The sequence below is a fragment of the Battus philenor genome, unplaced genomic scaffold (genome assembly GCF_028537555.1).
Source record: "Battus philenor isolate CCGP_79_NKW_IND1 unplaced genomic scaffold, ilBatPhil1.0.hap1 SCAF_7, whole genome shotgun sequence".
NCBI lineage: Eukaryota > Metazoa > Arthropoda > Insecta > Lepidoptera > Papilionidae > Battus > Battus philenor.
The window spans coordinates 9,790,109-9,854,294 of record NW_027181737.1 but is presented as its reverse complement, the minus strand read 5'-3'; the positions used below and the strand labels follow the sequence as shown (position 1 = coordinate 9,854,294).

General features: G+C 30.8%; 2 protein-coding genes across 3 annotated transcripts; one reads left to right on the top strand and one right to left on the bottom strand.

Moving 5' to 3' along the window:
• Positions 1-13,795: 13,795 nt before the first annotated feature.
• Elovl7 (ELOVL fatty acid elongase 7) lies at positions 13,796-37,842 on the top strand. 2 transcript variants are annotated; one of them, XM_068774712.1, is made up of 9 exons: positions 13,796-13,957; positions 29,350-29,495; positions 29,732-29,839; positions 30,524-30,604; positions 31,631-31,687; positions 33,028-33,133; positions 35,866-36,002; positions 36,225-36,380; positions 36,638-37,842. In XM_068774712.1, the coding sequence occupies exons 2-9, from the start codon at positions 29,355-29,357 to the stop codon at positions 36,782-36,784; spliced, it is 933 nt and encodes a 310-aa protein (XP_068630813.1). In that variant the 5' UTR covers positions 13,796-13,957; positions 29,350-29,354; the 3' UTR covers positions 36,785-37,842. The 2 variants fall into 2 exon arrangements, with proteins under 2 accessions (XP_068630813.1, XP_068630814.1); XM_068774713.1 differs by lacking the exon at positions 13,796-13,957 and adding an exon at positions 29,201-29,280.
• Positions 37,843-43,630: 5,788 nt separating this feature from the next.
• Positions 43,631-55,033, bottom strand: LOC137931016 (mucin-2-like). The gene is made up of 3 exons (XM_068774406.1): positions 54,991-55,033; positions 46,385-46,609; positions 43,631-45,897 (listed from the first exon to the last, which is right to left on the bottom strand). The coding sequence occupies exons 1-3, from the start codon at positions 55,031-55,033 to the stop codon at positions 44,141-44,143; spliced, it is 2,025 nt and encodes a 674-aa protein (XP_068630507.1). The 3' UTR covers positions 43,631-44,140.
• Positions 55,034-64,186: the final 9,153 nt, after the last annotated feature.

The following is a 64,186-nucleotide window of genomic DNA, read 5'->3' as shown; positions in this document are numbered from 1 at the left end:
TCTATGTCGATATATGACATGCCTACTAAATTTAACTTGGCTTGAGTTATAGTTGTCGCCTCAAAAAGAAAATAAACATTACTATATGTAGCTAGCTATACTAAAAAACTAAAGCATCGTATTTCAGAGTCCATATGTGACACTCCGACGGATCATCACATGGTCTTCGAGTAGAAAAACGATAGATTTTCTTAGGTGGAAGACTTTGTAGGTGGCAGTACAAAAAAAATAACAGATGCAAATTTTGGGCGTGACGAGTTCTGATGTTCTTTATGTAGGTTTCTAAATGCGGCACTTCACTTGTAAATTTGATATTAATCTATCGATCCAACTAGGCTTTTGAAGTTAGTACCTTTTGAACGTTTTCTGCTTGAATAGGATAGCTATATATGATATATATGATTTCTGACTAGATTTCATATACTCGGGTCCATAAAAATGTGACGATCGAAGTTATTGTTCCAGAAATAAAACGACGTATCTCAGTAACAATGTGCGTGCATTGTGAGGATATCGTGACAAAATAATTACTATTAAAAAACGACTAATGTTTTTTTTAAATTTCCACGCATTGAGCTAAAATATTGAACTTGAATTGAATCGAAACCAGAGGAAGAAGAAGCCCTTGAAAGATAAGAAAGGATGGTTTACCGTGACATTGGAGATCTTCCGAGTTTAGAACGACCCCATAAGATAACATTGATGTGTCTCCCCCTTCGAGAGAGAAAGTAGTGAAGGCAATCCGTTCTCTAAAGAAAAGGAAAGCTCCGGGAGTGGAGCTCATTACAGCGAAAATGCTAAAAGCGGACTTACCCACCGCTGCAAGCGTGTTGACGTCACTTTTCAGGAATATCTGATTAGCTGAAGTGATACCCGACTAGAATAAGGGCCTTCTCATCACCGTACCCAATAAGGGAAACCTCAGTGAATGTGGCAATTGGAGAGGTATCACATTGCTTTTGATTCCTTCTAAGGTGCACTGTAGGATAGGCTATCGGGGGCTGTAAAGCCTCTTCTTCGCTAAGAACAGGCTGGCTTCCGACCCAAGCGATCGTGTACGAACCAGATAAACACCTTACGCATAATCCTCGAACAGGCATCAGAATGGCAAAGGGGTATTTGACCTTTGTGGACTTTGAAAAAGCCTTCGACACGTTGAGATGGAGTTGTATCTGGAACCGGCTGCGTAAAATCGGTGTACTCGAGAAAATCACCAACATAATCAAGGCCATCTTGGGAAGGGGAACGGGGAATATTCTTGTAGAGTGACTCATGACGGCCTTGTCTCGGAAGATATAAGTGTCTATGCAGGTGTGCGATTGGGGTGCCACCTTTCACCTCTTGTTTTCCTTGTCGTTCTGGATGGCATCATGAACACAACCAACAACGGCAAGTGCCGTGGCATAGAGTAAGGACTGTCCAATATCTTGGAAGATTTGGACCATGCCGATGACCTATGCCTATTGAGCCACACACATGCCAACATGCAAGCTAAACTAGATGATCGACGACGCGAGGCTTTGGAGAGGGGTCTTAAAATTAACACCCGGAAGACCCAAGAAATGAGGTGCGGAGCAACAGGTTCTTTGCCGTTGCTTATTGGCACAGAGGGAGTGGAGAGAGTCCACACATTCTCTTACCTCAGTAGCATTCGAGATTTCGAGAATCTCCAACGGAAAGGCGGCCTCCGCATGTGTCCGTTCTGTAGGGCAATCACGCAAGCTGACTAGGAGGGTTAAGCTCAAAATATTCCGGTTCAATGTGAAAACTGTTTTGCTTTATGGATGCGAGACATGGAAGGTTACCTAAGATATCACGCGTCGGCTTCAAGTCTTCGTTAACAACTGCCTTCGACGGATTCTCGTCCTATTCTAGCCTGAGAATGTCTCCAACGTAGATCTCTGGAAATGCTGCAGCTGAGATAGCGATCGACCAGCAGATCAAACACCGCAAGTGGAATTGCATAGGCCACATACACCGAAGGGACCCTCATCACATGCTGAGGCAAGCACTAAAATGGAATCCTCAAGGAAAGCGAAGACGTGGCCGCCCAAAGCAAACCTAGTGGCAGATGATCACTACAGAAATGAAGGCAGTTGGAATGACGTGGAGTGAAGTAAAGCGCGAGGATCTAGACTGCTTGGGATGGCGACGTACTGTGGACGCCCTCTGCCTTATCTTGGGGATATAGGAATAAATAAATGAATAAGTTTGCGGTGTTCCGTCGTTTATCCTTAAGCAGCAGGTCTTGACACTTACACGTTATTCAATAAGGCCTTTACCCAGGTTAGGTGAACAGAGCTTTTTTTGGAAGGAAGAAGCAGATTTGTCTCTCCCAGAACTGGATAGACCGTCCTTCTCTGTCTACGCCTTCGTTCTCGTGGCCTTGCCATATGGGTCATGTACCAAAATTGTTGGGGTTTTGCTACATACAAGTTACATATACATGTACATCAAAGTATTTCGTACGCAATTTAATTAATTGATAAATTTATTAATAGTTTAATTTAATATCAAATAACCTACAGTTTTTTTTTAAATAAAATATTTCCTCTTGTTTCACATGCACGGGAAAACTGCAATATAAAACGTTGGTGGGCCTGAAGTAAAGTTTGAATATTCTTCATTGAAATTTAAAATTATTTAATGTTATATATGTCTCTTTTGTTTCTATTATGTATTAAGCGCCACGAAAACAAGGCTCTTACTAAAGATTAATAATTTTTATGTGTTATTAAAGCTATATATTATATTTATACTCCTTCTTCCTTATTAACTCATCATAATTATCGAAAAACAAAACAGAGTGCTTTTATTAGTAACAAAAAAATTAATTAAACTTATTATCTCAGAATAACATTCACAAGTATAACTTGAATATAAACTGTACGAGTAACTTGCATTTTTATACGATGGCACAATAAATTGATTTAATCGTGGTCATTAATATTTAATTTTACAACACTTATAGTTAGCTATTATTATTAGGAAATGTCTTAAAGATTTCCAATATTCTAGCACATTTGGATACTTATAATATTCTGCTAACGATAAGAGATTTCAAACCACGAGCGGTAAAATAGCCAGAAATCAATATATGTAATGTAATTGATGAGATCTTGTTTAAATAACATAGTACTTTATTTTCCGTAGATATTGTTTTCGAGCATTGTTAGTTCTGCAGTAAAGGACAGAGGCTTGAGATTGTAGGGCGCGGGTTCGATTCACATATATAAAGGATACAATCTTATAAAACTTACACTTTGTGCATTAATTATAAAAAATGGCTACTACTAACAAACAAGTTTCCACAGAATAGGCAGCAACAGCATTCTCTGCGTGTCATAATACAACAAAGCGATTGCTAACCCGCCTGCTAAGCGTGGCACTAATGGTATATCTCCTCATAAATATTTTTGTGGGTAGCTTACGCCTTGCTGTAGGTATCTATATGCTGAAATGTCGATGAGATATTTTTTTAAATATCTGTGGTAAGAATGTAAACGAATTTTTATTCATACCATCGCGGTTATTGTTTCTCCGGTACGTAAATCCGTGTAAGATAATTACACCTGTAAAAAGGTATTTTATTATAGCAATAATTACCCGTATAGTCACGATATTTTATAGAAGCTGTTCTGTTTTCTTAAGGTTTTAAATGTTATAAAACGTTGGCGAAAAAAAAACGTAAATATATTTAAAGGAAAAAATATTTACCCTGTTCAATTTTATAATTTATACGTAGATGGCTTTTGCGTCAAAAGGTGACTAGTAGGAAAAGGATTAAGCATATCAACGGCTTGAGACCTTGTAAAGGAAGCTCACGAACGCTATAATTATCAAAAACGAATAGATGCCTTGTATAAGGAGCAATACGTGTATCGGTGTCAAAAGCTAGTTTCCGGAAATTATTTTCAGTAAATAAATACATATCGATAAGTATTATGTACGTATGTTTGTATATGCTAACGTGTGTGTATATATATATATATATATACACACGTTAGCATACATTATGTATTTCAAGACCAAATATTAAGTATGTTCATTATTCATTGATATTATGTGGAAATTTAGTCCCATGAAATTTTAAAACAAAAACATTGATATAAAAAATAATAACATTGTTCAAACATTGATACCATTGCCACATTCATATGAAAGGAAATATGGTATTATAAATACGAACTAATTAACTAAATTTAAAAAGTAATCTGTTAAAAAAGTAATCTTGTACGTGGTGATAAAATTAAAATTCATAATCTATATATGATTGTACAATCTACACTTCACGTCCAACTCGACGTGCCATATCGACTTTCGAATACGGATCATATCACTCATATGCCTTCCCCTAAAGAGACAAAAAGACAAAATAAATAAACAGTAATATCAAAATTATTTAGGTTCATATCGATGAGTTTAAATCAGTAATTGTTAACAATAGTTCGGAATACTTTTTCCAACATGTAATATGTGTAAAATAGTAGTAAGCTAAACCCTTCCAGTTTTCCAGTATGTGTATTACCTCTTATATGGAGTACCTCCACATAGCATAGCCTAACTTCTATAAAATATTCAATACTTCTGTTTTAATTATGCGCAACCTTCACACAACAACATTTACATTGCAAATATACGTATTGAAAAAGTTTATCAAATGTACATGTTTTTATGGAAATATAACTTAAATCTTCTGATAATCAATACCTTCATAAAGTGTTGTAATTAAATATATTATTTAGGTTTCGAAATGTTTGTTCCTGTTTAGCATATAACTACAACGATAGGATATGTAAATGTTATCTCAAAAATTCAGTATATTTAAAATTAATATTGATTAAACACTTACACATATTTATATATACGCAGTGACGCTTCATATTTATACATATTTATATTAATAAAAAGTGTTTTTGTGCTCAAACTGCAAATTTCTTCCGCATTACCGCTACAATTTAGGACATACAACCTATTTCATGAATTTTAAGTTTTGCGACGTAGCCTGTAACATTATAATACACTTTTTAACCTTATTACTATTTAAATTTTTCTGTTTGATTTTTGTTCCACTGTTTTCCGCATGTTTTTATAATAATCGTTTATTACAATTAACAAAACTGTACTTTGTCAAATTACATTTACAATTCAATAATAAGAAAGTGCTCTAGTCTCATTAATATCTGATTTTTAATTGATATATTAATTTAATAAATGTGCTTTAATAATGTGACTACTATTTCTATGCAAGCTTAAATTTGCATGTAGCTTACAAACGTTTTCTTTAAATATTAGTTTCAGTCTCATTGTAATATGATATATACGAGTTTTCCTCTCTTCTGTGATTTAATTACAGTACTAGAAACAGTTTTATGCATGTATTATGTATTCTAGTTTATTTCTCATGACGAGGTGAATTTTGACTGTTTTAGTTATGGTAATAAACTATACAACTATCCAAGGTTGCTCTTTCCAAATTACTATACTTTGATGAATATAGCAGGTAAGAATTATTTAATATTACAAATACAAAAAAAAGTTAAATGAAACGTAATCTATTTTATGTGATTAAGTAAAAAAGTCAAATAATGAAGTGGGTAATACATTTTTACACTATAATATACTACTTGATGAAATAAATATCATAAATAATATATCAAAATATCGGGATCTCGTATCTCGTTGTTTCTCAGTCTAAAACATAAAATAGTGTATCATTATTTCAGACTTACAATTACACTAGTTATGGACCCAACAAACTAAATGTTTAACTATAATATGTTATTACATGCGAAATGTGAATTACTTTTAAATGACTGCAAAATCAAAATGTTTAAATAGAAGCAAGATATTTGTGGTTTTATAATATTTAATAAACATTCAATTTAATAAACATTTATTCAACAATATAGCGTGTAGTTAATAAATTCAATTACCTTTATTTAACGTATAAAATATTTTAATTTTCTGATTCAAATTATACATAGCTATAGTCAATAGCGTAATATATGATTTTTTTGACAAAAATAAAAGGAGAATGATATAAATTAGAGGCAATTAAAGCTAAATTCAAGTATAATTTTAACATTTTTTATACATTTACAAAAAGTAACAATAGTCGACGGCAAGCCAGTAGCGCAGGATTCAAAGCTTTATTTTGTTATTGTAAGATTAAATCTGTTTTAAAATTCATCTAGTTTTTCTTAATAGTACTTTTTTTTGTTGCAAAAACATTTACGTCGGTAAGTAAAATTTTTAGATGTTTTATCATAGTATTGTTAATAAAAATTACCCGCACCGACTATCGCACGAATTGTTGTTTCCAATAATATTGATTATTAGTCTGTTTTACGCTATTTATATAACCCGTGGCAATCAGGAAAGTAAAAGTAAAGTGGAAGAGAACGTATTAAAATAATTTAGTGGTTCATAATTTGGTAAATAGGGAAAAAAAGTTTTTTCGCATATTTTTACAAAGTTTAACTAGTATATAGTTGCCATTTTATTCAATGACTTTTTATCATGTTGTAGTTATTTCTATTTTGGCACTTCTGATGAAAAAAAATGTTACACGTAATTTCATCAGTCCGTGGTTTTGTCACAGTCCATGAAGCCTGTCCGATCTTTACTTAATACCTATTCCGCTCGTTTCTTACACCTAGATACAAATAGGACAGTTATTTCAAGTTAAAGTTATAATTACAATTAGTAAAAAAACTTTTTCCCTGACTTAATATAAACACCATATTTAAATTTATTAAGCCAATAGTAATAGATTTACTGTGCAAAATACGAATGTAAATAACGAAGTAAAATCTCAAGAATATGTTTAAATGTTTCCGTTATATATTTAAACTAAAAAGAGATTATTGAAGCGCATTTGTTCGGTTGGACATATTTAACATGAACAGAATAGATTTGTTTGATGTTACTTTTCTAAATCTCACAAAATTGCGAAATAGGCACCATACAAAACACACCATATAAAACAAAAGCTTAATTCTTATTTCTTAGGCAACGTATGCAACGTATGCAGCGTATGCAACATGTATTAATCCAATTAATGACAAACTTAACAGGCTATACTCTAAAGCTTGTGTACTTTTCTCATTTTTGTTGTTTAACTTCAATTTAGATATATTTTTTTATAATTTAGTCACTAAATTATTATATATATTACTATAAATGTACAAAATTTTAGAGTCATTTCAGATAAAAATAGATATGAACTCGAGTACTTTATTGTGCTATATACCATTTAAAAATTGAAATTGTTCTTGCCACCATAAATAAATTAATAAAAAATGAACAGAGCTGAAAAAAATGATGAATACTTTTTGATAATAAATTTAAATTTTTAAAATGTTTTTAAATGATTTCTTTTTCATCATTTTTTTGACGGGTATCTGTATAAAACAAAGTATTAAGATCATAATGACAACCTTCCGCTTGTTATTACAATAAATTGGCGTATGTTCAAAACTATAAAGGTTTCAATACTCGAAACGAAATATAGATACGCAGAGAAGATATTACATTGCCATCTGTCACTCAAATGACATTGTTTACAACGCATATGATGAATTTGTATGTACATAGCTGAGCGGAGTGGTAAGTAGAAGCGTCAGTGGACATCACATGGCGAGAAGAACGGATGTCCGCGGGCCTAAGGTTCTTTTTTTATTTACTTCGTTTCCCCATCTCAAATCTGTGATGGGTTCTTTAGTTTCAAATAATTTTCAGTACATTTTTTGTAATCTTTCTCTTAGGTCATCATTCACAAGTTCTTTTACTATATCCTCTTTCATTTTTTATATTTTCTTGTATACTCTTTTACCCATCTTAAATCTGTGATAGGTTCTTTAGTTTGAAATAATTTTCAGTACATTTTTTGTAATCTTTCTCTTCGGTCATCATTCACAAGTTCTTTTACTATATCCTCTTTCATTCTTTATATTTTTTTGTATACTCTTTTCTTTCATTCACAATCATTCCACACATCGCCTCTTTCCTTCGCCGTATTCTTTTAGTATTACAATTTAGTTTACAATTTTTCATTTTTGTCATTGTTTCTTTTATTATTGTCACTTATTTTACAATTCTTCTGTTACTGAACCTTATATTTAATTTTTATGTTATTTTTTTGTTTACTTTTCTTTTTATCTATTACTTTCTAAATTATTTTATATAAATATTTTAAAAATTTGTAGCAGCGTTCTTAATTTTCTCTTATGGAAGTGATGGTGCCACACTTTATCCTTACCTCCAGCTCCACTTCGCCCTTTCATCTCCTCTTTGCGAACACGGGACAGCTCGTTATTGCGGTGCACGAGTGACTCTCCCACAGTTTAAACGTATATAGGTACTGAGCGAATATCTTGTGCCCCGTAAACATTTGGGCCAGAAACGAGTCTTAGTGTCCGGGAAGAACTTACTCGGTGTCGAAGCTGTCTTGCCTTTCATATTCATACCTCCTATTCCATTCGCCAAGCGAATCCAGCCTTAGCTGTCGCTTAGCGAACAAACCGAGGCACTTCTCGTCTTTTAATCATTAGGGCTGCGTTCTTGACCAGCCCCCTCTCATTTCCTTCCAACCCCTTTTTCTCTAGCTTTCACAGTGTTCTCTTTCACTCTCAACGCTAGGGACTGGAACATGATAGGGCTTGCGACAGTTCGGAGATTGGGCCGCGAGTCACACATTACAGCTTCCTCACCTTCCTCTAGATAGGATAATACTACATCATGCTGTCAGGACGGGTGTGGAAGTCTCAAGTAGCTGACCGGGAATGGCCTCTTTTAATCTCATATAAAAGGTCTGCTTCTTGGACCTGCAGATCCAGAGGAAGTAGCACGGCGAGTATTAGAGCCGAGTGCAACGACTTATCAAAAGAAGCAAATGTTTAACAGCTCTTTTTAGATTCCGGACTGTTTGTATTTCGCGCGACAGAGTTAACGCTCTTCGAAGCAGAAATTAGCCGATTGTCTCTTTCCAAAGGTCGATGTGCAATATATATCGCCGGGTACTCTACTCATTTTACCAGATACCTTTCATTTTTATAGTATATATAAATGAATGTATTTATCCGGTTCGTTTACGGTGGTGACTTAAATAAAACGAAACAAATATAATGCAATCGAAAAAAAAATTAAAACTTTTTTGGAGAATGACACGTTTTTATTCAATAAGAATAAATGTAGTAATTTACTTAAACAAGATTTTAGCATTCCATAGTTTAGTTTTTTTTCCCTCAGTCCCTTAGAATGTTTCTTTTATGCAGAATTATATTTGTACTAGTAATTAATTTTAAAGAAAATTAACTCAAAAAAGAAAATATTTTATCTGTTTACTGTCAACGAAACTAACCACATAAAAACTTAAAAGAAACAAAGTTAACAGAAAAATTATAATGATTATCGTTGAAATTCCGAAAGTGCTGATAGATAAAAAAATAATTAAGTATCATTGACTAATTAAAAAAGAAACCAAAAATGTTTTTACTATTAATATCAAATAATTATTAACGGTATGATACTCTTTCCCTTTTAAAACAATTTTGAATTTTGATAATGACTATATCTGTATTAGTTATTTCATGAGGAATAATATTTTTAGTACATTTGCCATAATACCGTAATACCATAATTAAGTACTGAAATTGAACCTGAATTGGTCTCAGAGAATCGAATTTTAAAAAGGTGTTTATTTCACGATCTTTGTAACTTATGTGCTACAAGCAATAATATATTTTGTTGAAAAGTTCGCAACTCTCAACATTACCGTTAACAAGCGTGTAAGTTTCAAATAGCATTTTGCAGCCAGTACATACATATGTATGCATGTAAAAGACTATTTAAAAGTTGCAGTAAATTTTTTTTTTTAATGTAAAATAGTTTTGTCTAAAGACTTTTATTGTCGTTAGTTAAAATTCTTCTAAGCGTTCAGTGTTTTTTATATTTGAATAATTGTAACCTATTTTTTAATAAGTATTTTATATGTAGTGACTTTCATAACGTACGTTTTTCTGCTAGAAATTAAGTTTTTTATTGCATCTAGGAAATATGTGGTTCATATCTTCATTTCATTATATTAATCATCACTTCACCCCTAGGACATCCACTGCCGTTTGAAGACGGTACCACGTTTCAATTACGAAAAGGATAGGTTCTAGATGTAAACACAGATCACTTCTAAGAAAGAAGACTGAATAAGAATGTAAAAATTTTTACTGTTCTGTTGAACACAATAAATTAGTGGTACGGTTTTGTCTAAGTTTTCAGTAGCATCTTCATAAATCGTTAAAGCATAACACTGATTATTATGTGAAAAACTACTACTTTTGGCCTTTATTATTATGGAAAACATGAACCTTTATTCACAATTAGTTTATGATTATTGGTTAAAATTAGAATTGATGATTGAATAAGCTGAATTAGCTACCAAAGAAAAAATTATTTAAAGGAAACGTTACCGGTCAAAGATAAACTACAATAAATTCTGTCTGCATATATTTTTTTATTTACATATTTTTTAATAATTAGTTTTATATAATAGCTATAATTATTTCATGATTAATGTAAAATTATTAAATTATATACAGGGAAACAAAGTTTCTACAAACGAATAAGTCGATTTAACCTTTAAATCGTTTAGAATAAAGGAGTTCAACTCATGGTTCTAATTGTACGAGCGATTTCAAAATCTTTTATAAATAAAAAAGATGAAAAAGTATATAGTATGTCATAAATGAGATACGCTTAATTGTTTGTTTATTTTGATGGCAGTAAATGTTAAAAAATCGGTATATAAACACAAGATGACATAGAACATAACGACAAGGACTAAATTCGACAGCGAAGTCATTAATAAACCTGTTTTTTTAATATTTTTGTGAAATTATTAGTTGTTTTGTAAGACTTGGAACTGTTAAAACTTATTGGCCTTATATGTTTTAATGATAAACAACGGCTATCTTCAAAAATTAGTGTATATTTTCATTGTAATGATTTATGGTACGCCACGTTTTTTGTTAGATTACATTAACGCCATACATTTTTTTAGTTAACCTCAAATCTTTGACAGCTATGGACAGGTACTTTGAAATATTTAGTGATCCGCGAGAGAACAGAAAAGTATTGTTTTTTACTATTTTTTCGCAATTTTTCCATTTCTTTCCCCATTAGAACCTTCGTTAAGCCTTTAGGAAAACTAATCAAATTAACTGGATGTGAAGGTTTTTGCGGTCGGCAACACAATTGGCGATTTTTATTTATATAGATCATATTTTGTGGGATATTTTTTCTTTACAAGTATTTCATAAGAAAATCATGTAACATGTACAAATACAGCAAAATTCTTAATATTATTGCTATAAATAATTTTGGAATATGTCATGTCCGTCTAACGAAGATATGTATACTTTTACATTCAAGGAGGTAATTTTAACTACTTCAATTTATTATAGGACATAATTTTGAAAATTAAAATAATTCATTTGTCTGTACGTAATGAATAAAGATATGTAGAAATTTAAATAATGATGAATTGATTGATAACTATTATCTTGTTTTAAATATCTTTTTTTTCTTCTATACTAAAGAAATAAAAAAGTTTGATTCTTTATTTATTTATTGAATATACCTGTACTTAAATTTTATAAAGAGAAAATCATTTTATATAATACATTACTCATTCATCTTTCTTAAGCTTTAAAAATTAAACGAGTTCTGTGAAAACCGACCGACCGATGAAAATAATACTTTAAAAAATCGATTAGAGCAGCTATTTAACATTATTATTACAAAAATATTAAGACAGTTTAGTTTTGCTGTCATTGGATACTCTGAATAACAAATGTATTTTATTAAAAATATATAAATTTTTGACCTCCTGAGCCAGAATCACTAAAATATAAATATATCAGTTGTTGTCCCTTAAGTATCGATGGTATACTTTCTTTTTGTCGACGTTTGTTATATATAATAAAAAAGCTAACTCGTTAAATGAACGTGTTAATTTATAATTATAAAGGTTTAAAGAAATATAACTTTTTAAATAAAAATTAATATAAAAAATCGGTTATTTAAAAATTTTAATTGCCATTCTATAATTTTGTAATTTATTTACTATTGACTGTATTTCTTATTTATTTATTTGACAAATAAGTACGTACAAAAATTGAGCATTCTCCACCAGTTAACCTTTTGGGAAGCGCAGAGAAAAATAAAGCATGGTAGGTGAAATAAATAACGATATGATAAAATAAAAATCATATGGTTTCAAAATAAATTTTCATAAATATCTTATGTACAGCATCTATACTTAATTACATATTGAACAAATACAATATAAGGTAGCATTCTTTTGAGGTTCCAGCTATTATTGCTAGATGTGACTTAAACTTCGTCGATCTGAAAATCGCGATATATAATTTATTTCTGATTTTTCTGATCTGATTTTTTTATATCACGAACTATAATAGATTTTGTATACAGATTGATTAAGCGTTACCCTGGCATAGTTGAACATTCATCAGCACTAGTGTAAGTTACATTTAGTACAAATTATTACGTTCACTGTTACTTCCAGACGTTCTTGTTTGGCGGGTTTGCATCGATTGCTGATGTTTTTTGCCATAAAAATGTTTATTCTTTCTAGAATAAATAAATATAACATACAAGGAATATAGATATAGCGATACCTAGATGAAAGCGTGACTTGAACTAACGATTAATAGTAAAAGTTTATTATGTCTGTATAAAATAAACACAATTGTAATAAAAAGTGGAATCAAACAACTCGTAAATTAAAAAAAAAAACAATAGACAGACTTGTACTTGAATAATTTATAACATTCGCTGATGTCACTTCGAGATTTTGTTTTACTTCTATACTCTCTTATATCATATCTTTCTTTTCTGCTACCAATCTAACACTTAAAAAATAGAATATTAGAATATTATAATGATTTATTAAAAACAAAAAAACGTAATAAAAAGATGTTTACGAACAGTTATTTTTTTCACCGAAGCGATATACTACCGACTAACCATTGCTGTTTTGAACACAAAGAACATTCTCGAATGTTCGCCGTGCTAATAAATACCGTTGGAGGATTATACTCTAGAAAAACTAAAAATATTAACGCTCGCACCGTCATCTAATGAGGTGTTTGCTATTATCCTTAAGCTCGTTACTTGTTTACTTTGATAATTCCATCGCAGTCAAGTGCAACGACATTAGATTTTTATAAAGTAGGAAGTATGTAATGTAAAAACTATGAATGGTGATAAAATTTTCTTACTCTGTCTTAAAAACATTAATCCTTCTTAAGTTTTTTCAAAACATTTTTTTTGAACTTGACAGATTTTACTATAACAGACGTTGAATTATTCTTTATCACTTAAGGTAAACTTCTGATGTAAATATTTTGAAATTTGTAATTTTATTCGTAACTCAAAGTATTGTTTTAGTTTAGTTCATAATATTACGAATTTAATGTACTACATTATTACGTTGTTCTGAACTATTTATTTCACATTTTATTGCATTAAAAATAAAAAAAGAGTGTGTTTTACCACGTCACGAAGTAGAGGACTACCACTAATTGGTTGGCATTTAAAAAAAATCAAGAACACGAAAGTAATTGTTGCTCTATGGTTTAACATTAATGAGTGATATGACACGTTTGTGACAATCGATATAATACTGCGTAGCCCTTATCATGTAAACTATGACGTCATTGACGGTCGCGTTATATAGGCAGGTAGTAGCGGCGCGCGCGCATTGATAGTCATACGCGAGTGACCCGCGCATTTGCCTTCGCCTCACATTTTGCGATCAAATAGCAAGTTGTGAGTACCGCGAATTCTTATACGTAAAATTTTAATTTTTTCTTTTTTGATTCAGTGAATATTTAACCCGTGTCTTTTTAAAGAAAAAAAAGTAACAAATATAGCGGTAAGTACTTTCAATGTTTGTAGCCATTGTGTCATCTTGTTTATCCTCATAAATTAGTATTATAATACTTTTATTAATATTTAAAATAATAAATAAAAAATATTATCAAAATTAAAAATTATTATCTATCATGTTACTTAAATACTTTGTACTTCTTTAGAAATAAATTACGCATGACTATATATTTTTATTATTATATAGTCATGCATACTTTAAGCACATCACTCTAAAAGGTTTACCTTAATTTTTATACTTTACACTCGGGAAGTTATTTTGCAGAAAATTAAAATTTTAACGAACAAAAGAAATTGTAGTAACTCTCGTGTAAAATATAGCAGGTGCTTTTTAGAGTTCATATATCTCGTGAGTGAATTGGCCCTAATAGGTTTGTGATATTCGATTCACTGTCTCCCATCTTTCACTTCGCCCTCTTTACACATTTACAAGAAAACTGCATACAGAGACAGCTTATCGAATTGAAGATTAACCTTACTGTTAGTGAAAGTTCCTTTTTTGCATGTTCAACATCTGTATTATCGGAAATATATTGGGGGTGCGTCTTTACTGAAGAATATTATAGAAAAGGGTCTCCACGTCTCAAGTCACAAATCATGGGAATTATTACATTGTATTTAAAATTTTTACAATTGTTAAATTAGCAATGCATTTAAGAGACATGTGAAATTAGTTGATGTGGAAGATCTTAACAACAATTTTATATAAAAAAATTTGAATTATTTAAAGATTTTTTATTTTATTTTTCAATGTTTCAAAAGGTTTAGGTAACGAAAGGAATATACTCAATTTAACTTCACTTGATACACTAACTTAAATCTCACTTATGTATTAGCTGAAATTGTAGACTATGTGTATCATGTAATAAAACTATTTCTAATGCATTATATCACAGTTCATCTTTTTATGATTCATGGTTTTGTTGAATTTTATTAATACAACATTGAATTTCAAAATTTAAATTAATATCATTTTAATAAATATTTATCAACGGTAGTGAGTGTTATTTTAATTAAATTAACGTACCAATATTTATTAAAAATAATTACCATGAATACTAAACAAGTCAATTAAGAATTCTATGACTGACTTATTGAACTCTTTAAAAAGAATATGACAGTTCTAGAATTTCAGTTGCAGCATTGGAGTACCTCTGTCGGAATGCTAACCATACAGATTTGTGTTGTTGGTCGCAGATATCCGTGTGATATTCAGAGCAAGAGTTCCATTTAAGGATTATATTCAAAATCAATCGAAATTTATTCAATTGAATATATATAAAGAGATGTAATTTTATGTACGGCACGCTGTTTCGCATAAGCTCAACGTGTTTTGCTCAAATTCTAAAACGTATAGCGTAATACAGCAATAACAATAACTACGGCGCCTGTCTATATTGCCGCGTCCGATAGTTCATTGATCGTGTTTTCTTTCGCAAAATAATGTGTGCCGGTGGCCTTAAGAAGTACAATTTTTTTCTTTTACTTATCTGGTTTTATACATATTTTTTTCTGTTAATTTATAACAGTTTCCTTTTATTAGCATATAGTATAATTTATTATATTTGCTAATGCTTTCGAATAAAGATTTATAGGAGGTTAAGGTAATGTAAACAATAGACAAGTCATATCCATTTGCGGCTCGTTTATATTCGTTTCTAAGGCAAGTGTGACACCCATTAAAAATTTGTGTCGTGTCAATATTTCTGCTTTTTATTAAGTTTAATTCTTCTCTAGTTTAAATTTTCTCGTGTGTCTTGTAAGAAAATTATACTGGTTTCTTTAATTTTATTTAAAAAACTATATTCTGCTCAATCATCATTAAAAAATGTGATTTTAATTCGTTATTTTCAATCTTATTTTAATTATTGAACACATACTTCAACATTGATTATGATCTTTCTAAATTGAATATGATAATAACACTTGTATTTGTTACCTCATTGTTTTGTCCTTTTTACTAATGTGCGCTGTCACTATCGATGGCCTTATAATATCTTAAATTGGTGTCTATGCAATAGTTAACGTCTATGAAAACCTATTGTCCGTGACCTGCAATCGGTTAAAGTTCAAATTATTTTTTTCTGGTCATCTATCTCTGATACTATCCGTTCTTACTCTCGAACTAGCAATTTTTCGAAACCGGCATAATTTTTAAATAGTTTATGATAATTTCTATTAAATTAAACACAGCGCCGAAATTAAATTAGTTTTAAGTAGTTCTAAGTATCATAAATAATAAACATTTTTTTTTCAACACTATTTATACGCGTCGCTGCTTTTAAGATAACAAGAAGTCTTTTCATTTTTCATGGGTTAGCATTGTTTTCGCAATCCAAGAATGCTTTAATGCTCTGATACTTTTACAAAAGTCATTGACCAAGTTGCATATTTAAAATATAATAATATACGAATAATCCTCAAGAGTTATTAAGCACAAGGTTTTTATAGATTATTTATATCTTCTTTCGATGGATTGCCGACAGCACGTGTTATAAGTGATAATGTTAAAATGTAATTCGTGTTTGGCATACAGAATTCTATCTTTTTATGTCAGTAAAATTAATATTAATATTTTACAATAACATGTTAAATGTTTATCAAAGGAAAATAAATTATCAAAATCAATTATTTTCTTGATAATTGTGAAACATATAAGTTAAAGATTCGATGTATAAAAGGCTGTATAGCACTTTTATACATCGAAAATTCCGGTATTACATAGAATAAAATAAATATGAAAAAAAAAATATGAAAACTAATGCAGCAATCACCTGGTAGCCAATAGTATATAGTCGGCACCTAACAGTTTTTGATCTCTGGCAAATGCAAACTATCAACAAGTTCGAGGTCAAGGTCCAACTTGATATAAACACAGTCTTTTTTATTTTTAAGTTGTCTTAAAGTAGACTATAAGGAAGGATTTAATTCAAATGTCACATTTGAAAAATATGTTTGAATTGAATATTTTTAATACTTTATAAATACAAGAAACATATCCTATAATGTGGCGAGCAAATAATCTTAATCCCTTAAGAGAAATACTGGTAGTATTTGAGGTCATAAAAACAGAATCAGATATAGAAACAGCCAGTAAACAGTCTCGGAGGAAACCTGTCGTAAGCCTGCATTCCTTTAAAAGATACATATGTCGATATATCTTCGGAGATCAAAATTCACTAAGGTCTATGCAAGAACAGGTACACGAGTTATCTACATTTTTAATAAGAATACTGTAGGTAAATGTAATAAAATTTAATGATATGTTACTATTATAACTTCAAGCTGACTTTTGTGCAAAAAAGTTTTAATTTTTCACAAATACTCATGAAAGTTGATATAGAAGACACCTGATATTTGTAAATACTAATTAGTTTTTTGTTACTCTTAATTAATATGATCTGATGTATCAGATAATTAAAAAATATAAAACGTAACGTGTAATAATTATAAACCACGTTTACAAAAAAAGACTACGTCCATTTAATTTTCGCATGCTTTGTTTATAGATACTTTGGCTTGATTAAATTTTAAATAAGCTAAAAACAAACCGAAAAATAATTACGTGAAACCAGTGTTTAAAATCTTCAAAACCAAAATGTATTATTAAAACCCTGAACACAAATGAAGTTTTATAAGACTTAGAAAAAATGGTCGTGTGTTAATTCAAATTTTAGTTTGTAAATCCTGTCAAAAAAATGTACAGAAATTATTCAGAATTAAGTTTACGGTTAAGCCACAATTAAATAATACAAAAGAATATGTCTTACGTAATTACCATATACCATATTACTACCATATTCTACCGAAAAATCTGAATTTTAGCATTGAATTTGTTAGTTCATCGTTTTTTAATTTACTGGAAAAATATAAAAGTACAGGCGGGTGAATAACATTTTCATAACCAATGTTGTGGACGATTATTAGTCATTCGAAAATTTTAGGAAAGTAAATAGGAATTGTAATGCTAGTAAGACTGTGTGCGACGTTGGTAAATTTACTTTGTTGATACTAATTGTAAAAGGTAATAGTAATATAGCTTCTTCCATTCTCAAAGAATTGAAAAAAAAAAAAAACATTGAGTAACGGCAAATAGCCCAGAAGGATTATTTTCCGAACTGATGTGTTTAACATCATCACAATTGCATTCATTTGTATTCCGTGATCGCATTACTATAATTACAGAGTTAGAATTATTCACTAATGGAAATTGTAATGCAATTCCTGCATTGTGTACATACACGGAGAATATTTTGTTCTTTAAAAGGAATAGGTTGCGCACACACATAATTTTTTCAATCAAAGAAAATAAATAAGTGCATTTGTCCATACACGTATTTATTGTATTGATCTCAAAAATCGAAAAACATTGTATTAAACTCATTTGCACTTTGATTTGATATGCGTAATAAGTTAGCGCCATAGTTTTTTCCCATATCCATTTTTCATTTGAATAATTTATTTTTATATCATTTGTTTATTCATAAGTTCTTCTTACAGGATCGTATATAACAAAATATAAACATTAATAAATAAACTATGCCAATTACAAGAACAATCAAACAAGGGAAATTGAATTATGTGTGGTGGTTTAAAAAAAAGGTCTTACCTTCTTTATTTTTTTTTTGCCTAAAAGACTTCTATACTATTTTGTCGGAGTAATGAGTGGTATTGAAAGGGTCTAGTGAGGGAACTCTGTGTTAGAAATATCTAGTATGTGGAAAAAAGGAGACATTTTCAAATATTTCTTTTTGTGGAACGAACAGCAAGTAAAGGATCTGTGACGTTTTGTGGGAACACTAAAATTAAATTTTATTTGCAATAAGGGACAGTCAAATTTATAGTTTAATACATGATACACGAACAACACACCTGTTAATCGTTGCCAAACTTCTAGTGTGTTTATTTTATGGTAATGACAAGATACCGCATATGTTAAATTGTGCAATTCTCCCTTGTAATTAAGAAACTTAATTTTTATTTCAATCTTTTCAAGATTGTTAATACAGGTTTAAAATGGTCACCAAATTAAAATTGAAAATTCTAATATGTTCCTTACGTAACTGGAATAAAGCATTTTGAGACAAATGATGTCATTATAGAGCGTAGAATTACATACCCAAACCCTAATAGGCTTTACTGGAAGGTTTCATATTAAATGTGCAGATAATTGTTAATATAATTTTCAATGTAATTAGTAGTGTTTTAATTATATATTACTATCAAATTATTTTTCGTTATTTGCATGCGTGGATTCGATTTTTCAATAAAGGTCTTACAAAGATAAGTCTTAATTTACAATAAAGGATTGTAGTTTTAAATGCAATTTACTATTTAAAAAAAATAATTACAGAACAAATATATTTTAGTAAGCTATTAGTTAATCAACCAGATTAAACATTTTAAGACAAACTGTTGTTAATAACTAGCTTAATTTTCAAGGTCACTTAATAACACAATTTTAAAAAGCGAAATTATAGTAAAACCTTTTTTAATGAACTGGTTGAGACGAAATGATTGAAAATTTAGTCCGTGTTGCTTTAATTTAACTGTATTTATTTCGCTTAAACTTTATTATCACGTTCATAGTTTGCGTTAAAATTTCGTCGCTGGACGACATTGAACTTCCTTTGTAGCGTAATGAATTTGCCCAGAATGCGACTGCTCCAAGCTTCGCGACGTGTGTCGTAATTCTAGGCTGGCTACATTGCTTACCTCAACTCGTTACCGACGGCGATTAAATGATGTTGCAATTGAAACTTCTCGACATCAACACCAAGGAAAAGTATATTCAATGATTAAATCTCATTAACAGAATAGACGTATATTTGCGCGTGACAAATGAATCATAACGGTTATCCCCCGCTAATTGATCTTAGTGATTTCTTACACGATTGTACATGAATAATAGTACATAGAAGTTTTTTCTTCTTCTCTAACGGTAAAGATGTTTTATGTTTTAAATGAGAAACTTTGTTGGACTCTTTTTAAATAAAAACGTTTGTATTGTTTGAATCTGTCTCCTCCATTGTATATAAAATTAACTAATTAATATTCTATGTAGACATGTTTTAATGTTAAATAGAAAAAAAAATTGTCATGAATTATGAATGGCCCGTTTTGTACAACATTATACTGTATTCCGATCTAAGAAAAAAAGGTATAGGTTTCAAACTAGCCATCTTCTAAAATACATTAAATGCTTAATATAATAGTTTTCATCAGAGTACTCGTAAAAAAAAGATCACCGGATAACTTAGGAGATATAAAAATGATCGTTTAGATGAGGAAGCGCCGAAGCAAGGTTAAGAAAACATGTTAGGTAATAAAAATGCATGCAAACTATATAGGAAGTTCGAGACGCGGTTTATTTTTAATTACGAAAAAGGAAACAGGATATATTGGCTATATAAAAATAGATGTCACTTTAAAAATAATTTTTGTTATAATCATAATATTTTAAAATAGATGATTGATTTGAATCATGGACGGATTCGATCTCAGATCGTAATAAAAGCTTTTAGGTAATTGTAAGTAAATTGTAAGATATTTCTTAATTTTAGGTTGTCGGGTTGCATGTCATTGTTATCATTTTCAGCCTTCCTCCACTGGACATAGGTCTCCAAAGTTATATATATCTAATAATACCGGTAGGAAGCACGCAGGCCGCTTCCGATGACCTTAACAAGGTCATCTGTACATTATGTGAGTGGACTCCCTTGCCGCGATTGCCGGCCCGTTATATCCACTTCATTTTTTAATAATTATATTCTGCATTACAAGTTAAACTGTATCCTATTAAAAGTAATTTTCTCGTAACTACAAAATTATTTTTAACAGGCAAGTTTACCAGTTCTATATAATTGACAGTTGCTGTTGTTAGGTACCATTTGTCTAGGTTATAAGCTGCAACATAAATTTACGAACTTGACGAATGAAACAGGGCATCTGTTTTATTCGTCAAGCGACAGCTTAGGCTTTTACGCTTGCCGAATGTAATGCGAGTTACGTAGAAGGTAAGGGTTACGGTGGCACGGATGTTTTTTCCGGATGCCGAATCGGCCTTCCACGTGCTTCGCCGGCCGGAGATGAACATGATTCTGGTCCATATGTTCACGGGGCACGGGGGATTTGCTAAGTACCTGCATAGGTTTAAACTAAAGCACAAATCCCTCGAGCGTCTGTGACCCTGCGGTGGACCAGACGTTACGCGTTGAATACCAGTCAAATAAGTATATAAATACATAAATTGAAAACTGTAAAGTAACAATCCAGGAGGAACGATGAAGCATAAGAGGCAAGAAATGAAAGGAAAAAGATTGGAAGATATTGAGACGGATAAAACAAAAACGAGTGAGAGATATTAAGAAGAGTGAGACAATAAAAAACGAATGTGAATAAAAGATTAAGTAAAAACTGTCCCCGTGTACTCAAGACAGGGGTCGTACGAGGGATCCGCAATTGCGTGGCCATAAAAAATATAAATTTACAATGTTAGGCAAATTCGTGAAAACATCAGACGATAACATTTTATATTACCCATCGATTGCATTGAACCTAGGTCTTGTGCCAACCAATAATTAGACATGCAATGGTCCATAATTGCCTTGTGTAAGAATATAGCTCTTCTTATTTTTTATTCTTGTTTACCGGTATTTATTTTTTCCTATACATTAACAAAGACTTGTTTCAGCCATTGGCTTGAGTGGTTTTAATTGTTTTTTTGTTACGTTTTTAACTGAACAAAACAAGGGTCATAATACGGAAATGATGTGTTATTTGGTACACAAGTATATTATAAGAATGAATAACAATTATTATCAGTGTCATCATAGGTCGACGCCCACTGCTAGGCACAGGCTCTCCAAAAGTCCTCCTCCAAAAGTTGCCACGTTGACTGGTATTGCGCCTCGGTCTAACGACTTCCCGCGACGTACGTCGTCGGTAAATTTAAAATTGCATTACATTTTAGTAAAAATGATTAGGTATAACAATGAATAAAAAGAATTGAATCTCACTTTGAATGAATATGATTAACTATATTGAGTTTATTTTTATATTAAATTAATATTTAGTTTGCGTTACGCTTTTGAAAATGATTTAGCTGAATTAATTGAAAAGCACGATTGTTCTTAAAATGACTGAACTAACGATTGATAGCGGAAAGTACATAAAAACTACATTGAATTTGGTTTACATTGAACTACATTGGTTTTAAAAATTCTTGTCAAAGTCCAATTGGTGAGTGACGTCGCTTCATGTAATAAAAAATTCAAACATTTCCTTCAAACATTAGACTCTGTAATAAGGCATATTAAAACCGGTTAAATCTTGTTTCTTAAAGCTTCCTTACAAGAAACTGGATTATTCGAACCAGTTGTATACCAATATTAAATAAAGACGCTCAAATAATCAAAAACAAAACTAACATATGTAAGGCGTAGATATGGATATTATTGCAAGCAAAATGGAAGGTTCGAAGTTATTACTCTTAATCACAAATTATTTTTACGACGATTTTTTGTCTCGATTGCTGCATTATTGGCAGTTTTATTGAAGCGACTGCATACATTTTCAACAATAATTAGGCTAGGCTTAGCTTACAAAATACATTAGTAAAAGTAGTAGAATTATGCGTTAACGAATAAATATAAAACTTAATTTGGTTATATTAAATATTTCAACAAATTGTAAAATAATGTTCTCTATAAGTACTAAAATTTTTATGTACGACTCAAATTCAAAATAATAAATATGAAAGGTGGAACAGTCGTTATGTTTTTACAATCGGCTTGCGTCATACGATTTGCAGTTTATTATTTATAAGACATTTAAAGTTTATATGTCAAAACTTTTATTCATGATACTTTAGGAGCGTTTAAAATTACTGACAAATAACTACTAAGGCAATAATAATAATAACTTTATTCATTTCTTTCTTCAGGGAAACAAACTGTGATAAAATTAAATGTTAAAATAAAAATTAGATACATATCATATCATATTTAAATTGATTGGACTTAACATAATTGAAACACGTAGTATTTATTAAATCTATAATTTGCTAGTTAAAATCTATTTTTAAACGCAGCATGTACAAGCCAGTGCAAGGTTGAATACCTCAATGCACATACGCTTTTTTTTGTTAATCGTAATTAAGCACATATCTGTTCAAAACTACACTATTTTTGGTATTTCAAAAATAATTTGCATTATATTGCAATGGCCGGTCTTAATGACCTATCTTTAGATGAATCATTGCTGCATAATTTACCTCGAATGAAATACGCATTTACGGTTTATCCAGGTTGCACAAGCTATTGTTGTTGAAATTGTTAATTAAAAACTTCAACACAGATTGTTCAATTCAACTGCAAGATGCGGTTTGTCTATGTGTACAATGATTATAATTTTGTATTTTTGTATGCCTACTGTTAGGTTTTTGATTTTGTTATATATACAACGGACTTGTTTGTATTACGTTGGAAGTTTTTAACATTAAAATGTATTACTTAGTGGTTTAAAAAATAATATGCCAAATGTCGAAGTAATACATGTCACCGATGAGAATATACAGGAGAGCAATGACAGAGTCAATTCTTATACTATAGAACTTGTATTATAAGATTGCGTTTACTGACGAATCATTGTGTTACCCAGGGTTTTTATTAATTTCCATTTTAGCAATTATCTAATTCGCTCTATAGTGTTAATTAGCTAGCTTTGTTATATGATAATTTATAAATTTTATATCTGTAATTTTTCTTACATTAAACATTGAGTATCTCCATTTTCAAAGTGATGATAAAAACAAGTACGGACTTCACTTTGTTGTACGTTGGAGAGGTCATTCCGTTGATGTCATCCTTTTCATTTACTTAACATCCGGATTTCAACTATTTCGGTTGTTTTGGTGCGGAGGGGACAACTATATTTTAAGCTAGCGAATTTATGCAGGCTGATTATTTTCGAGATAGTCTTTCGCATATTTAGCACACTAAAATATAGAGAAATTAAATTTTTTAAAAAAAATTTAATATACTAGAAAAAAATTGTATTATTCCACAAAACAGCATAACTTTTGCAAACAATTTTACTATTATCACTTCTGCGACCTGCTTTGAAAATATTACAACGTAATACCGTACCGTACTTGTTTTCAAAGCATTTTCAAAGCAGGCAACGCTTAAACCCCATCCCCCTGAAAGTAATGGGTAAATATATAAAAATTTAGATTTTTTAGTAATATTATTATTATATTTAAATAAATTATGGAAAATCTGAAATAAATATTATTTAATTTATCCGATGTCTAAGAGTTTCGTAAATATTTATCTATCCGGCATTGGAGTATTGAAACGATGATATCAGGTTTTCTTAGAAGCCCTCATGCCCCAAGCCTCCCCGTGTTACCTATTGCCTTACAAAGCACTGCCCCCCCTCTATTGTGAACGTATTTTATGAACGGCCCCCAATATTACATTGCCCTTGTAACGCACGGGTAATAAAAGTATACGCAATTACTCATTACATTAATTTTTTCAATTACTTTTAATATGGAACGTGACTTGAAATAGTAGGACCCATAAGTGAGTGCGTTGCTGCGTCAAAGGCAACAAAATCTACGAAGCATTTGAAAGTGTTACGGGACGTGTTACTAGAGTTATGGTGACGGAGTGTCATGGCCAGCGATATAAACAGATCGGGGTGGGCAGGCAGGGCCGCGGTAGCAACTACGTCGTGTGTATGCTACAGCCGCGCGCTTGCACTTGTCAATGCGCAATAAACGCTAGGAACGGCATCGACGCGTGTCTTCGCTTTGCGAGGTCTACTTTTGATATGATCTTTTTAATTGGCACTTAAAACAAGTGTATTTATTTGGATATATATTTAAAAAATTTTAAATGTATTTCCAAAGTTACAGTTTATTATGCATACAAAATGTCTTCTAACTATTTTACTGTTCACTTGTGATTATCACAAATAACGTTAATAAAATTCCAATAAGTCTACAAATGGAAGTCCAAGCAGGATGATCGCTTACGATTTTTGGTTAACTTTACATCTCAAATGAGATTGCGATTTAAAAGCCCTACTAGAATGTGTCTGCTAGTCAATGTAACGAATAAATAAAGGTGTTCATCGCACTGGCGTTAGTTCAGTTCGTGTGCCAGCCATTAATTTAGATGTTTTATAATGACTTAAAAGAATCATACATATTGTTTTAATGCTATTAAGAGCTGCTGTTAGCACCACTGTAAATTGAGTGACTTCAGTTTGTGGGCAACCTTGAGATCCAAATCTCCATGTCGGAAGCGTTCAAAGCAATAACGTGACGTGTATTCATTTATAGTGTTCACTCCCTGCACGTCGTTGCCTCTGCCGCATAGGCATTGCGGTGAACCTTTTATTCTATAAATACTTATATTTTTATCGTGTTCATACTGATTAAAAGGATGGAAATACAGTGATAACAAAACACTAACCATTAAACCGATAATTTAATTTTAAAATTAACTTCTATATGTATCAAATAAAAAAATAAAGTTTATTACTTATAGGCAACCAATAATAAATTACATAACAAATGGCCAGTATTATAAAGCGGCAAGACCGTAATAAAGACCTATTATTATGATTATAAGCTGTCAGTGAAAAATCAAAGTAAATTATCGTAATCTTAATTTGTCACACTATAGATACTACATACATTCATTTTTTTATCCTACGTGTCACTATGTATAGAGTGTTTAAAAACAAATAGAGAGGGATATCCTACAATAACACTAACATGCTGTAAAGAACCTTGAAACCTTTAAATGTTACAAAGTGAACATGCAATCTGGAAATTATTTACAATTATATTAACGTTCGACTAACTTAATGGTAAAGATTTTTAAAAAAAAAAAAATTCTTAGCACATCAATCATATAATTACGTTTAGAATCACTGGCTTATGATTCAAAGCCGGATATAACAAGACAGCGTTGCGAACTTTTTTTGTCCAAAAACTAATGGAGCAGCGGGATTTTTGTTCTCATTTTTTAAAAATATTATTAATATAAGAGAATAGATATATGTTCTTTTCTGTATTTTATTATTAGATTTTATTGATGAATTGCTTGTATAAATATTTATTGTATATATAATTCTTCTCAATTATTAAAAGTAATATGTTGACATTCTGTATTTCTATCTATTTAATGCGAAACTTTTGAAATGTACTGCACGACATAGTTAAATGGTTATTTTCTGTTGACTTTTTGATTATAATTTAATACTTGCTAAAGTTTTATATAAATCCAATGCCTAAGAAATCTTGCCCTTTTTTCTCATTTTGTGTTACGCCGCTATGTATCATTTCTCATAGGATCATCCTCTTAATCTCCTAATTTACACACCGTAGATGTTGTTTTGTCATTTGAAAGTAAGTTTCTTTGTCCTAGATATCTTCTAATAAATCCCGATGATCGGCCAGTGTTTTGGATATATTTGATTTCAGAAATTTCCAGAACTATTCATGTCTTCTCTTCGCACAAAATGGCCATAGCAACGCATTTATTACAAAAAATAACGTTTAACTGTTGACCCAAATATATTGCTGTACGACGTTGGTTTGACCACTGCCCATTATCATAAAACTAGAAATGTAAATTAACAAAGTAATTAATCGATGAAGATAGCAAAATTTTTCCAAAGCAACACGTGAGAATAGTTTTGCTTACTAAGCTTTACGCAATGGGTCATTAAACTCTGCTTACGTACATTCTACAAACGTCAATTAATTCAGCTTTTAGTATTTTTTAATGTAACAAGTTTATAACATACGCATAATACAACTCACAGATACAATAAAAATATTTGCAACGCCCTTTGTCTTTAACTGTCCTTCAATTAAAAAGCTATTTGTCAAAATTTAAAAACTGAGCATGAAGTAGTTATGAACAGTATGAAATTGTATCAGTTATCAAAGACATTAAATATAAAATAAAACTCCCAGAAAGTTAATTTTACCGAAAAACAATAAACCGACTTTTAATTTGTCTGTCTGTCTTACTTAAGTGTAGCAAAAATATGTTTTCAATATGAAAAACATCATAAGAATATAATTTGCTACAAATTATGGACCTTTTCTTGTTTAATTTTTTTGCAATCATTTAAATGTAAAATATTTGTGAAGCGGCTTTGGTACATTTTATAATCTAAGGAACGTTATAAGGATTTACAAAAACTAAATTATGGTTTACGCCCTGTCAAGATTTATGGTCATAAACAATATGTTTTATTTTAGTTTTCGGAGCACGGTATTAATGCTATTTTTCAAAAACGTACTTTGTGTATTATATACTTTGTCTCCAAAAACTTGGAAATAGATTGTATATTTTGACTAAACCTCAAATTTGATTATACTTTTGGATTACTGCTATCCTTTAAACATTTATCGCTAGCATAGTACTCGTCCATTTATAACAAAATTACAAATTACCTACCCTACACTTTTTGTGCAGTTGCAGCCCAGCAGTCCAGGACTGAGACTTCCAATCGTAGGCCGCGGGTTCGATTCAAGGGATATAATCCCATGTAATTCACACTTTGTGCATCGATTATATGGAATTGCAACTGTTCAGAAACAAGTTTCCAGAGGATGTGCAGCAGCGTCCTCTATGTACCATAATATCACACTGATATCACCAACCCACTACCCATACGTGGCGATTATGGTATATTTCCCCATAGATAGATAACTTTGGGAGAGGCCTATGCCTTCCGATGGACGTCTATGTGCCGAAACGACTACATTTCAAAACACGTCAATATAATATTACGATTTTACGTGATTCTAAATACATTGGATTGTTTTCACAGAACGTTTACAGCAAAAACTAAGAAAGTCATACAAATAGGCTGTAATTAAACACAAATGTAAAATAAATTAATTTTTGTAATCAAGTAATAATACTCATATTTCGGTATATTATTTGTATAAGTTATGTATAACATATTCGACGCATCCGTATACGTAAATTAAACATAATTATACAGCTATTTTTTTACAAAATGCTAAAAACATGCATATACTATAATTTATTTTCTTTTACGCGGAAATTTAATATGTAATATGCTATTAAAACAAAATATTCATTTAAAAAAGACCAACCATCTATAAAATAATATACTTTTATTTAATATTATAGCAACGAAGAACATTTGTCGATGCAAGGCCATGCGTTCGAATACGCAATTTCAAAACTTGATAATTTCATCTAATTACTATAACTTTAACACATTTTTTTAACGAGTTAGGTTTTAAAAGGGCACATTGTTGTAGTGAAAATTTATGATTCTTTTATTCATCAATAAAACAACCAAAAATTAAGCAATAATGCTTAATTTTTGGTTGTTTTATTGACCACTAACACATATCAATATCAACTCTCACTTTGTGTCCTTAGGTCCATATGAGAATTACGGAATTGCGGCATATGCTTACACGGTTTTGCCAGCTTTCAACATGTTTTACCTGTTTGCTACTAGAGGAGTTATTTTTTAAAAATTATTATACGTTTATTTTTGATACGACATGGCTGAGAAATAGAAGACGTAAAAATTAATACGCTTGAACAAAATTTTTGCTAATAAGAGTCTTTCCAGTTATATAATAAAAACAGAATTCTAAATAGCAGATGGAAACGACGACATAAAAACGCAAAAAAATATATATAATATTCTTTATACGAAAGTTTTTTAATTATGATTTTAATTTAGCATTTAAGAAAATATGTTTTTTTTTAAAGTAAATACTGTCTCGACTTTTATGTACCACTCACCTTTCAGCTAAAATCAATAAGATGTAGAGAAACATTAACAAGTAATATTTACTATAAATATATGTATTTATAGTTTTAACGATTCTTCACTTCATTCATATGAATGGCAATTTGTGAATGAGATCATCTTTAAAAAATAACCATATAGATATCTATTACGAAAATATTCTGTTTTTATGCATTGTCCTATTAGCTAAAATTAACAAATATTTGTTATAAATTAAGATATTCGCAATATCTTGAATAGCTCATCGGCTCAACATTGAACGCGTTAAGTGACGTTTGTATTGTTAATGATTATATTTGATCGTGTCGAGAAGGCCGGTCCTCCCTGACATTCGGTAAACTTGATGTTCGACAGTAAATGGGACTCGAAACTCGCGGCACCGAAATCTTTCATTTTACGAACGGCGCACTTTGCGCATGGTCATAGTAAATACCTGTTGAGATCTCGTTTTTCAAACATTTGAAATATACAGTTGTAAGTGCTTTGATAACAATCCATCCAGGAGTTTTGAATAGTATTGTTAAATATACGTTTTTGTTGCAGTGAAAATGGAGATGCTTAACAGGCTAGTGGCGGGCTATCACGATTTGATGGACAACAAAAGTGATCAACGGGTGAAAGACTGGCTCTTGATGTCATCTCCATTTCCCACAATGGCAATTTGCCTTACATATTTCTTTGTAGTTAAAGTGAGTATTGTATAAATATATTTTTTTTAAATCTGGCATTAAATTATCTCTGAAATTGATCGCGGTTAAAGGTTTTAAATACACACGTGTTTAAAAAGTTGTCAATAATTTAGTCATTTGCATACTGAGTATAATAATTATTTTGCTATCGTTTATTAAGATCAAAGTAATTACGTCATCTGTTATTTATTTTACTACAATTACGTCTGAACTCCAATAATTGCCTTTAATTTCAGATACTGGGTCCAAAGCTTATGGAGAATAGAAAACCATTCGAACTCAAGAAAGTGCTTATTTGGTATAACTTATTCCAAGTTATTTTCAGCTGTTGGTTGTTTTATGAGGTAATCTATTTTAGCACTAAAATGTTTAGTCTTAATTTGTGGTAATGCCTAGATGGCCCTGTCTACCAAACCGTGTAACAAGAAAAATGGGCACCAGTTTTTTCTTAACTACGTAAACATCTTGATATAGTATAAGATTATGTTGTGTAAACATACGCTATGACAAGAGAGCACTCGTATTTGTACTAACACTTTGAACATTACTAAATCATCATGGATAGCAGGTACCTTCTCCGTTTGCAAAGATGTTTAACAGATTCCGTATTTAAATTGTCAGTTATATTAAAGATGTTGTTAGCTATAGATGTAATATATTTAATATTGGGTTTAAGCAGTTTTTTTTAAATATTTACACGGAAACTTCGAGAAAGATCTGTTATGTAGGAGAGCTAATTTGTTGTCCAACTATGACGACGATTATGATGTTTAATATAAGGATTACGCATTAGCCGTATATGCTACGCAATAAGAACTGTCCGTATATTGAGGTTTAGGCGGAAAATATCAAAAGTTTCATCTGATGCATATTTTACGATTTTACATTTTTACGTTTTACTATAATTAATAATTTAAATAAAATTCATATGAGCATACGATTGACAAAATTTCATGACTTTTAGAGTAGTAAACACATGCAAATTAAGATTTATCTTCTTCTTAATAAATTATATTTACCTTATACAGAGCATAGTGAGTGGTTGGTTTATATCGCACAGTTTTCGCTGTCAACCAGTCGATTACTCGAGGTCTCCAGAAGCAATGAGGGTAAGTACTTTCACTATTTAAATATCAATATTACACTTGAAAGTAGTTTAATTATAAATACGTTATTGCTGCTTTATAACATATAAAACAGATCTATTTATATTTTACATAAATATACAAATTTTCTTACCATTCTTTTATTGATTAATTAGTAAATTAACAAATTAAATAAATAAACAACCTGAAGGCCGCTAGGGCCTTGAGATTCTATAGTAGAGACCAAGGACCGGCAAGCGCAGCGTAAGACGTCCAACCCACGTCTACCCACAAGTTGTACATATGACCTTGTTCATGTTATCGTAAAACGTGAGTGCCTGTTGGTGCCCTTCCAACCGGTCTTAATGAAAATCTATATCTATATTCAGCTGTGGTTCTCCTACGGCAGAACTGATGCTGTTTATGAATTAATATTATTAAAAAAAGTATAATGAAGTCACGGATATTTAATGAATATTAATAATAGCGGGTAAATTTAAAAATTACCAGGTCCACAGTACGATAGCATGAATGCAATGACTTGTAGGTTTTAATAAAATCTGCATATTTTATGGTCTTTAACCTTAATAAATTGCAATATCAGGTTTGTATTTATATTAACGGAATGACTACAAGTTTTGTAGATTTTTTTTGGGCTCAATTCCAAGGTATTTCATACACTGGAAGATCTGTATTTGCTTTGCAATGTAGTGATACAAAATTTCTTCATATTTATTAATTTAGTCTTCGACTGAGTTTTGGTAATCATGTGTTTTGTAAAGAGACAGAAAAATGTCATATTGTAAGTTCCTTTTGTGCATAGGTAGAATAGGAAGTTCTATCTGTGTACAAAGGGACATGGAAATGAACAAATAATTAAATTATAACTTTGTAGAAAGTTTTTAAGTCTCATTTCAATGTATGATTAGGAATTTCATAGTTTATACAATTAAAAATAGTACCATTAATATCAATAAATCTGTTTTTTTCAGCTATTTTATTGCAAGAATTTTCTTACTAATTTGTTTTTTTTTATTATTTTTCTTTTAGACTGTGAATGGATGTTGGTGGTATTACTTCTCGAAGTTCACAGAATTTTTTGATACCGTAAGTAGTTTTTTAATACGTTTTAAATTTTATTTCTAGTCATATAATTAATTCAATGTATTTTAATATGAGACATGAAGTTCTGTTTGGCACCCTTAGCGTAAGAATTTGCAGCCAATAGTTATTTCTGAAGAATTTTTAATATAAACAATTAATAAAGCTGTATTAGTTTAATAAAAATCCTGACGAAAAAAAAATGATAATATGACACGATACTTATCTGTTTATTGCGAAAACACTAGACGTTTGTAAACAATTCATACGTAACGGAAAATCCCTTTAATTGAATATGTATTTAATAAATTAATTTACAACGAACTTGCTAAATAAATCGACGTAAATGATAAAAAGATGCGACCATTATATTGAAAATAAAATGTGAATAGACATGTAGGTTGTTTTTAAAAAAATGCACTGAAGCTTGAATGTCCTTTATATACATATACTTAACATCAATTATTACTATTTAGTAAAGTTATTAGAAATTGAGTCTGTTACAATAAAATTTGAATATTGAATCAAAATCGACAAATAAATATAATAGTTAATTAATAGATAACAATTGTTAATAATAAATAGATAATAAATATAATAATTAATAGAAATAATTGTACCTGTCAATAAATAGCCTTCCAGGTACATTTCGCGCTCTAATATTAGTACTCGAAGTGATAAGTTATCCTCGTTTGTCATGAAGTATCGGAATATTACATAACTATAGTTTACTACATTAAAACGAAGTTTTAAACGTGGACTTGCCTAGTTAACACACTATAATATATAATTGGAGTTACACAATTTTTTTACATATCTAAAACAGGATTTCCTAAGTATTTATTAAATCTTTTCTAATTACGTGAACTTAATAATAAAAAATATATATTAATTATTTTAATTAAAATCGAACTGATTGCGTTAATATTCTGTTTTGCTTCCGTTTTCAACCATCGATTGATAATGCCTATTTATATTTAATTGCGAATTATAACATGTTAGGCTTGTTATATTGTCTGTTTAGGATACCGGAAAAAAACTTTCATGGTCATCGCAAACATGAAATAGTGTCGCTCACTTAATTTTAATTTTATAGAAAAGTAATTCCGCATACGACGGTGGTCATTTTTATGATCTAAATAAGCGAATATTTACGCCTGTCACAATTCTTTTTTCAACACAAAAATTATTTTAAATATGTGCAAGTTAAACATTAAAAAGCTTCAAATAATATATGTTATTACTAGTACTAGTATTACTGAACTAATTTAAGTGATAGTAAATATTTTAATAAAAATAGTCAAGTAAAGTAGTTAAAAAAGATATGTAAAATATTTCCGTTTCAGATATTTTTCGTCATGCGCAAAAAATTTGATCAAGTGTCAAAACTACACGTCATTCATCACGGCATTATGCCGATGTCAGTATGGTTTGGCGTGAAGTTCACCCCAGGTAAATAAAATATTTAACTCAAATAATCAAAATTTCTGCAATATTAATTAATCTGTCTATCATGATCGTGTCTAGGGTGTAAATTATTATGTAATAATCTTATTATTACATTTGTGCTATCTAAGCATATTTCAGTTTTCATATATAATTTTTTTTGAATTGAATTCAAAAAAAAATTATATATGTTTTGAACTTTTATATACGTTGAAATTTATTTGAACCACTTCGTGTATATATTTATTTTCTCGTTATTATTTTTTATTCTTTATTTATTATTAGATTCCTCTGTAGATATGTTACCCCCATAAATTATATTCAATTACATATGCTTTTTTAAAGGAATTATCTATCTCTAATCGTTCGTTATTTCGTTGTTATTACATTGGTGCCACAGAATACAAGCTACAATGCCGTCCGGGCTATTTTTATTATAATATGCTAGGTATCTTCCATTACATTGCAAATCCTAATTTTTATGCAATTATAATATTATAGTTTTTGCAATGAGTTACGATATCAAATTTCTTACAAATTGCAAAAAAATATATAGTTCAATTAAAGTACGTTGACCCCAAGTTCTCAATTCCTAAACAAAAGTTTTTAACCGTCTTAAGCAGTAAACATATTTCAATATAATCCATGTCGTGTATACACGTCGTTTAAACAAATAATGTTCTCGGCGGACCATAAGCCTGTTTGAACACGAGAACAAAGTCCAAAGTTTGACGGCAGTTGCTTGTTTGTTTAAACGGCCGCAGCGAATTTTCTCGACTATTTGGTTTTATATTACGAACCGGCGTATTATCAACACTTAACCAATTATCCATCATGTATGCTATAATTTTATTAATAATTCCTTACCACTTTAATAAATGCTTTAATATTTTTATTACTTTAATATTGTTATTATTTTTTTCCACCGTTTGACATAAGCATTCTTTTTGTAATAGATGATGAGCTTTTAATCAAATTTGATTTTAGATATGTAAACAGCAACGGCTTTCTTATCCGCTAATTTGATGATTTTGCTTAAAACGCAAGAGAACTTCATTAATAGTAGTTATACTAGCGTGGATATTTTAAGAGGAATTTATTTTATGATTTAAATATCCGTATTTACGTAATAAGACTGCGAGGTTTATGACTATTATAATTAAACTCTTAAAGTTAATAAGAGTGCAAAGTCTGCTTGTTTTTTAATTCTAACGCTCGAGTAAATTCATTAGCGAATAAGTGTAATTATGATTGTTGCATATAAATTAGACACGATTTCAAAATTAAATTTTTGGTTCATGGTAAATAGGAATAAATTTGACAAATAATATGAAAATATCTTTATAATCTATTAATAGTTTTATATTAATGTAAACGAGAAGAATAATTTTCAAAAAGCAGACATGATTGGTTTACGGATACGACGGTCAAGGCAACATTATTGGAAAATTCCTTTATCCTCTACATTAAGGAAGCTAAAAATATAATGGACGCCGCATATCGCTATTATTTCAGCTTAACAGATTTCTTTTATTTAAATAGAGGTTATATTCGATTGATTACTGCAAAAAGTTACATATCTATCGCTTTATCTACCTACACCTTAGAGGGATTTGCGTTGAATAATTTGTACACATAGAGTTAATACACATTAATATGAAATTTGGGCAGAAAAACTAAATCAAATTACTTTTCTTTTTTTTTAACTTATAACACATTTCACACGGATGATATTTTATCAGTTCCTTCGCTAAATTAATTTTAGTTTAATAAAAATAAAATGAAACGGTGGTCAGGGAGATGATTGTCGACTTCTAACTAAGGACGTTCGTTCGTTGCCTAGTCTTTTTTTATTTATGACTTCGGCTAAATTTAATTTGTCTTTTAAGGTCGTCATGCCCGCTACGTCTTTATACTATATTTTGGTATCGTATTTAATTATACACTCTGCAAATGTGGACTTTGCATTTTTGATAAATAAAACTACCTATGAAGTTGTCATCATCATCTGTATAGTACAACTCAGTAGGAATAGTCGAATTTTGCGGGAAATAGCGACTACGACATGATGGATACTGTCGAACAACAAACTGTTTTCTTCCACGTTCTTATTATTCGGACGTGATTGTACGTCTGAGCCTGAGCATGAATGGTTAGAATCTTTAAAAAATTAAATCACCCGAATGTATTGATAAAAATCGTTGACAAAAAAATTGTATTCAACGCCAATTATACCAATATAATTTTTTTCGGCCGGTAAAAAATTATACATGAGCTAGTATTAGTTCTATGTAATCACATAAAGAGCAGAGAAGGAAATACACAAGTAAGATTGGAATGGCGTATCGATTGAGAAAACTAAAGGCAAACTTAAAACATTTTTGAATCAAAATTACACATTAATATCCGTAATTGATGTTTATCGATAATTATTCAAATTCATTTATATATTAGTAATTCATACCAGTTTTTCCAGTCTAAATAGTCTTTGATTTCGATTTGATTCGGCCAAAGCCATTCCATTTAATTTTATTTTCAATTATTGTAAATACGTCACAGATAAAAAATAATAACGGCAACCTTCAACCTCTACGAAATAAACCATAGAAAAGTTATACGCGACCTTCATTTTTTATTTTCTGAATTGATACTATGAACTACATATTGTTAGGAACTTTAAAGTATTTACCTAGTACATTTGTTTTATAAGTTTAATTCCATAAATTATTTCTTCGCAGGCGGTCACTCAACATTCTTTGGTATGCTGAACACGTTTGTACACATTATTATGTACTCCTACTATTTACTCGCTGCGATGGGTCCTCAAGTTCAGAAATACCTATGGTGGAAAAAATACCTCACTGCTCTCCAAATGGTGAGTAAATTACGAACTAAATATAAAAATACCTCAAATTTATTAACTCAAAAAAATTTTTTTTGAAAGACCTGTGAATTTTAAATTTTAATATATAATAAAAGATTACATAGCTAAAATAATGTCCACTTTTACTATTTGCAATTACTATAGCATGTAAATGATGGGTTTGTAATAGAATCTAAAATATCTGTATTTTATTCGCGTCCATATTTCTTACAGGTCCAATTTGTGTTGGTGTTCTTCCACGCGTTCCAACTCCTGTTCATCGACTGTGACTATCCACGTGCCTTCGTTTGGTGGATCGGAATGCACGCTGTTCTCTTCTACTATCTCTTCTCGGATTTCTATAAACAAGCCTATCTTAAAAAAGCCCAGGTATGATTTACCGAATTCTTTACCTTATTAAATTAGTGATAAAAAACACTCATTTATACCTGTGTTATATTTATGCAAATTATTGTTATTATGAATGGTAAGTTAGTACTCATTTTTATCATAAGTGGAAATTTAAAGATAATGATTCATGTTACGTTGATTACAATAGCTAAATATTATTCTATAAAGGTTTACGATCAACAATGTAACGATCATTAAAATTTATAACATGTAATAGTTAATTATACTATTCACAGAACGCGAAGACGAAGGTAATGACGCAGGTCGATTCGTACAAATCAGAAACGAAGGAAAGGAAGCTGCCTTTGTTAAATGGATTTGGTAATGGCTCTGCGCTGAATGATGTCCGACAAAGGATGGCAGGTGCTGTTGCCTCCCAGTGAATCGTCGCGTTACATACGTGCCTCTAAAGTGTACATAAATTTAGGACAAAATATTTATACTATGATGTATTACGCTGTTGATCTGTTGGCAGAATGCTATCAAATGAACTTTATCAGCGAACGCATCGGCAGAACAAGCTCAATTAGTGACCAAGTACCTTGTAATTAGACGTAAGTTATAATAGTATCAGGAATCTCTCTTGCGATAATAATAATAAATAACGAGTTTCATTACATAATGAACTGTTATAAAACTGGTAATGCTCGTACAATAAAAAAACTTTAATTACACTATTAGTTTAATTTTAATGAAACGTTCAATAACGACCTAAGTTTAATATATAAGTACAAAAGAGAGGTATCTGTTAGTGTATGAATATGTACGCGATCCGCTACAGCTATTATTTATAAGCAATTACATCCAATAAAGTTAAAAGTTTTTGGTATTTTTTTTTAACTGAAACAAGTAGCGTAATTTTTTCGACGAAAATTATATCAACAAAACATTTTGAAAAATAGTTCAACATGGCCTGTTACATCAATTATTATTTTTTCTTCTTCGATTTTTTTAACTTAACGGAATTTTTATAGTTTACAAATATAAGGGGGTAGTGACAGTATATATAGTTAAAACTACTTGAATACATTAGAGTATGATATTTTTAATTCGCTATCAATTCGCGATCAAATTTTTGAATTTGTGTGATTTCACATTTAAATTTTCTTTAATTCTAATTAATAATATATTCCTCTGACTGAAACATAACAACGTGTAAAGCCCTAATCAAACATTGTAAATAATCTGTGTAAGAAAACATGATTTTTTACAGTTTAGTTTTATAGCAATGCAACTACGATATAAAATTTTGTACTTCGTAAAAAAATTAAAAGAAAGATTTACTATTACCACATTCTGTAAATAATTAAAATTCATGTCGTAATTCTGTAATACTTAATAATGAGTAAAGATAAACCGTCCAACTATTATTAATTAATGATAAAATGTACTACACGAATTCATATTTACGAAGAAATAATTTAATTGTTGCAGTCCTTTATCCAAGACTTTTGTAAATTTATGTTTTTGGATAATTTTATTTTTATATGTAACACAATCAAATAAAATAGAAAGTCGATTCCTGTTTTTTATTTGTGTTCCTATTTCCTATAAGTATAAAACGTTTGGCAATATTAAGACATTACTAAACTATTCCCTTTGCGTCATTATCCTCATGACTAAGGGTTGTGATTTCCTGGACACGAAGTTATCTTCATCTTCATGATGATGAGTTGTTTCTATCTTTGGCATCACGGAGCGCGTTATAAATATTAGTGTCAACTCTCGAACGTATTTAGTGCTACCAACTGATAGGGTTTTTATAGAAGTAACATATTTCTTGTGCTTGTTTTGCAAATAAAAAGCCGCAGTTAAGCAATAAACCTTTTTGGTAGTCGTGATTAGATTTTACTAGTTTTAATATCCTTAACAACCTTAACACAACTTTATGATAAAATTAAAAATTGCGACATACAAAAAAATAATGTTTAAGGGTCTGACACAGCGATGGTAAGAGAAGTACAAAATTTGTTAAATTATTTCAATTCAGCCCAGGTATTTTGGTGTCTATTAAATTTGACTTTTAGTCGACTAGTAATGCATGAAATCAGTACAATTTTGTACAACAGTAAGGGTGTATTGATCGCATTTATACGAGTACAATTGAAGAGCTAGAAATTGACTGGAAAAGTTATGTTCGTTATCATTTGAAATAGATTGGATATACGATGTTAGAGTTTTGAGCGAGACAAGCAAAACGTAATGAAACTGAATTAAATTGTCTTTATTAAATAATAATGTTTTATTAGAGAGATCGCTGTTAGAAGAACGAATTACTCTGGTCAATATTAAATAGAGAAGTCCTTAGACAAAGGACAGTGAATCCAAAATTTAGAGTGAAACCGGGATTTACATAAAATAAGGTGATTGTTGGTTCTAAGGGAGTCGGAAGTTACCACTTATAATGTTAAAATAATCGAAGATTTGAAAGTACCTGTAATTACCTACTTGAATAAATATATTTTGATACTTTTTACCCATTTCAAATAAGTATTATATCTATATTAGTTTATAAAGAAAGGAAAACACCTGCGACGTTATTACTTTTTCTGATTTAAAAAAATCGGTAGAATCTTTACAAGGATACTTTATGACACAAACAATGAACCATATGTTTACTTGAGCAGTTGTAGCCCAGAAGTAAAGGACAGGACTTGCAATCATAAGTCGCGGGTTTGATTATCGACATACAATCTTATATAATTCACACTTTGTGCATTGTTTACATAAGATTGCCACTGCTTTTAAACAAGTTTCCAGAAGATATGCACGTCCTCTGCTTAATATTACTTTGCAATCGTGAAGGCGCCTGCCAAGTATGGCGATTATGGTATATCGCCCCATAAATTTCTTGGGGATGGCCTATGGCTTGCAGAGGGTGTCCATGAGCTGAAATGAGGACGTTGTCATCTGTGACATGATAATACGACATAGAGACATAAGGATTTTAATATACCAACCGACGTGCTAGCTATTAGCTTTAGAAAAATTGTAACTACGCGTTAGCTCGACTGCTTAAATAATTGCATATAACTGCATGACAGCAGGAATAAACGCTGAGGTAGTACTAACGTCGACGGCCTCGTTCAAGAGAGACCTACTATTTGTTGTAATAGTATTATAATCGACTTTGTAAGAGAAATATACACCCAACTAATTTTTACACTATACATACTTTATCAGAAAATCGTGCAAAAAATTCATATGATATCGTAAATTTAAGGTTATGTTTCGCAATATTAGAAAATCGAATCAATTAAAAAATCGTCTAAGTAGAAATAACTCGCCTAAAAGGGTAAGAGCCAATGGATAAATAATTAAATCCATATTGAATAAGTATTTATAAAAAGAAAATTATTATTTTTTAATATAAAATAAAATTAGTGTACAGTACAAAATTCAATCCATAAGTCTAAAACATATAAATACATAAACCGTTTTTTTATCTTTTCATTAACTTGATAACAAACAACATGTGCATGCATAAGTATATATTTCAGATATCAACTATAGGTTTTAAAAAATTCTTATTCCCCTTCGAATTATCAAAATTATAATTAAAAAGAGATTTTGTAGGGATTCATGTTAGAACATAAATTCGTGAAAAAAGTGTATTTATTATTTTCTCTTAATCATGTTATTCAAAATCGTATACAAAGACCACGTAAAAAAGGGTTATTACATCACAGTCAGGATACATTTAAATATTACATTTAGGTCAAAAATGTTTAATTTGTATAAATAAGATGTTACTTCGAAGTATTTTATATATATATATATATATATATATATATATATATATATACAAAACGCACTTTGCTAATTCATGAGCATGTATTGTTTTGATTATTCACATCGTTTTTGTCTTTTAAGGTGAATTATTATAAAATATATGATAAATACATATAAGGATTGAATTGAATGTAGTAAAACCGTAAATATGATTACTTTTTGTATTTCGTCATTGGTATCAATTATTATAGAAATGCATAAGAAATACACATCTTTAACGTTAAACTTCAACATAAATAACTTAATTCATATATTTAGAAGGTTTTAAAAGTTCATAAGCTTTTTTGCGTTAAAATAATATTAATGTTTTAATATATATATCTAACTCGTTTATATTTATTATAACCAATACAATATATAATATAATAGCTGACAGCATTGGAAATAATTACACGAATGCCTCGTGATTATGGTGTACGTGTTATTAATATTTTCTTCCTTAATAAATCCAAGGCTATTACTAATAATACAAATGAATAATTGCTTGTAAATAGGTTAACATCTCATGGCAACATGTAATGTCAAATTTTTTTAATAGATCCAAAGCATTTTAGTCTTAATAAAATAAAAAGTGCAAATAGATAAAATAATATTTAAAAAAAAATAGTTTTAAACTGTGTACACATTATTCATATTACAGTATCTTACGGTAAGCACTCAGTAAAATAAATCATATGAATACTAATATCACTATTATTAATTAAACAAAATGTTTCAATTTAATTTTGCAATTGCAAAAATTTTAATCTAAAGATAAGCAAGTTATCTAGCAAAGTTTTTTTTTTATTTAAAAAATTAATATGACTTTTTACCGTTTGCATTCACAGATTCACCGGGTTTCAAGCATAGCTAATGTACTACAAAAATATATAAATAATTATACTTTTTTTAAATTCATTTGTGATCATTTGCTTGTATATTTTAGTCGTAGTACCTGCGTATAGGATACACCCCATCCTCCCTCGTAAGAACTGCAGAGAAAAATTTTCATAGAGCAAGGACACATAAACGCACATCTGGGCATAATTAGCGATGGCGACTTAACATTAGGGCAATTTAAACCAACTTCTTGAAGAAAGAAGGATTTTCCTTGATAAACTCTTTCTTCCGATAGCCGCCTCACGAGAAATGGATTCTGATCAAGTCCTAATGGTTGCACATTAAATGAGATTAACTGACAAGACCAACGCGAAACGTGTTTTCAGTGACGTCTCTGTGATCTACAAAATGAAAACTGGTAGCGATCTATAAATAGTGAATATTAGAGTAACACTGAATATTAGAGTAAACTTGAAAGTGATGAAGTCTACGCTTCAACCTACTCGTGAACTTCACTTCACTTTCAACTTGAACACTCTAACCGTTTTGATTGCCTTGATAACCTAAAGTTAATGGACAAGATTAACAAGAGATTAGATAAAGCTGTTAATACGGTTATTAAGTATGTTAGGTAGGATCTAAATACTTAAGCCCCGCCGTAAAAATAATGTCTGATCGACATTCGCTGCGACTGCCGTCTTCTAATGATGCTGAATCGTGTCGGTAGCTCAATAGACAGACAAAAGTCCTAGCGACACTATTTACGTCTATTTGTTACAAATCGAAATAAAGAAACAATAGAATAAAATTTGTTTTGTGGGCTCCAAAGTGTTGGCAAACTTCAAGTATCCCGGACAATAACTAAAAAACAATATGGCACCGGGTGATGACAGAACAACATCAGAGCTTCTGAAAACTGTTTATTTAAATTTATTGTAAGTAAATTTGGAAAATATATACATAGTTAAGGTTGCAAGAGGTCGCTGGTCCGGGCAGCACAAAACCTGTTATCGTGACCAACTTTAGGGTAGGCCTATGTCTTGCAATGGGCGTCTATCGACTGAAAAGAAGAAAAAAACATATCTCACTCTTGAACTTTTTCCCCACCATATCATGACAATTGTTCACAACGGTAAACGGATCCTTACATAATATCACTCCGGATTAATAAAAAAAGGTAGTGTGTAATGTAATTGTATGTATGTATGTAAATTGGTCTATACAAATTTCAAGTTAGATAGCCAATACACTTTCTAAATTATTTATTTCCATTTCTGTGTTAATTGTTTTACTCAATAGAACGTCTATCAGCCTTTTCAAAGTTCAACATTTACTTGTGGAATTAATATTATTTATTGTACGTTGCATGACCAACAAAATGATATGTGATTCGTTTAAGCATGATTTTTTTCCACGTTACATATCGAAGGATATAACAATCATAACACTATAAACATCAGTACATTCGCGATACGCAATAACACTATTATTATATAAACCGATATTAGCTACTAATCTGTTGAACAATAGTTTGAGTTTCTCGGGCTCCATCAAAGCAGAACATCAAAGAGAGCCTCTAAAGGGCCTGTGCACCCGATTAAACAGAGCATCTACCTCAGCGACTTGCTGACTTGGTGCTGAGCCGCATGTCCCAGAGGAGCTTAGTTACTATAAGGTCTAGTTTAATAATGTTCACGGTCGTTATGGTATACGCCATAACATTTGTTTATTTTATTGTTTAATGATAAATGTTTTAAAACAACTTTCAGATGAGAGTTTCAAAGTTAGCGCCATCTAGTGAAAGATAATAATAATTTATTTTTATTAGTATTCTCTACTGAACGCTAGATGTCAGAAATAGAAACATTAATAATATTTCTGGTTGCTTATTTCAAATCATCCAAGTAAATTACTTTTAAAGCATATTTTATTTTTTGTTGTTGATTTCATTACATCTATTTATTGGTTAAACTACAAAAAAATTAAAACTTGTTTCTAAAAGTTCGACTCCTAAAGTTGCCGTGATACTGGAATAATTATTGAAGTATCTAGTTGTATACGAATAGGTAATTTCAAAAATCATTACAGCCTTCAAAAAATGTTCAGTTAAATTCTTAAAATTACTATATAACGTGCAGCACTACAGCAAGGCCCAATATTTTAAAAATCTTGTAAAAAACAAAGTTCAGTACAGTTCACTTTTCATATATTATTTGAACGTCTAAATTTAAGCAAAACTATGCGAGGACGTTATGTAAGACATTACTATAATACTGATAAAAACAATATATCCATGAACTACGTGTTTACATCATTTTATAATTAAAATTATTAAAAATTAAATAATTTCTTAATACCTTAAAACACAAATTCATTAGATATATTAATTAATCATAACTGTTCGAGTTTACTTATCTTTATTGATGAGCTGGTTTGATTAGGCATTAGCAAGAATTTTGTTTGCATTTGACTCTTCAATGTTATTGACTCCGTATTTCGCAGGGGTTAAAGTAAATATTAACCAACATTTTCAAAAAAATTTATTTACACTTATATATTTTACAATACGCCGTTACAACTCAAATCTTTGCGATAGTTAAGACAATTATAAACGGCATACAAATGACAGAACTGCAATTCGAAAATGTGTCAATCAACATGATTACATAAAACTTTGACTTAGCCTAATGAAACTGAAGTGTACTTAAAAATATCACATAATAATTTAGGGTAACTTTAATACAAATAAGCCTCGTTAGATTATGCGTGGGACTGACAACGTTCTGTTTGAATCAAGTGCGTTTTAGTAATAGCGAAACAGATTATGTATTTACACAATAATTGTACTCTGTGTCATTTCCTCTTAGACCTAAATTTGTGACTAAATAAGTGTTATTGTAATTTTATGTAGCGTGAACCATAATGAAGGGATACCTCTGTTTTGCAAGCCCATCATAAATCCTTAAAAAAAATGTATGTATCCTAATATTTAAACATTTTAAAATAAGGTATGGAATGTATTATTTATTAATTTAGAAAAACGATTGTTGCACTAATGCTTCACATTATGATAACTTACAAATAAATTTATTGAGGCACCTAAAATTATGGCAATGTTTTTTTTATTCTTACGCCTTAGTATTAGTTTTTCCAAATTCTTCTATATGATCGTATTCTGAAAAACCAGGGTCGGAATCGTAGTACGCGTAATCGTAGCTCGTATCGTCCTTGTTTGTTAGCTTTTCAAAGTGATGAGGCCGATGATTGGTCTTTGGAGTCGTCGTGGACGGAATAGCCGAAGGTGCCGTCTCACTATTTTGCTTTCGTTGTGGTTCGTATGTTCTCGGCTGCGATGTACTCGTTATCCTCGGTGGGGCGGTTTGATAAGCACCTATGCTACTTCCCGGTCCAGAAGATTCATACGGTCTAGAAGTAGTGGTGTAAGTTTGATAATAGTCGAAAGTTCTTTGTGTATTCTCAGGAACGAGCCGAGTTGTTGTCGGGTAAGTAATTTCTGCAATACGTGATGAGTGCGTAGTAGAAGTCGGTGTTGGAGCCGGTCTGAAGGGTCTTGGTGGAGATGTTTTCGGTAGAGATTTACTAGAAATTTCGTTTTTACTTTTCTCTTTTTGGTTTTCTATAAGCCTGTTCCCGCTGGCGGCTATATTAAGCGAGTGTGCGCCTGATAACAGTTCCCGCTCATACAACTCTGGTCTGTACTGTCCATCATCTTCGCCTTCGGGCGGGCGGTACTGACCGTCGTCTTCTCCGCTGTCCGCAAAGTTGGAGGCTTGTGCATTAAAAGCATTATTCGTATTGTATGCAATCGTGTTAAGGCTTTGAGAAGGTTCATATCGAGTAGTCGTCGTGTATGTAGTCGTAGGCAAAGTTGTAGTCGTTGGGTTATTATAATAACTTTGTTTAGAACTTAAGAATTGGTTATAATTATTTTTTTCCTGTTCATAAGAAATACTATTGACATTTCTGAAAGTAGTCGCGTGAGTAGTTGTAATGTAATTACGCGTTACAGTGCTGAAGTCCTCCCTATTAGAAGTGGTTTTATCATTGTTACCCTTGTAAGATTGACTTCGCAAGAAGTCATTTTCTTTAGCAACATCAGGTACCACGCTAAAACTATTCCGAAGTTTGAATGCCCGGTTTTCATTCTGTCCATTGAAACCGGGAGTAGACTGAGCTTCGGAGTTGTACAATTCTGCAAGGCCGTTTTTGACTGATTGTTCTGTTGTTTGTTGTGTGAATGGCGTCGGTGAGGGAATTTTTGAAAAGTATTTATTGGATTTAGGAGTAACTCTACTTACTTCAACATACTCTTCTTTATGTGCTGGCTGTACAAATGATTCAGGAGCGTTACTTTGTGTATTCTGCGTTGGGATTCTTCTGTTAAATATTTTAGGTTGTTCGGAATAAATTTGCGAAGACAGTGTATTCGGTGGAACTGTAGAGGGTGATTGTGTAGTTGTGTAAACAGGGCGTTTTCTTGCAATTTTTCTCTTCGGTGCCTGGTCGTAACGATTTCCCTTTGAAGGATAGGGGATAGATGTTGCGGCTGGTGTATTTTGCGGAGTGTAAGATGTTGATCGTGGTGTGGGTCGAGGTGTAGTTGGCCGTCTAAATGATTGTCGCGATTGTGACGCTGACTGTGAAACGGGATGCTGTACTTGTGGAGCTGGCTGTACAGAATCGTCGCGGCCACGATCTCTTTGACCGCTGAAAAAGTCTGATGAATGTGCTGCTCGAAGATCTGACGCTCCACCATTACCGCCGTTGTTTTGGGACAAGCGATGATCACCAGTCTCAGCTCGCTGTAGACCGAACTCAGCCTCGTCATCGCGATTTGTTTGAGATAATTTCTTGGTGTCAAATCCTGGTAAAAAAATTAAATTATTACATTGAAAATCACACATATCTCTTCCTCTAAGCTTTTCTATTATTGTTGCTTTACACCCATACGCATTCGTCTTTTATAAGCGGAACAATTAAGCATACGATAAAGCTCGGCAGTTAATCAGTCGATTTTTTTTACGTGGCAATTAACTAAAAATTATAAATCTCTTCCTTAACTAACCAAGCATTTAGTTAAACATAAATAAATAAAATAGAAAGCACGGCATCATCATTGATTTCATTTCTATTCGTTACGAATGTTTCTTTAGCATTTTTACACAATTCATACATTGTGTATAGGTTAAATTTACATAAGCATACCCAAGTAATTTAAATGCACTATTATCTTGAATAAACCTGTCCTCCATTTTATCGTCGATAGACATCGAGCTGGAAAAAAGCTTATGTTTTAATTGTGTTAGTTGCAAAGCGCTCACCGGATCCAATCTTGTAGAGATCAAACTGACCGTCGTAGATGTCGGCTGGACAGGCAAGAGGGTCATCGTCGCCCCAGTCCGTGCATGTCTGCGCTTCCTGATGGAAGAGTGTTCCAGGTGGACAGAAGAACCTAAAGTCTCTTATACCGCCGCCGGCAACTCGCACACATACGTGGAACGCCTTACATCCAGACTTCGCATCAGCGTAATAGGCTCCCAGTATACGGCCTCGGCAGTTAAATCTTTCAGCTCCCCCTGAACCAATAAGTATTTTAATTTATTTCAATGAACCGAACTTCTTTTTTATAGTATCAAAATAATTATAAATATATATTAATATTTCCATCTTAGTATTATTAGGTAGATATAGTAGATCTTTTCAAGGTCGATTTTAAAAGCTTTTGTATTCTAAAAAGCTATAAGAAGAGTTTCCTTCTAGACCTCTAGAAATCTAAATTTCCAACATAATCTATTTTTTCCAGCATTATTCAACCGAGGAATGCATTCTATGTGAACGATAATGATAATCGCACGGATACGATAATAATTACGAAGTGGTCAAGTTGCGTGATAGAAGTTATAACAAATATTTCATATCCCATTTATTTGCAATGCAAAGCCGTTATGAGATTTACCGCATATTCGTTTTTTTTTAATTTAGCCAAATATTTGACAAAGTCGTTTTACTCATGTTAATCGATTTCTTACCACAATGAAATGTATAGTGTCCGGCTTTTGATTTACTACTTTATTAAATACTTTTGGCCGATTTCTTTTTCTGTGCATGGCAATGTATGTATATAAGATGCTCTAAAAATTGGTGTTTATTAATAATTCCTTTAAAAGTTATTTCCGACTCGAGAAATCAAATGCCAGGTACTCTAACAATTTACATTGAAAACAAATTTCTAATAAATATTACGTTTTGGTCACATGCCAAAATATTTCTTTAAACGAATTGCAACCTTACAGAATCTAAATTAATAAAAGTTTTATCAAAGGTATTATAAATTGAAACGGCGATATGTAGGTCTAATGGTAAATGATCATCGGCGCTAACGTACCGAGGTCGATTACGTGATCAAATTCGTTTTGCTGTTTACCCAACTACCAAATGCCAGGATGATTGAATACTCTTACGACCTTTATAATGCTTGATTTTGCATGATTTTTTCCAAACCTTTTAAAATAAAGATATACTTTTAGAAAACAAACTATTCTAATTGATACCACTGACTAATGATTCAAACTTCCCTTAACTTCCTTACTATCTTGTTAAGAAAGTAAAATCCTAATATTAAATTAAAATATTTATTATATACTTCTTTAAATTAATAACACTCGTGGGCAATGACGTTCTGTATTACAACACACACTCGTTGAATGTCTCTGAATTATCTTATTATGTTATAAATTTATTAAGTTTATTAAATAAAATCTTGTATTTTAAAAATTAATAAAGTTTGGAATTGAATTGCTCTACTACTAGTTTAAGAATATTATAAAAGTAACCACGAAAAAAAAATCTGAGTTTGTTGTGGGGTCTTCTCAGATCATGGTGCGTTTAGAAACCTTATAAATATATTGAATATTGTCATTATAGGGGAACTCGATTTATTTTTTTTTCTATCAAATTAGGCTCTTTTGGTAGCCTTCTCATGCGTACACAAGTAGAACACAACGTAGAACACACAAGTAGTTGCCCTTTGCGGAAAGCGATTAATTATATAAAATATTTTATCTTTAATAGATGTATTTTAAAAAAATAAACGAATAATGATTTATGCGAGGCAATAGCGTGTTTTTCATCTGTCATAACTCGGTTACAAATTCATACCAAACTAGAACACTCCCACACTGCACTAACCGAAGTGACAACATTACCAGGTGATTAAATATCACACTGCTTTATGTCACAAGCAATTCTACACTTTGTTTTCGCAACTTTACCACCAAGTTTACTACGCTACGCAAAATCAATAAATCATATTATCAATTAATATTCATACGCAACATTAACATATCTTAGACATAAAATTAATAATATTTATCTGTATATTAGAAAAATAGTCAAATTTATAAATTGCGAGACTTCGCATTTAAAAAGAACTGTAATTAAGTTTCACTCAAATAGTAAAGGATCTAATTCGGTCTATTTTTGTGGTCTCTTGTTGAGGAACGATTCCTCCTGAGACGAATATGGGACTGCCGTCTTCATGCGATGTTCAATATCGTCTACCTATAAGATATAAGTTCCCAGAGCGTACAATGTTAGTATTAATTATATAGCAATTCTTATAATGTGTAATCTATTCCTTAATGTCTTAGAACTTCAAACAATTATTTGTTGCATATAAAACTAACTTACGTATTTGTAAGCTTTCCCGTGTTTTTATTGAACTTATTGATTTTAGTATTTACATGACACACATTAAAAGAAATCAATAAATTGCCTTTTTTATTTTATTCTGTATTATCAAAACATATTTATCTTTATTTAAAAATTACATTTTCCAACAATATTTTAAAATTTTGGTCTCAGCTTAAGTTAAAATCGTAATATTATTATACATTAATACTACAACAGTATTTTTACAATACAATACTCAAATTATAACAATTAAAAAAAACACTGTACAGGCAGATGAAAAGATTAAAAATAATAATATTTTATAGTGTTTGTTTAATGAAAATGAATTTAATATTGGCAAGCCACGTCAAATCAGTTCAAAAATTTTGTAACTGTAGTAATCAAATTGCTAAATAAAATAACTGCAATGTTATCTAAAGTCATCTTAAACGAGAGGCAATCGGCAAAATCGTAAAAAAGCGAGGTTCGCTTATGGGTCAAATTTAATGGTCGCGTATTGCATCAGTGCAGCATAATGTGGTGAATGTTGTTATGAGCGCGGCGCGTAAGAAGTCCGGCGGAGGTTACAAGCAGATTCCCATGCGTGCGCGCTTCTGATGGCAATCATGAAACCGTTCAAAAACGACTTGTGTTTTAATCTAACATTTTACGAAGGCCTCTACCGGATAATTATAACGGTATTATGCATAACTATGGCAATGTGATATATCAAAAAAGGCTTTAAAATTTAATCTATTCATTTACCCTATTTTAATACTTGCGTAATGGCGGACTTATTACCTTATATTGCTTTAATGCTTTCCCTACCAGTCAGTCAATTCAAAAACGTACACAGACAATTAATAGACTGGTGTTTTATAATTACTGTTCTTATTGTATTATAACTTCTAAATACTAAATAGGAGGATTTCATATACACATGAATTATACATACATATACTACAAAGTACGATATCAGAGTTATGACGATTTATTCGCCAATATATTACGAACCTTCTTTTCGAGCGTATAACGGTTTATTGCCTCTGTGATTCTGAGGGATAAATTTTCTTAGGTATATTAATGTGGTCAAGTCTGATATATAAAAATAATCTAAAAATATATACAAAAAAAACACTTATATTTATGATATTGCATTGCTTAGAAAAGATACGAAGGAAAGGGAAGCTGATAAGGATGAAATAAATTCAACAACACCAAGGCTGTTGCGTAAATCGGCATCGGATGCCGCAAGGTAGTATGGCATCCTCGGCTAAAGGTCAGCGTTATTAAGTTTGGTGATTGTTTTGTCAAGATTATTAAAATTACCTAAATTATACCGACATTTTGAACTTTACTCACAGAAATCATTAAATGTACCATCCTCTTCAAACTCAAAACCTTGTTGGAAACGTCAATATTTTATACATTTAGAATAATATGTTATTTGATGTATCGTTAGTAATTTGTTGTTTTTTTCTATTAACTAGTTTTAGACTATATAATAGTGAATATATGAAATCGTTGAACCGTAAATCTTAACCGATGTAAATTTTTATTCTATAATATTTCAAAACGAGCAATATATTGTCGTATCGTACCTCATACTTTTAGGTATATGCATAAAAAACTTGAAATAACCTATATCTATATTAATTTAAGCAATATTAAACATTGAACTAAATATGGTATTAAGGGGTTTACAATTTTTTGGCGAAAATATTAAAAAAATTGGTTAGGAATTATACGATATACAAATTAAATGAACTTCTAATTTAGTTACTTAGCAATGTAATACATAGAAAAATACATCAGACACATGTGATTACAGTTATTTTCGTTGAGAAAAAATATCATTAATTACCTTTTTTAATTAGTCCGTAAAATGGTTTTCAGTAATTGGCCGTTTTCGATTTTTATCGGTTCCGCGTGTAGCCGAATTGAAGAGCACAATCGCGCTATATTTATGTGTTGTTTAACATGCTTTCTAAATAGAAATTGAATATCGCTTACACTTTCGTTAACGCAACCGTGAAGTACAAGTGACTGTGAGACTGTCAAAATTTAGTGCAAAAATTAAATCAAATACTGAGAGTAAATTAATAAATATTTTAGGAACGAGTTGCTAAAAGAAAAAGTTACTAAGTTACTACAACTTTTTCCCAATTTTTCATGAAATGTTTCGACGAATGTTTTCGTTTTTTAAGACTATCAACGTATCAAATCAATCTTCAAAGTCTCTGGTGTCGTTAATTATTTTGCTTATCGTTACGAATGTAACCGACACAGCCCAGTAGCTGGGAGTGGCTTAATGCTATCTAATTTTTATTCCAAATAAATATCAATAAGAATAAAATTTATTAATTATTAAATATTTAAGATGTTAATAAAATTGTAATAGTTTCTTTTTGGAAGATTAAATAAAGTTTATTGCGAAATCTGATGTATTCATCAATGGAAATTACATTGAACATATATATTTATCTTTTTAAATATGAGCACTCGTGGGGCTTCGACGGCCCGTTGAGAGTTATATAATGCATTGTTGAGCTCTGAGGCTGAGCTTCTCGCAATGAAAGAACATTAAAGCCCTATTTCAACTTGCATTGTTATGAATGAGTGTTGACGTAACGATTAACAATTAAGTTATATATCCTCATAAAGCACCTCACGAAGTGATTATATACGATAAAGAAGTTTTTAGGATGTCACTTACGGTGGGCCTTATAAAAAGGCTTAAGGTTATCCGGAGAGCAATAGCAATACTAAACTGAAAAGAGAAGATCTGCAGAAGAACTAAAGGTACTAATAAAGTTCGAAGAATCAAAACGCCTGAAATGGCAGTGGGCGGAGCAATCGCTAGTTCAACCGACGGGCGTTGACGTCGAAAGGTGGCAAGTGGCGATCACGGGCCGGTAGACGCGGCGTGGGTAAGTCCCGGAAGGTCGCTGAATGTGGACAGTGCAAGGCTGGCGGTCGTCTCAATCTTTAGGGAGACCTATGCCGTGCAGCGGGCGATTATCGGCTGACATGATGATGAAAGGAGTTATTTAAGTAAGTAAATATCTTCGACTATTATCATTTCCCAAATTTTTAGTACTGTTTGTACATGTTCCAAGCCGGTATAAATTTTTAAAAAATGTTGTAAACTTAACTTGTAAAGATTTCATTATAATTTTTAGTTTGCTTAGCTCGCCGTATGACACCAATTGAAATACACTATAGGTGCATAATTTGCTCTGGTTGGCCTGACCTATTCTACTTATATTAAGATTGGAGTACCGCAACTGTTGTAATTGCCCAAAATTTCATCTCATTTAAAATTGAGTCAATTTTTTCCCGTCCATACAAAATGCTATAAACATAAATCAATATTTTCTTAAGGAAAAGGTGTATAGACCAAGTACCAAGTCAGGATCACTAGGAAATGTGTGAAAACTTAATGTACTTGTAGGTCCATATTTGTGGATAATAAAAGATCCTTTTAAATTTTTCTAAATCGCATATAAAGTTGGTATCGATTATTACAAAGGAACATTATATATGAAAAAGCTTTATATAGCTCATTTGATAGCTGAAGCTTTTTCAAACATGTTTCCTATAACCCAGTGTTGTGTGATTCGTCTAAAAAGTCACATTAATGATTTTTTTATGTTGGAATGGATAACAACTTTTGGTAGTACAAAGTCTGCAGAGATAATATCTACCAATTAATTTTTCGTAGTAATCCGAAGAAAACATTTTGTATTGCTATATTATCATTACGTTACTAATTATTTCTGAAACTATAGTTTTTTGATAGCAAATGATCAATACGTCCACCACTTTAAAGCTTTTACACCTATAACTAATCAATCAAGTACAATCTAAGATAATACTGTGACGCGTTTTATACACAAAACATGCTTCAACATTCCAACTTTTGACAAACATACGGTTGGCAAATATTAGAGTCCTATCATCCTAAGAAAAAAAATACATGCCTTCCTAATGCCCAGGAGTTTTAAATGACAATTTTACCTTACTTTTTTATCCAGAGTAATTTAATAATTAAATTAATATAATATATAAGTTTATGTAACTTAAGTTTACTGTTTAAAAAATGTCTAAAACGGGTAGATGGACAAGTGAAACCGTCGTACTAACTGTATATATATAGAGACATAAAAAGTATCGTTACAAAACGTGATGTTACGAACTTTCTTTTTCTAGTAATGTAATTCACGTTTTACTACCGCGCATATTGTTCTACAGATATGAAGCTTCTGTTAAATTTTTTAACGTTGTAAATTTTATTTTAACATGTTTTAAAATATAAAACGAAGCGTAGTTTAAATTAAAAAATCATTTTTGATACAATATTTGAAAGGTATTTCCGACTTATATAATGAAACGTTAACTATTTTTTTAAATATTATTACTTTATTAAAAAGTAAATTTTAAAATTTGTTGTCATTTTACTACCACCATATCATTTATTTATATTAATAAAAAATGAAGCAAATGCGTTTTTTGATTAATTTTTCATATTTTTCTTAAGGTTAGAGAAAATTTGTTTTGGAAAGAGAAAGTGGAAACCCTTGTAAAGACAACACTTTTATTCAACAAATAAAACACCTGTCCCTGTTAAATATTTGACAGTTGGGTTAATGTGAAAATAATAACATAAATTTTTACGTCTTGCAGACGAAAGGGATTTTAGTTTATTAGTTAATTGTTGTTAGTTAATTAAACTTCCAATCAACAATACAGAAATAACTTTAAAGCTCGTTACATTTATTTAGTTTTTCTATGACATTGAAAGCCTTTTAAACTTTTGATAAAACAACATCTCCCGGTTCAGGTTGTTTGAGAATAAAAATTTAATTGAATGAAAATTGTATTACATAATATAGATATAAATTGTTTATTTTTTATTGTTAAAACGGGTTCAAATTTGTTAAGAAAAGATAAGGAGCTGTGTTATTGATGCTACGTATGACCTTGGGCTGCTCATCCGTTCTCCTCCGACCGTCAAGCTGGCCCAGATCTCCCGGAGAGCGGACCGTGAGAAAATCACTTATGTAAATGCGAGTCCGGGGAATCGATTATCGTCGCGATGTGCGATCGGTACCACGAGTGCGCTACGATGGAAAGTGCACCGGCTAAAGATTGCGCAAGGTGCCAGGAATTGCATATAGCAGCGCCTCTCTAAGGCGCCGGCAAATGAGATAGAACGCATCTCTGTGCAAAGTTTAATAAATACTACATATTTACGTAAGGACGCAGTCGGGTCATTTACCTATGAGTCTTCAATTTTCATTATTAATACACTAGTACGTAATAGTGAAAATGGCACACATTAATAGATTATTGCGCTTCAAAAAAAACTGTAATTTGGTTTCTCTCATAACTACTTACGAATTTTAACACCATAAAAAGTATTACTAATAATACACAGTGAGAAATGTCTTTTCTGAATACATATTTACAATTTTTACTCCGCATGTTTGATAACGTTGAAATTGAATCGAAGAACTCTATTCTTTAATCCCTTTTTAAATTATATACTAGAATTAATTACAAATGTGTGGGCGGGTTAAGAACTGTCAATTTTTCAATTGTCAAATCCAAATCTAAAATCTTAATGAAATATTTGCACTAAGATTTAAATTTCTGAATATAGTTTTCCTATATCTATAGGATTGTCGGTTAACATGTAACTTTTATGTTTATGTTACTTAAATGGTCAGTACAGCATAAAAATGCATCTATGTACTGGTCTATTAATCTTTTTAAAATACAGAGAGTAATTGGAACCTTAACAAATACAAAAAAGTTAACAAAAAAATGCACTTTAAAATAAAACTAAAAAAAAATCTCTAACTTAAGTTACCGCACATGGTGTTAAATTTTAACGCTTAAGATTTGTAATTAATTGTTAATTCATCAGCGAACGGCCTTAATTAAAAAAAAATGTGTAACTAAGCAAGTATATTAAAACATGAAAAGTAGGCCACGAGAACTTTTCAATGTGTAAACATTGAGCATTGTTTCGTGGATATTAACGACCGAGCCGCATAATAATCATTTCCCCTAAACATGTTTAATTAATGTTAATTTCCCACGCGCCCGGACGTCCGTGACAAGTGAATACTGTGAGCGTACACGCAAATACCCTTATCATACGCCACACAAAGAGCCCCACTAAATTTCATACACATTACACGTGCTGTCCTGTCCGGTTTTACATAAAACACTTGTTTCCTCACTTGAATTGATGGTTCACATCACTAAGTAAACTTACCGAGAATGGGGAGTAGGGTCAGCACAATCCACAGGGGAGACATGTCACCGCTCTGCGCGTCGCGATGGAACTGGCGTTTAATGCGCGCACGCCGCCCGCCCGGCTGCTGGTGGGGAGCTCTGAAAGCTCGTTGGGCGCCCGCCCGTAAACTAACATTGTGATCGAACAACAGTTTCTCAAACCTTATTTACATCGAATTTTTATACAATCACATAAATAGACAAACTCTTGTGTCAGTCATAAATACTTATTAGCAAAATCACCTATCTGTGAATAAACAGGATAATTGGTTAAAGGTGCAAAAGCTTCTAGCGTGATTGTCAAGCTCACTTGTAGTTAATTAACGTACAGTACGCCTATCCAAAAATCAATTGTTTCAGTAGCGGCGTGGATAGATCCCTCGCTAGCTGGACTGATGACATACATAATTAGTTTTGGTCGTCTGGCAGCGCAAGACCGATTACCGTGGCAATCCTTGGCCTATGCCTTGCAGTGGGCGTTTATCAGATGATACGATAATGATGAATATAGTAAAAAAAAGCATTTTCAAAAAGAAATACAGAAAAATTTTTTAGTTTTCATTTTCAAAACATATAAAAATAATTATTGTTTAACATTTGTCCTTGCCGACTCTTTACTGCCAGAAGTTATTGGCCTGTCACATTGCAATAAAATAATAAATTGATTTAACTTATTTCAGAGTGATCACTTTATATAGGGTGATTAGAAATAAGTGTAAAAGCTTAAAAGATTTTTTCTGACAAATGAAATATACATTAACGCAAGTAATTAATTTTTATTAGGAAATAATAAATATTACCACTAGTTCGTGTTACGAGCTTTATAAGCATATAATTCTAAATAGGTGAAATAAAGAAAAAGACAATAATAATAAACAGAGTAATGGTATAGAACTTGTAGATTGACAACCACTGTCGAAGGTTAGGTTATAATTCATTACAAATGCCCTTTAAGTAAACATCATTGACTGGTGAGTAGATAGATGTACAGTTCATCGAGAAAACATCCGCTTGCCTTAAAATATCACTACCAGGATATACTGATGTCAAGAAAATAAACGATTAATAGATTACGAATAGAATGATAGTATAATATACAATCAATAATCTGATAATTTAAAATTAGTTACTACTCTTTGAAACCAGAACAAAAAACGTTCGCATTATTAATTAGGTTAAGTTTTAGAAAGCGCGTAAAAGTTAAAGCTTTTCTTATTTAAAAAAAAAAAACATTGATTATAAAAATACTAACATTGCATTTTCTCATAGATCCTATTTCCCATTGACTCATCATGACATTCGTTTTATTACGTATCTTTATTATTTCAGCCGCAGGACGTCCATATATCCAATAAGATCTATTTATATAGATAATATCCAATAGAAAGGTTCGCAACGGTTGAAAACGGACTGCATCCAGATTGTTCCGACGACCTTTGCCGACCTTCTCCTGATTTGTGGTCCCTGTTTTAAACAACAACTTTAAGGCCACAGCGGTTTTCTGTTCTTAACGCTATGTGGCCAGTTCAACTTGCCAGTGCACTGGGCTATGTCGGTTCCTCTAGTTCTTCTATGGATCTCCTGATTCCTGATTTCACTCGTAAAAAAATTTCAAGCATTGACATTTCAATGGCTCGTTGAGCAATTGTAAGGTAGACAGTGAGACTACGTTTTACAAAATGTATATTATAACGACCAAAATCGTAAATTCTGTTAATTGGAATTTATCTAGAAACTGTTTCAATAAGTAAATTTACTTCAAAATTGGAAAGCTTTTTAATAATTGTTACTTACGGCACATATGTAAATTTGGGTCATTCGCGAGTACGATCACATCATTTGCAGCTAAAGTGGTTCGTCATAGTACGTCTTCTGGGACAGTTTGTTCTTTAAAATTCCGACTGCAAAAAATGCAAATTTCAGTGGCAATATGATTCTTTTTCTTGTTGTCCATAATCTTAGTTTATGTTACATAACTTGAATTTGAATAAAACTATTCTACATACTTTACAAAAATTCATTTGCTACGAATTTGCCAGTTCACGTAAAAAATTCAGGCAATTTTTAGAATGTTTTTTATTTAGTTGTGTAATAACTGTGTATAATTAAATTTCATTACAATACAACTTTCTAGGTATATTACAAAACTATGAATACGTATAAATGTATAAACGTTTATATATTATTAGTGGAAAAATGGCATTGAGATACCAGAAATAGTCGTACGAAAGAAATTTTCGAACCGGAAGAGAGATGTGGAATAAAGAAAATAGAAGAGCTGATGTGGAATAAATGGACTATATAACTAACATAAAACAGAAGATATAGAAACAGATATACAGATAGATATACTCGTAGAACAGGTATAGGATACATAATATATCATATATATCCTGTGTATCTGTTTCACGTAGCTGAACGTAATGAAACCGCTTTAGAAAATTTTGTAGTTGTAATGCATGGATTGCAGTTTTTTTAAAAGACAAATCGTATTACGTACCAACTTGTTGATGCTCAGCTCGTCCCGTCACAAAGTAAACACTATATACAAAAGATTGTTTCCACGTTCAATATTCCATCGTTCAAATAAATTAGTAATATTATATTATTGAATTTTTGAAATGTAATTTTAGACGTGGGAGTTAATTGCAAATTGTACCCACAAAATCACGTAACTACAAAATGCATATTGTTTACCATTGTTCTTAACTTTGAATAATCCGTACAGGATATTGCCTAATACGCAATTACTAAATACATCAAACATTGTTTAAAATTTGTTTAAATTGTTACTTAAATATGCCATGTTTTACGTAGCTTTTATGTTACTTATTTCAACAGAATTCCTTTATACACAGATGTAAAAATAAATATTATACTAAATTACTATTGTCATTGCTGTCGTCGTTTCAACCTCTAGAAGCCCACTGAAAGGCATTGGTATCCCACTAAGATATATATGTGAAAATATAACATAATCGCCATAAGAAATCTGAAAATCCTATATAATTAATTCACAAAGTTTGAATCATATAAGATTTTAAACATGGAATTGAACCCGCGACCTAAGATCGCAAGTCTCAGTCCCAAAATTTAATCATTATTGTAAAATAGACCAATTCCATCCGTTCGTGAGTTTTAGGACGTTTTGAAAGAGTATTTAAGACAGTTTGTGCTATATTTCAATATACTTATTGCACAATAACAACAAGGATCGTTCACATTAACGTTTATGGCGTACCATCACGACGAAAGCGCGCTGTATTAAAACATGCACTCCGTACTCATTTAACCTTTACTCACGTTGTCACCATTACCTTTTGCATGACTGTGTGTAGCAATAAGACAAACACGTTAGAGTATATCTATATAACATAGTTTAATTTACTTTTATGAAAAATTGATGTAAAACAATTTCACTCGCCCGATAAGATAAAAATAACCAGAAATATGTTCGATCACAATAAGCAAGCCTTAAAATCGTACCTGTGTTTTTATAAATACTTAAAGCTAGATTGCCTAAGGTAATCATTTAGACTGTTTACAAATTCCAATTAGAATAAACATAATACGTATACATGGTGATTCGTTATAGAAGTAAAAGCGTTAAAGGAGTTAATATATATCTCTTTTGCTGCCAATTAATGTATGCTACACGCTATTCACTAAGGCGATGGTTTCAGAAGCAATAAATTACGTGATGACAATATAGTTAAAAAAGCGTATTCAAAATTCGGATTACTACATATTAAAATTAATTATCGTTTACTATCTGTATTTGCAGACTTTGTGTTGCCAGATGATATTGTCCTATCGCAATACAAAAATTAATTTATGGGCCATATTTTAGAGTGATCACGTTATACAGAATTATTAAAAATAAGTATGCTTAAAACATTTTTTCTGACAAATGTGTGTTTAATATTTGCTAATAAATAGATATGTGACTGTAAATAAAAGAAAATATTAATAAAAAAATTTCAACGTTTTTACACACATTGCATTATGTATTAAAATTCAGTCTTTCTATTGTTAAATAAGATTGAATTTAATTAAAGCTACTGGATATAACCCTCCCGCAAAGATTTCCAACAAGACCGGTTTGCATCTATTGGTTTAATTGTAATAAATATAGTAGTATATTCAATAAATAATGAGTAAATCAATTAAAATACTAGTATATTTTTAATACTTCTTCGTTATGCTTATTTACTCGAAAAAAATGTATGTGACCTAAACTATAGTAAACAAACCGCACAAGACTAGACGCTTTACAATCATCTTCCTTTGTCACCATAACAGTATTAGTAATAGTATTGTAAAGTTGACAACCGATTTATCACATACAATTAGGAGTAAACGCTATTGTAATGTGAGATTCACACAATCCGAACTAATTTCTCAACGTGCCAGACGTTGTGGTTATTGCCAATTGTTCAATCTACAATGACTATCGCCGTGCCATTTCATAATCTTTAGACATTCAATATTTATTAAAACAACAATATGATCTAACTAATTTCTATCGAGAGTTTTCTCTTAATTATTTATTTAAAATATCCATTTGGCATTAAATAATTCACTAACAGTGATTATAATCACACAATGTACCCTCCGTAGATTCATTAAAAAGTCAAAGTCAATCAAACCAATAGGTTCGAAAAGTTGTTATGGTAATTTTTTTGTTAGTGATTTGAAATACATAAATATCCGATAAATCAGTAAAATGCATACAGTTTATGCATACAGTACTAATAGGTGCATTTACCTTACGATTTATTAAACGAATGTTATTAATTATTGGAATCACGACAAACATTTCCATTTTTTTGCAGTCATTTACGAGTAGAAATAACTCAAGTGGAAAATGAGGCGCAAACGGATATTGTTACGCGCTATAGACACCAAGTAACGAGTTATATAAAATCAATTGCTAATAAGTGTTTTTTTTTATAATTTTAACTTATATTCACGGCAGCGACACCATTAGATCGGACGTTAGGTAATGTTATATCGGGTAGTAATGCCAACTAATTATGCAACTTCATGTGAGAGTTTAAAGGATAAGCATCTTGTTTATATGTAAATTTTAGTAAATAAGTTGTGTTTATTATGAATATTAAGAAAAGACATACCAGAAGCACTTTCATTACAATTATATTTAGGTTTGTTAAAAAAAGGTACGGAACAGAGATAGTTCACACTTTATGCATTGATTATATCTTATTTGTTAGTTACAAATAAGTTTTCAGAGGACTCGCCTACCGAGTGTGGCGATTATGTTGCATCCTTCCATAGATTTTTTTAGATGATACCTGTGACTTGCAGTGGGTAGCTATGGTCTGAAACGATGATGCGTTATAAACAATAGGAAAGTCCTATGCACTTGCTTATTCAAGGTGTATGCATCATTCACAGTATTATGCCATTATAAGTAGGAAATAAACATTGCTTGATATATAACAGCCAAGAAATAAAAAAGTGGATTAAGATTATTAAGGTATTAATTTTTTTTAAATTAATTATATAAAATAAAACAGAAAATATCACTGGACCCTAACAAAATAACGTATACTTTCGAATTATAATATTTTATAGTTTAAAGTATTCTTGAGATTCTCATTTTTAATGATTTAAACAAGTACATGTTTCATGTTTCACTCACGTTTAATAAGAAATTAGTGTGTTAATTGGTAGCTATCTCTTCGCTCACTCTCACGTTTAATGAATCAACCGTACGATTAAGAGTTCAAAAGTTAAAATCTTGACTAAAATGTCTAGTACATTTTAAATACGGTCCACATCGTGACATAGATTTTTTATGTTTTTTTTTTCTCCTATTATTACTTGCAAGGCTATTTAAACTTTTTACATGCATATTATAAATACGTTTCTCATTAACTTAAGGGCTTATGAGCTTAGCTACTTTATGAGCAGAGCACAGTTTCTAAATAATTCATTTTTTAAAATTTATTTTAATGCTATTTAATTGCTAAATATCAATAAGCCCTTTATTACGATATGTTTAAAATAACAGTAACTGAAATTTATGATATATTTCTTAGCGTAGGCCTTCTTTAATATTTTTATTGCTTCTTATTTTATATGATAATGTAATAATGTCTTCGAATTATCATGCAATTAATTTAAGAAGAGTACTCACCAAAGTCTTGTAAATAATACTTTAATAATGTAAATGATTTTTAAAGTGACAATACAGATTAGGAGTGAATTGTTGTACTACTGTATTAGTGAAAGTGATTAAAATTTATTCTTTATCCGCGTAGGTCAGGGGCGACCAACCTGCTGTTTTTTGAAGAATATTTGAAAAATTTTCATTTTTATGTCATTATATTTTAAAAAGTCCTAATCAGTCTAACCTACGTCTGAAAGAAATTTTTTTGATCACTTTTTTCAAAATTATTAAGACAAGTGAAATAAATGTGTTTAATTTTTAATGTTTGTAATAATATACATATTTTATGTTTTCATTAATACTCTGTCAATATAATTTTAGTACAATTTGACATCGCTTTTAAATATGTATTCTCGAAATATTTTGAAAAATGGCTTGAACTATTTGGGTACTCTTGTACTTAGTTTTCTGGTATAGGTGATAAAATTAATTAAATCATTAATCTCTTTATGTATTTTTATCAATATTTTTGGAAATTTTTTTCTTTTATTATCACTGCAATACATTTATTAAAAGGATAATGGTTGACAACTGAGCAAGCTGATTATGACTTCTTGTGACATTTGATGAGACATATATATTACAAATTGTAGAAAAACGATGATGACATTACGCCAGGTGAACTCCGCGTTAATCATTGTGAATTTGTTATAACGAACGTACACGAGAACAGAGTTAATAATTAAAATGGAATTTATCTTAATGTTTATGTCTGTAAATAACTAATGTGATTATGAGACAGTTGTTTTTCATGGACGCTTTCTATACTAATTTTTTAAAGTTACATTTTTAAGTTAATATATGTATTTAAATAGATTTAAAATTTATTGTTATAATGATTTTTTGCTTACAATATTTCATTTGATTTGTTTTCATATTGTATATATAATTCTATAGACATCATAAACTTACTAACACTTTTATAAGCAACTGTATATGGTATTACAATACACTCGCATTTATTAATGAATTGAATTATCATGTTATAAATTTTAGAAATTCATTAAACAGATATTTCAATTCATTAACAGTGATTATAATCACTAGTCTTCGTAGGTTCAATGAAAGGTCAAAGTCAGTCAAACCAATTTGTTCGATAAGTTGTTGTGCTTTTGTTTGTTAGTGAATTCGAAGCATTAATTCCTGATAAAACGATAAAAATATAAAAAAATGTAAAATATTAAAATTGTATTGTAATTCGGGTAAAAAAATTTGTTAGGTTCATGATTCATGTAATTTTAACAAATTCTAAATATAAATTGGCTTCGTTTAAAATAGTTTTCGGCTACTTAACTTCTAAATTTTTTTGTTTATTTAAATGCATCATGTACATTTTTATAAGAAGGCTCAATGTCACTCGGACAGCAATGTCGAGAGCTATTCACGGAGCTCCGCTGCAAGATCGGAAATGAGGAGATCCGCAGGAGAACCAAGGTCACCGACGAAGCTCGAAGGGTTGCTAGATTGAAGTGGGCGAAGTAGATCACTCATAGAACCGATGGTCGTTGGAGCTGAAACGTTTTCGAGTGGCGACCACGAGCCGGTAGACGTGGCGTAGGTAAACTGCCCACTAGATGGATCGACGACATAAATAGAGTCGCGGGAAATCGCTGGATGAAGGCAGCGCCAGACCAGTCATCGCGATAATCTTTGAGAGAGACCTATACTTTGCAGTTGGTGTCTATCGGCTGTTTTGGTGATAATAAACATTTTTGTATTTTAACAATAAGATGTACCATATTCGACATTATATTAAATCATAAATATTAAATCGTTCTATTAACACATCACCTAGAAGCCGACCGCCCATAATATGATAGGCTAATAAAAAGTTACGCCATAATAGAGCCTCTTGACCCGTAGATGTTACATTCAACCTGTACTGGCCATATAGTGCTCAGTCTTAACGAGCGACTTTCATTTCGTTTACAAGCTTACTTTTGCATAACGTAACTTCCTAAGAGATAAGATAAATCTTTTATCTTGGCGGCTCCCAGTAAAGTTTATAAGCCTATTTTAAAGAACATGTACATCGTTATGGGTATTAATAAGAGTAGGTATTCACTAAGGCATATAAAAAAAACCTTATGACTTTTAATTAATTTAAAACTGTTCGAAGTAAAGATTTGACTTGTGGGAAACAAAATGTGACCACGAAATATTTATTTTATCTTGGTGGTGTCAAAATCGTTCCAATAGTTTAGGTAATTTACAATTATTCTATTACTTGTAACATAAAGACGAGTAATACATATTTTGTAAGTTAAGGAAATAAAGAAATATTGTAAAAAATATTTTTGACAGAGTTTCGGCATATGTACCGAACAACATACACAACAATCGCAGTGATCCCTGTTGTAAAAGACGGCAACTCAACACAACTGTAGATATAACAATAGTATCAAGCAAACAGCCTTTCACACAACTACCATACTTAGATAAGTATTAAAAGCACTATGTTTGTGGACAATGAACCAAGACACAACAGTCCACCTCATATGTGAGTTACACAAGGATCATCCGTCAAAGATCTTTTACTTTCTACTTTACGTATACGAAATGTCTAAACCCATCCATCAACCACACATACCGCAATAAATACACGAAGAAAGGGAAGAAGGAGACAGAAAAAGGACGAATTATGAATATATATCCTTTTTCCTGCAGGCCTAACGCGTTATCTTAAAAAGCCGACTCAAGACGCCCAATGCGAGACAAGCCTCCTCCAAAGATATCTATATGGGATTATACTAAAATAATCATAATTAATGCATAATTTTTATATATAACATTACAATAAAATATAATGTAATATAATAAAATATAATAAAATATAATATAATATAATATAATATAATATAATATAATATAATATAATATAATATAATATAATATAATATAATATAATATAATATAATATAATATAATATAATATAATATAATATAATATAATATAATATAATATAATATAATATAATAT

Coding starts and splice junctions, on each gene's coding strand:
- Elovl7 (XM_068774712.1), top strand. CDS start 29,355: ATGGAGATGCTTAACAGGCTAGTGGCGGGCTATCACGATTTGATGGAC. Junction 30,605..31,630: donor GGTCTCCAGAAGCAATGAGG/GTAAGTACTTTC, acceptor TTTTTCTTTTAG/ACTGTGAATGGATGTTGGTG. Junction 33,134..35,865: donor TGGCGTGAAGTTCACCCCAG/GTAAATAAAATA, acceptor ATTTCTTCGCAG/GCGGTCACTCAACATTCTTT.
- LOC137931016 (XM_068774406.1), bottom strand. CDS start 55,033: ATGTCTCCCCTGTGGATTGTGCTGACCCTACTCCCCATTCTCG. Junction 46,610..54,990: donor GACCCTACTCCCCATTCTCG/GTAAGTTTACTT, acceptor TTATTGGTTCAG/GGGGAGCTGAAAGATTTAAC. Junction 45,898..46,384: donor TCCAGCCGACATCTACGACG/GTCAGTTTGATC, acceptor TTTTTTTACCAG/GATTTGACACCAAGAAATTA.